This window comes from Apium graveolens, chromosome 10 (genome assembly GCF_009905375.1).
Source record: "Apium graveolens cultivar Ventura chromosome 10, ASM990537v1, whole genome shotgun sequence".
In the NCBI taxonomy this organism is placed as follows: Eukaryota; Viridiplantae; Streptophyta; class Magnoliopsida; order Apiales; family Apiaceae; genus Apium; species Apium graveolens.
Window position 1 is genome coordinate 77,336,622 of NC_133656.1, and position 72,089 is coordinate 77,408,710.

The 72,089-nt window shown below is 35.0% G+C and overlaps 3 protein-coding genes across 3 annotated transcripts; all 3 read right to left on the reverse strand.

The window, feature by feature from the left end:
• Nucleotides 1-24,091: 24,091 nt before the first annotated feature.
• Nucleotides 24,092-24,937, reverse strand: LOC141690681 (uncharacterized). The gene has a single exon (XM_074495457.1). It carries the CDS (start codon nt 24,935-24,937, stop codon nt 24,092-24,094), a length of 846 nt encoding a protein of 281 aa, XP_074351558.1.
• A 15-nt stretch (nt 24,938-24,952) lies between these two features.
• On the reverse strand, nt 24,953-26,919 carry LOC141690682 (uncharacterized). The gene is made up of 3 exons (XM_074495458.1): nt 26,714-26,919; nt 25,611-26,629; nt 24,953-25,485 (listed from the first exon to the last, which is right to left on the reverse strand). The coding sequence occupies exons 1-3, from the start codon at nt 26,917-26,919 to the stop codon at nt 24,953-24,955; spliced, it is 1,758 nt and encodes a 585-aa protein (XP_074351559.1).
• A 7,294-nt stretch (nt 26,920-34,213) lies between these two features.
• Nucleotides 34,214-38,507, reverse strand: LOC141689315 (transcription factor UNE10-like). The gene is made up of 6 exons (XM_074493573.1): nt 38,114-38,507; nt 37,322-37,769; nt 36,302-36,403; nt 36,137-36,202; nt 34,727-35,047; nt 34,214-34,624 (listed from the first exon to the last, which is right to left on the reverse strand). Exons 1-6 carry the CDS (start codon nt 38,203-38,205, stop codon nt 34,541-34,543), a joined length of 1,113 nt encoding a protein of 370 aa, XP_074349674.1. The 5' UTR covers nt 38,206-38,507; the 3' UTR covers nt 34,214-34,540.
• Between the last annotated feature and the right edge of the window lie 33,582 nt (nt 38,508-72,089).

Sequence of the window (72,089 nt, forward strand, 5' to 3'; positions counted from 1 at the left end):
GAAAGTGGTGGCATCCATTAACTATTTTTTGTAAGTTCTGAAATGTAAAATTGAATGAGACATCTTAAAAAAGAAAGTGTAAAGAAATGGTTACAAGATATTGGGGTAGGGATGCACCACCTATTTTTCTTAATTTAATTAGTTAGATCAATTGATATACCTGTATGTCCTACCATATTAGGACTATCCCCTCATGAACTCAAATTGAAATTTCAATTGTCATCAGAGATAATTACCTTCAAAATACATTGTTAAAATCGATCAAAATAAACTTGGAATCAGAACAAATAATTAAACTAGCATGGATGCCCGCTTCGCCGGACGTTTGGTTTTTAATACATTAAGAGGAGAATCAACTGATTACATAGATCGTTTGTCCGAAGTAAGAAGAAATGCAAAAAGGAGCATAATAGACTGAGTTACATAATGGCGATAGAGACTAAACAAAAATGACGCCGGGTAACATATTTATCTGTCTTCGTTTCATTGCCTGATTACATCTTCTTCTTTGTCGTTGTTGGTGGTGATTGGAAGTTGAGTTGTGAAATCATTTCCAGATGATAACTTGAACTTGAAGCCTAATTTGATATTAAAAATATTTGTAATTAGTCACAGATTTAAATGTGTCATAATAGACTTGTACGTTTGAAATATGTGTAACGTTATGACAGACCTGATTTGTGTTTTCCTGCATAGAGTAGTTGTCAACAATTTTTGGTTCGTTTGGGTCTACGAAACTGCTGCAAATATTAGTTGCGAAGTATATAGTTGCATTATGTACTACGTTGACCTCTTTGATGATTAGTTTGATTGTGTACTTTTTGTTGGCCAGGTTCTTCAACTCTGCAGAGAAACTTTTCTGTCCTTCCACCTGTTGTTTACAGAGAAGTTAAATCGGATGAAATCAGTTAACCCATAATTTCTGTGAAAGGGATGTAATGACACCTCTTTCAGTAGCCTCACAACCGTTTTTCCCACGAGGGCTCGAACTTGCGGGTCACGTAGAATGATTTATATTCCAACAGTCTCATCTGAAGCAATTGCAGTAATCTTGAATCTGAAGTAATTTCCATAAAAAGCATTTCAGATTTACTGTTCTATTAGCAAGATGGATAAAGCTGGTTGCTGAAAATACCTTTTATCTGGATAGGGTAGTAGTCGTTTACAATTTAAGCAGAACCACTTTCCGTCATCCATTTCAATGTCTTGTTCACAATCCGTACAGATGGTACTGTACCAATTTTCTGTTTCTTCGATATACCTTATGCTTAAATGTGCACACACTTGTCTCTGCAATTACATGAAATATGAACGTAGAACTATATGATGTTTGGGATAGTTAAGTAACCAATATTACCATAATATATTCTTTTCCTAAACTTCTGATTTGTGCAACATTTAGCAATTGAACTTTGGCATGTTTGTCGAGGGCAAACAGTTGTTCCTGGAATGCTGGCTGGTTTAACCTACAACAATAGAAGTTGGGCGTAAGAAAATAATTCGTGGATGTTAGTGTTTAAAAAAAGATATAGAGTACTTCTGTCTGTGTTCGAAAATGCTGTAGTGATTGTAGTTTAGATAACATTGAGTGCCTCCGACGCTTGAAAGATCGACCTCATCTAAGAATAGAATTTTCATTAGTAAAGGAATCAAAACATTCAAATAAAAAGTTGGGTTTTAAGAAAGAAAGATTATACCATTCCACAGACCAACCCGGCTACTTGCTATAATGAGTATGATTGGTTTTTCGTTTATTTGTTTCATTTGTTCATCAAACATTTCTGCAAAAACGTCCCAAAAAGTGACATTAACAGAAGACCTAGAGGAAGTTTTGTATGTTAATACTGAAAATATTGGTAAATGGTATTACTGAACGCATATAAAAGTATTGTCTAACCTCCCATCCGTTATTATTATTTTAACTTGTTTCTGAGGATCACCAAATCGGTTAACAATATTTGTGAGTGGCTGATAATGCTTTACAATGCCAATGACATCTGTAACAAACAAATTTTATACTCAGTGTTTGATTTAGTTCAACATTACTTCTAAAGTATATACTTATTTGGACTGAAAGTTACCTTCCAAGTGAGTACTTTATTTTGTCCGTTCAATTAGTTCACTGTGGTCATAGAAATCGAAAGTGTTTGCCTCTATACCACTTCCTTCTTCATCAATCTCTTTTATATGAGTCTCGTTCGAAAAGACCAACCGCACATCGTTGATGAGGCATCTGAACTTTTCATCAACTTTATATTGTTGAACTTTAAACTTCCTGATGATATAACACTTTCCTACAACCAATTTCTCTTTGAGCAAGTCATCAGAACTTTCGGGTACAAAGGCGTGCATCCGGTTGTTCTGTATTATTTGCATTACAACGATTAATTTATAAGATGGAAGAAGGAATTTCTTTTTGGAAAAGGGTGTCATAGAAAAAATTACCATGTTATCTTGGAGGATGATGTTGAAGCTTTTGAAAACCTCCCCAGTTCGGGTGGCTCCTCTCCAAAATCTAACTATCCTGACTTTGATCTTCCACTCGAATTTCCCTACCTTCAGATTGCATAACTCATCAAACTTTGTTCTTGACATTTTCCTGTATACAGTTTATTAGGAGATAGTTCTTACTTAGTTTATGTATTCTTAGATGTAGTTCAGTTAATGTAAACTCTCAACAATTGATTGTTCATATCACCTACCATAAAATGCATTTACTTATGATTTGATAGGATGAGTTGTGGTTTGGAAATTTAATAATTTAAACGTAGCTTCAGCCAAGAAGTGATGTGCATGTTTCATGTTAATTATTTTTCAATCTGTTATGAATTTAGTTTTTATTATATGGTTGTGTAACGAAATAAGTTTTGAAGTGTGCATTTGTTGGTTAATATTTGTTTGTTGTATTTGAAATTAAACAAGCCTTTGTACTTTTATGCAAAACATTACTTAGCAATCTTACTAAAACAGAATCAATTGACAGAAATTCAAACATTAATTATAAACATAAATTCAGAGGAATTCAGATTCGTAGAATTCAGTTCCCTACTTAATATAAGAAAAAGTGTTTTGTCTTCGTCATCACTTGATTGTTGTTACTTGGCTTTCTTCTTCTATGTAAACCATGAGGATTGTTGTTAGTCAATTGCTTAATATTATATACTGACGCCGAAAAAGGAAATGGTTGTAACTTGCCTTGTCTGATTTTGACTGCTCCCCGGTTTCACCTTCCTCATCAAATGGTACTACTGCATGATTTTTTCTTTCCCTAGTTTTTCTGCTGGTAGATTTGGCAGTTCGAGGAGTTTCGTCCATGGTATGTGCTGTCTCCGTATCCTTCAACAGAAAAAGACAGTTATGACTCTACCTATGGTAATATAAAAGCAAATTTTTTATGCATATTCTCTTACATTCATTGTTAGAATGTCATTCATTTCGAGAGATTGGTTTCCAGAGGGGGTGAAAGTACCACTTGATTCATTCAAATTACCAAAAGATGTAGCTTTGAACACGTGGCACTTATTGAACACATTATCTTCTGTTCTGAGTAGAGTGGGACAGTACTTTTGGTTCTCAAACATAAGCAAATATGGGAGGAACACTTGTTCTCCTAGTTCCCTAACAACAAAGAAAATATATTAAAGGAATATGTAAGTTATTAATTTGTAGTGAGAATTTATTCTTTCGCAGGAAAGTACCTCTCTTTCAGGACACTATACGTCTTCCACAGTTTTATGAGCAAGTTGACTTGCATATGAATGTGGTAGATTAACTGTAACTGTACAAGTTCCATCCGAGCACAGAGCTTGCAAGCAGAAGCTACGTAAAAGGTTAAAAAATAGATGTTATTAGCAGTTAATATTACATTATTTCTGTGCTCCAAATTTGTAATACCCATTCACCTTCTTTTCGGGTGAGGTATAATCCTTTTACAATGGTTACATTTGAACTTCTTTCCTTCATACTCAACGTCATTAAGGCATTTAGTGCATTTAGTTAGGTACCACTTCTTTAAGTCAATCACTTTGTTCATTATAACTTTACAACAAACTTCTCGCTACCACAAATTGTACATGAAGAAGCATTTTATTAAGATAGTTTATTTGCATAATAACGTGGTTTGAAGAGAATAAGATAACCTCAATGTGTGCCTCAGTTAACATGGAAATATCTTTCAAAGTTAAGGTCAGTCTTGTTGCTTCAACATCAGAGTCTGAATAGTCACTCATTTCTTCCTCTCTACCAAAACAAAATCTAATTACAACAGTATTCTTTGTTATTGATATAGCTTTAGTAAGAACGAATACCTGTTCATTAGCATATCCACACTATAGTGGTCGGGGTTTATAAAAAATCTTGTTGCTGGATAGTTGGTTAGATGTGGTTTTCCTAAGTACAGAGTGAAGAATGTGAAATCAGTAGTACCTTTTAGCATTAACATCGAAAATAACGGACGTAAAGAAAATTCAAAATTTAACTAACCTTCGTAACGGCTAACTTTAGCACAAGACAGGTATTATTATGACATTTTCATCTTCATATCCTTCCAAAGCCTTGTCCATCAAAATGCCAAACTCATCAAATAAAGTAATGGGCACTGAATTCCTGCTTTCAAAAACGAATATGATGAACCGATTAAATACATAAATATTGTAAGATCAGGCTTGTTGAAAGGTACACACCTGCCATCCACCAAATCAAATTTGAGCCTTTGTTTGTCTTCATTTTTTATTGGTCATAATCAGTCGTCTGCGGTTCCTCAAGTAACCAACCATGTCTACATGGTCATAAAGTTTAGTTGTAATACAACTAAAAATTAAAAAAATTAAATTAAACTGGTCTTACCAACTAAGAATCGGTTATCAGATGCCAATTTTTTGATTTCGGTCATATGGAACAGATCAAAAGCATATTTCTCAATAACCAAGCCTGGATCATTTTCTTTCACCACTTTCATTTCTTTTGTGAAGAATATGTGTTTCTTATTTCTGACTGGTCGATAGGTCTCGTCTCCTAGGAAATCTTTCACTTTAAAGTTCCATATTCTGTAAATTCGACCTTCTACTAACTCACAGTTTAAATCAGTGCACAAATTTGCATTTGCATAAGCATGCATGTGATGGTTCTACATATGTTATAAATTAAAATCTGTCAGAACGAAAAATAAAAGTTAAAGTTTTCATAATTTATTGTTGCTACTAACCGTATCATCAATCAGAAGCATATTTAAACCCCAAAATTTCTGGGTTGTTCGGTTCATCCCTTTCCACACGGACTGGGCTCTAACTCTACATTTCCAGTCGTAGGAGGAGCTGTTGACATCGATTAAATTATCGTACTTGTGCAGTTCCATTTTAATATTAACTTCTACAGATTTCGTGATTGTGCAGGTATCAGTAAATGTTAGCCATTAATGAAGCGAAGTCATAGTAAAATAAAGGAAACAGTAGTTAGGAACCTTTTCCTGAACTAAGTGCTTTCTTCTTCAATTGTGTCTCACCTAACTTTGGTATTTGGATCTTATCTTAAAATTATGTACAGAGATTGTGTTGGCTGTTATTCACTAAAGTAGGATCTACTTTGTATACCATGTAACCGCTTAAATTGTAATATTTATACATGAAACATGACCTCTATGGTTTACTTCAAAAAAGCAATAAAACTAAGCAAAAAGCAATAATTTTTAACTTTTTTTGGTTTCCAATTTATTAATTTTTTTTGAAATTTATAAGAAGTACAACAAATACATACACTGACTATTTCTCAGCTTGAAATTTATATACCTTCATTGTGTAAATGTAACATAGTTTTTTATAAAAGCTTTTTCAAGGATAGTGAGCTATTTTTTTCAAATAATTTATGTCTGTCCTTAAAAAAAGAGAATGTTAGTCGTATCTTACTCGTATCATTACACGATAACTAAGTGTATTTATTAAGGTTTTTTATAAATAAAATTTTCAGGCCAATAAACTAGTTTTCCGAAATAATTATGTAGGTCCCTAAAAAAAGAAGGTTAGTTGGATTTTAGTCGTATCATTACATAACAAATAAGTTTACTTATTTAGGTGTTTTTTCCTAATATGGTGGATTCATTTGTCAAATAAAAGAAGTAGGTAAATTTAATATATTTCATTTTTTCACTAGCAAAATTAAAGTCACATAAATCTTCAAATTCAAGTTACTATATTCTTAAAGTCACATAAATATATTTAAGATAGTAACTTACAGTTTCGAAATTATTTACGTACGTACTTCCGAAAATAGATTGATGGTTATATTTCCATAAAATATCGACTATATATATTTGATTTTAGGAAAATGTTGATAAGATTTTATTACTTATTTACTTCAAAAGTATTTCGGTTAACAATATCGTATTTTTAATATTTATTAATATAGGGTGACGGAAAATAAAATATAATATTCAAATCATACATGTTAATAGCATCATATTCCCACTTTATAAACATTATTTTGGGAAACCGTTCTGAGTTTATCTTTTTTACTTTTTCTGTTCCCAAATAATTGATTTGTTTGTAAATTATTAAAAGTACGAAAAATACATACATTTACTATTTCTCCAATTGAAAATTATGTAGCTTAATTCATGAAATGTAACAAAATTTTTTATAAATAAATTTTTCAGGCCAGTAAACTACTTTTTTGAAATGATTTATGTGGGTCCTTAAAAAAAGGTAGGTTGGATCTTAGTTGTATCATTACGCAACAAATAATTTTATTTATTTAGGTGTTTTTTCCCAACATGGTGGATTCATTTGTCAAATAAAAAAAGACGATAAATTGAATATATTTCATTTTTTCACCAGCAAAATTAAAGTCACATAACTCTTGAAATTAAAGTCACTAAATTCTTGAAATGGACGATTTCCTTTTACACATAAATATATTTAAGATACTAACTTACAGTTTTGAAATTATTTACGTACGTACTTCCAAAAATAGATTGTTAGTCATATTTTCATACAATATCGATTATATATATTTGATTTTAGGAAAATGCTGATAAGTTTATATTACTTATTTACTTCGAAACTATTTCGGTAAACAATATCATATTTTAATATTTATTAACATAGGGTGACCGAAAATTAAATATAATTTTCATACTATAAAGGTTAAGAGCATCATATTTCCACGTTACAAATATTTTTTGTGGTATCCGTTATGGGTATATTTTGTTAGTAGATCTGTTCCCAAATTATTGATTTGTGTGTCAATTAAAATAAGTACGACTAATACATAATTTTACTGTTTCTCCAATTGAAAATTATGGTGCTTAAATCTTTAAATTGATAGTAAACTAATTTTTTAAAATTATTTATGTAGGTATTCAAAAAAATAAAATATTATTCGTATATTGTACAATATAAATTATAGACATTAGTTTTTATAGTGGTCCATTAACTTGTTAATAACCTCTCAAATTTTAAGATAAAATTATATTCTTTAATTACTTCAACCACTTCTTTTATTAGCCTATGACAGTTACATTTGAAGTCTTTATCAATTGATTCTTCCAAGTTCAATTTGAAGTCTTCATTTGCATCTCACCGAGCCGCTGATGTGTACTCTATAAAAGGTACTTTTCCTTACTGTACACCTTCAATTCAGATTATATACCATGTACATCATATAGTACGGTAGACATTGTTGTTGTTTTCTTGCCCTCTTTTGGTGAATACTAATTCATAGGTTTCTTCATTTGGGAATATTAATTCATAGGTTTCTTTATTGACGTAAAACATGAAAGGATTCAAATATGTTTCCCCTTTTTTTGTTGAATCATTTAACAAAGGAGAGTTGGTAAGATGTTGGTTTTCTTTGGTACTAAAATTCCCCTTTTATAAATTTACATTACCTAATTTTATTTTTTTCCATAATCAGCCATTGCCAGATGAATTTGTGGGTGAATTTGGAAAAGGACTACCCCAGACTTTGTATCTTCGAGTTAAAAATTGTGATACTTGGTGTTGCTATTATGATGCGGATAATGCATGCATAACAAATGGGTTTTTCAATGTACAGATATTTGATGAAAACACTCTGGAAATTGGTTACCCACCGAGACCTGTTAACTATCATAGAAATGTTATTGACCAACAAAACATAGTTATTTTCAGTCCTATGGATTTAGAGAAAATGGCGGCCAAGTTCTTGTACAATGCAATGGGTATCTCTCAACACAGTCACACTCTTCATATAAATAAGCAGTTACTTGAGGAAGCTACTAAAACACTGGTAATCTATCTTCTTATCTAAAATTTATGTTAGCCTATGTTGTTAAAGAAAATGTTAGATATATTTGATAATGTCATGGCTAATATGTTTTATGTTTAGATTTCAGATCTTATTTGAACAGGACAAATCAGTACTTAACTGATCAGTACTTATACTGGACGTCAGGACTTAAGGGATATCAGTACTTATGTTATCAGGAGATAAGCATCAGGAGATAGATATCAGAACTTAAGTGCTGAAGGACGATCAGATAAGGACAACAGCTGATTAAAGTTAAGAAGATCAAGATAAACATAAGAAGAGATATGCATGAAGAAGGAATTCCATAAAGAATGGAATACTTGGAATAAAATATATCTGATTGATATATATTAGGAAGCAGAATTATATTCCATATCAATTAGCGATTATCTTGTAACTGTGTAATATATAAACACAGACATAGGGTTTACACTATAAGTGTTATCATTATCGAGAATATTATTTACTGTAACCCTAGCAGCTCTCGTGATATTTTGTTCATCACTGAGAGATAACGGTTCTAGATTGTAACAGAGTTTATTGTTTTAATAAAGTTTGTTTTCTGTTACATAAGTTCTTGAAGTTTGATTTGATTGTAATAAACACTGTATTCACCCCCTCTACAGTGAAAGTGTGACCTAACAAGTGATATCAGAGCCTGTTGTTAACACACATACAGTTAAAGATCCAAACACAATCATGTCTGACACAGAAACTCCAACTAAGCCTGCCAAAACTGAGGAATCATCAAAGACATTAATTCAGAGTCGATATGAGACCATCAGAGTTCCCATACTGAGACCATCTGAATATCCCATATGGAAGGTAAGGATGACCATGTTTCTGGAAGCAACAGATCCAGAATACCTTGATAGAATCAAGGAAGGGCCTCACAAACCTACCAAGCTCGCTATTGTAGTTGCAGGTGAAGCAGCAAAGACTGTACCAAAGGAAAAGAGTGATTACACTGCTGAAGATATAGCATCTATTGCTAAGGATGCCAAGGTACGACACTTACTGCATAGTGCCGTTGATAATGTAATGTCAAACAGGGTAATCAACTGCAAGACTGCCAAGGAGATATGGGATGCACTGGAGACAAGGTGTCAAGGAACTGAAACAGTTAAGAAGAACAGGAAGACAATACTCACTCAAGAGTATGAACATTTTGACTCAAAATCTAATGAGTCATTGAATGATTTATATGATAGATTTGTCAAACTTTTGAATGATTTGTCATTGGTTGATAAAGAATATGATCTTGAAGATACCAACCTAAAATTCCTGTTAGCTCTTCCTGAATGCTGGGATTTGAAGGCAACAACAATAAGAGACAACTACAATCTTGATGAAACAACTCTTGATGAAATCTATGGAATGCTCAAGACTCATGAACTTGAGATGGAACAAAGAAGCAAGAGGAAAGGAGGAAAGTCAAGGACAGTTGCTCTCAAAGCTGAAGAGGAATCCCCCAAAGCACCTTCCTCAAAGAAAGACAAGGGTAAAGCTCTTTTCATAAAGTCTGATACTGAGTCATCAAGTTCTGAGAGTGATGATGACTCAGATTCTGAAAGCTTGCCTGAAACTGATGCTGATGAGGAGATGATGAAGCTGTGTGCTCTTATGGTGAAAGGAATCACAAAGATTGCATACAGGAAGTTCAGGAAGGGAAAGAAGTTTTCCAGGAAAGGCATAAGTTCTGATAAGAAGAATTTCAGAAGATCTGAAGGAAGAGGAGGAAAGTCTGACAGAGGAGATTACACCAATGTTAAATGTTATAATTGTGGTGAGAAAGGCCACATATCTCCTGATTGCAAGAAGACCAAGAGTGACAAAGGCAAAGCTCTTGTCACAAAGCAGAAAAGCTGGACAGACACCTCAGACTCTGAAAGTGAGGAGAACTATGCATTGATGGCAAATGCTGATAAATCAAGTTCTGAGAGCAGTTCTGAAGCTGCTGAAACAAAGGTACCTCAGACTACTTATGCTTTTCATACTGATGATATTAATGAGTTGAGAAGATATCTTAAAACCATGTTTGTTAGTTATAGAGATCAAACTTTAACATGTAAAAGATTAACTTCTGAAAATCTTGCTTTTAGGAAAAGAAATGATTTCTTAGAAAAAGAGTTAGTCATGTTCCATCAAACTCAGAAGGATAGAGATGATGCTTTTTATGTTAGGGATGAAGTGCTAAAAATGAATGAATCTCTAAAAACTGAGTTAGAAAAGGAGAGAGAGATTATTAGGACTTGGACTAACTCTGGAAAAACAACTCAAAATTTGCTAAGCAGTGGAAACTGGAAAGAGGGCTTAGGTTATGGAGAAAATAAAAATGAAAAAGGAACTGTAGAAATTAAGCCTGTTGATAAGCAAAAGCCGAAGTTAAAACCTGTTAAGTTTGTAACTGAAAAATCTGAAAATGAGAAATCAGAAGTTAAAAAGGAATTAGCTTCTGACAAACTAAAACAGGAAAAGACAGCTGAAGTTAACATAGGCTTAATGACAAAGAAGCAGCTTAAGCATAAGCTGAAAGATGTTAAGAATGCAAACAAGGTAAAATCACCTAGGAAAAACAGGAATGGAAAGGAAGGTGTGAATAAAAGCAATAACTATAAATCTGTTCCTGATGCTCCTAGGAAAGCATGTCATAACTGTGGAAGTTCTAACCATCTGGCTTCTTTTTGCAGGAAGAATAAGAATATTAACTCCTTATCTTCAAAATCAGGAGTTAAGAGTCAGTCTGTTAGATACAAACCACAAAATCCTTGTTTTCATTGTGGTAGTTTATGGCATTCCATTTATACTTGTAAGGAATATCATAGTTTGTACTATGATTATTATCAAATAAAACCTTCTTTAAAGAAAGTTTCTGTTGTTCCTTCTAGTGTAAGTTCTGATTCAAAGTCTAGTAGTATAAGTTCTGATAAGAAAACTGTTAACATAAAATCTGATGCTAAATCCGCTGCAAATGTTAACAAACCTAAAAAGGCCAAAGGATCCAAGCAAGTCTGGGTCCTTAAAACTAATAATTAGTGGTCTTTTTGATTGCAGGGCAACAGGAAAAATATTTTAGTTCTGGACAGTGGATGTTCAGGACATATGACTGGAAATAAGGCCCTGCTATCAGACTTTGTGGAGAAAGCTGGCCCAAGTGTTTCTTATGGAGATGGCAACATTGGAAAAACTTTGGGATATGGCAATATCAATCTTGGGAATGTCATCATTAAAGATGTAGCTCTGGTCTCAGGACTTAAACACAACTTACTGAGTATAAGTCAAATCTGTGACAGAGGTTATCATGTTGATTTCTTTGCAGAACATTGTGAAATAGTTAGTAAATCTAAAGGAAAAGTTGTTCTAAAGGGATTCAGGCGTGGTAACATTTATGAAGCTAAGCTTTCAACAAGTTCTGATGGTTCTGCAATCTGTTTAGTGAGTAGAGCCTCAATTGAAGAAAGCTGAAATTGGCACAAGAAACTCTCTCATTTAAACTTCAACAAGATAAATGAACTGATCAAGAAAGATCTTGTGAGAGGACTGCCAAAATCAGTGTTTGCTCCTGATGGTCTTTGTGACTCATGTCAGAAGGCCAAACAAAGAAAATCTTCATTCAAGAGCAAGACTGAATCATCAATTCTTGAGCCTTATTATCTACTTCATGTTGATCTATTTGGTCCAGTGAATGTCATGTCTATTGCAAAGAAGAAATATGCGTTGGTCATAGTAGATGAGTTCACCAGATACACATGGGTGTATTTCTTGCACACAAAAAATGAAACTGCATCTATCCTGATTGATCATGTCAAACATCTGGATAAATTGATCAAAGATTCTGTGAAAATTTTGAGGAGTGATAATGGCACTGAATTCAAGAATCTGATAATGGAAGAGTTCTGCAAAAATCATGGAATAAAGCAGGAATTTTCTGCTCCTGGAACTCCACAGCAAAATGGAGTTGTTGAAAGGAAGAATAGAACTCTCATTGAAGCTGCACGACAATGCTTGAAGAAGCAAAGCTTCCAACCTATTTCTGGGCCGAAGTTGTGCAGACTGCTTGTTTTACTCAAAATGCAACACTCATTAACAAGCATGGAAAAACACCATATGAGATGGTGAAGAACAAGAAGCCAAATCTGAAATACTTTCATGTATTTGGATGTAAGTGTTTTGTTCTCAAGACTCATCCTGAACAGCTATCCAAGTTTGATCTAAAAGCTGATGAGGGAATCTTTGTTGGATATCCACTTTCCACAAAAGCCTTCAGAGTCTATAATTTGAGAACAAAAGTGGTCATGGAATCTATCAATGTCTCTTTTGATGACAAGAAGATCACTGGACTTGAAGATTGCATTGATCATGATCAGCTGAGATTTGAAAATGAAGATTCATATTCTGATACCTTAAGTCCTGACAGTCTAAGTCCTGATACTGTAAACTCTGATGGATTAAACTCTGATGTTATTGAAACTGTGGTGACTACGTTAAAGGAAGATGCACCAATGCAGGGGGAGCATACTCAAGATATTATCACATCTCAAGAAGCATCAGAACATACATCTGGCTCTTCAAGTTCTGATTCGTCAAGTTCTGATAAGCCAAGTACTGACAGTGCTGAAAATCTAAATGCTGAAGGATCCAACTCAGAGAGCATAGTTTCAGGGGGAGCATCAGAAAATGAAAACGAAGACAGCATGAATCATGGGGGAGCATCCAGTTCTAGAGAAAACCTTCCATCTTCAAGGAAGTGGACAAAATCACATACACCTGATTTGATAATTGGAAATCCTGATGCAGGTGTCAGAACTAGAACAGGTACTTCGAATGAATGTCTTTACAATTCTTTTCTCTCTCAGTCTGAGCCAAAGAAAGTGGAAGAAGCTCTTCAAGATGCTGATTGGGTACAAGCAATGCAGGAAGAGTTGAATGAATTTGAAAGAAACAAAGTCTGGACCTTAGTGCCAAGACCTAAGAATAGATCTGTTGTTGGTACAAAATGGGTATTCAGAAACAAAACTGACAGTGATGGCATAATTGTAAGGAACAAGGCAAGGCTGGTTGCAAAAGGATATTCTCAACAGGAGGGAATTGACTATGATGAAACATTTGCGCCAGTTGCTAGGTTAGAAGCCATAAGGATATTCATGGCTTATGCTGCTCACAAAAAGTTTACTGTCTTTCAAATGGATGTGAAAAGTGCTTTTCTCAATGGAGAATTGGAGGAGGAAGTATATGTTGAACAACCTCCAGGCTTTGTAGATTCCAAACATCCAGATTATGTCTACAGGCTTGATAAAGCACTTTATGGACTTAAGCAAGCTCCTAGAGCATGGTATGAGACTTTAGCTCAGTTTCTTCTGGAAAGTGGATTCAACAGAGGAACTATTGACAAAACACTATTCTATCTCAACCATGGCAAGGACTTACTTTTGGTCCAGATTTATGTTGATGATATCATCTTTGGGTCTCCAAATGACAAACTTTGCAAAAAGTTTGCCAAACTAATGCAGTCAAGATATCAGATGAGTATGATGGGAGAACTTAGTTATTTTCTGGGCCTTCAAGTCAAGCAGAGTGAAGAAGGCACTTTTATTTGTCAATCTAAGTACACCAGAAACTTGCTGAAGAAATTTGGAATGCAAGACTGTTCAAGTGCATCCACTCCCATGGCCACTGCAACAAAACTGGATAAGGATACTGGTAATTCAGTAGATATTACTGATTACAGAGGTATGATTGGCTCACTTCTCTATCTAACTGCTAGTAGACCAGATATCATGTTTGCTACCTTTCTTTGTGCAAGATTTCAAGCAGATCCAAGAGAACCTCACTTAACAGCTGTAAAAAGAATCTTTAAGTATCTTAAAGGAACAGCTGATCTAGGATTATGGTATCCTAGAGAATCAGATTTTAAATTAATAGGTTACTCAGATGCAGATTTTGCAGGTTGCAAAATTGACAGGAAAAGCACAAGTGGAAGCTGCCAATTTCTTGGAGGCAGATTGGTTTCTTGGTATAGCAAGAAACAAAAGTCAATTTCCACATCAACTGCAGAAGCAGAGTATATTGCTGCAGGAAGCTGCCGTGCACAGATTCTTTGGATGAAGAATCAGTTACTGGATTATGGGTTAACATATTTCAAAATCCCTATTTACTGTGATAATCAAAGTGCTATTGCTATGACAGGTAATCCAGTTCAACACTCTATGACAAAGCACATCAGCATCAGGTACCATTTCATCAGGGAACATGTGGATGAAGGTACAGTGGAATTGCATTTTGTTCCCACAGATCAACAAGTAGCAGATATCTTCACAAAACCACTGTGTGAAGCTACCTATACAAGATTGGTAAATGAACTTGGAATGATTTCAGGTTCTTTCTCTAAATCTGCTTAAACTTGTTCTATGTTATCAGACTTTATGATCAGTATTTACAGAATTAATCTCTTTGTGTATTCTGTGCTTAATTGATAAATGTTTTTAAGTACTGACTGTTGTCTGATATATATCTCTTAACTCTAATAAGTGATATATCTGTTTAAGTAATCATTCAATCCTATGAGGATAATTGTGCTAGATACTGACCTACTAGTCTTCAATAAACAAATGATCCCATGAAAGAAGTAATTATTTTTGTGGAAATCTTATGACACAAGCAAATTCTGATACTTGAGCTTAGTTTAGTTTACTTTATTCATCTTATTACTAAGTCCCAAATTAGAATAATGCTACTCATCTGTTTAAGTTCTGATTTTAGTAAAACTACTGAATGTACTAAGTGCTGATAAACCTCACTTATCAAAAGAAGAAGAAAAAGAATCAAAGAATAATATCAGGTACTCCTTTGAGATCTAGAGTAAAAATGTGAATGGGACGACCCAAGTGCATAGCTGGTATTAAGTAAATATGCATTAGAAAAGCAAAATATTTTCTTGGTGACTTTTCACACTCTATGATTACTGGAGAAATACTCTGAAAATAGCATAAATTCTGATAAGCAGTCGTAACTCACTTACACTGAGAAGCCACTGTAAAATAGAATTTAAAAAGATGCATAAAATTAGCACAAAAACAGTTGAGGTGGACTCATGCATGAACTCATTTATCAGTAGGTTTCAGGATAATGACAGCTCTTTAGCAAAATTTTAATTATGACTTATTTCTAAGATGTACTGAAGTAAATCAGACTTTACTCTTTATTAGTTATTTAGCTTAATGCACACACAAATCACTCCATATGAATGATGAAATTTTTGTGGTGGTCTATGTTCTTTTAGATAAACAGTCACTGTGTTACCTTGCACAAATTCTGAGGACACGTTCTAGTTATATGTTCTGATGATTAAGTTCTGAAGACTATAACTCAGAACTTGTATGAAAACTTACTAAGATAGATATTCCTTGTTCGAGTTAAGACATTATGTTCTGATGACTGTTAAGTTCTGGTATAGGTCTAAGTTCTGATTTTTCAGTCTAACCCTTTACTTGACTTATCTGTGAGTAAAATTTGGTAACAGTCTCAGATTAATTTAGAATATGTTGAAGTGGAAGATTAATAGTCTATGGTTAGGACTAATGGCACTCGTCCTTGAACAGTTCACTCTTGTTACATGTGCACATTCCTTTTCAAATGACTGTTTTTCTTTTTCAAGTCTAGGGAGACGAGGTAGACTTAACTCTATCTGTCAGCATTAAATATCTTCGCGTCTCCTGGCATTCTCTTGCCTATATAAACAGCCACTTCACATTACCCTTTCCATCCATTTTTCTCACAATCTTAACTTCATATTCTTTTTCAAAAACATCATGGTCCGATTCAACATGTTTTTGAATTACCAAAATTTTCATATGGAGCTAAGCTGCGCCGACTGGCAGCAGGAGTGGCATGTAACTGCCATTCCTAAAGAAATATGGGGCTCTGTCCCACAGGCGGTGCTGAACCGACTTCTGTTCTTCGAGATGGACTACCAGCTTCATCTTGATCGATTGGAGGAGGAAAGGCGGGAAGCTATCCGTCAGCAAGAGCGAATCATTCGACTCGCTATCTTGTTTGTCGAAGATAGGAAGAGGAAGATGACTTAATCTCGTCTTCTTCCTGTTCTTCTTCATCCTCAGCTTTGTCAGGCTTCTTAGCTAGGACTAAGGCTGTTGATATTAGATTTAGAAGCTTAGGACAAGATTGTAAAAGTTCTGATGTAATTTCAATTTCATCAATGTATTATTTTGATATATTAATGGAATTTGTTTTTGTCTTATGATCTTGTCTCTGAGAAATTTTGATACGCATTGATACATCCTGATAAATATTCTGATGATCGTATAAATTGTGTCTGACTTTAAGTTCTGATAATGTTTTATCAGTACTTACTTAACTGATTGATTTTACTCATTCTCACACACAGTTTTTTTTTCAGAATATTGATATTGTAGAGTAAAATATTTGAATTAGTGGGAACAGTTTCAATTTTAAATTAAAACTGATTCACCTTGATTAATGGAATCTAGGTAAGTGGAACGGTTTTTCCTTGAAAAACTGCAAGTGGGTGGTAATTATTCCTTATTTACCGTGCCCATTACTTTTTGCCTTCTCTATGTATAACAGGTGTCAAGGTATTTACCACTACTTTTAAATGCATGTCTGCCATGTGTCCTCAACGGTTACTTTTTGTGTATAAGTAAAAGAGAGCAAAGATTGTCAAATCTTTTATTTAACTTTATATTTTATCTCTCTCTTTACTTTTTAACTCTCTCATCTACTGACGATTTTCTTTTAAGAGGCATTTTCTCAAACACATTACAGGTTACCGATTTCTTTCCAAACATAATGGCACCCAAGGGCATTCTCTTTAATGGAGCAAAGTTTGTTCCTAATAACTTCTCTGTGATACTAAACACTACAGAGGCACCCTCTGAACTTCATTTCATTCAGGACTTTCTCACTAGTTCTGATATTGGGTTTGCTCTAACTGAGCCTACATCCATTTCTGGAGTTCAAGTACTGGAGTTTTGGAGGAGTGGAGTATATGACAATGGTGGTGCTCAAGGGTCCCCAAGTATAATATTTTCATCAGGGGAAGATGAGTATGTTGTGACTTTGTCTACAGTTAGACAGGCATTACAGCTACCTGAGGACTGTGTTTATTCTACTGTTGATGACTCAGTTCTTCAAAACATGATGGTTAGTCTGGGATATGAAGGAACATTGACCAAGCTTGGACAGTTGAAGAGATCTTTCATAAGGAGGGAATGGAGTTTCTTCTTTGATTGCATTACCAAAGCTTTCGCCAACAAATGTTCAAATTTTGATGCAATTCCCATATTCAGCCAACAAATCGGGTATGCACTTCTAAATCACACTGATTTTGATAATGCACGAGCAGTCTTAGGTTTTATTGGGGATAGGATGACAGAAGATCGCAATACTGTATATTTTGCAAGATTTTGTCAGCTTATTTATAGTTTTTGTTGTACTCAGCCCCAAAATTTTGGTGATCTAATTCCATCTTTCAGAATAGCTAAGAGAGCTTTTACTGATTTATTATCTTCTGATACTAAAAAGGCTGTGTTAAGACCCCTCTTAATACCTTTATCTGTCAAACAAGCCTTAATCACATATGATCCTGTTAAGTACACTGCACTTTATCCTGATGTTCAAACATCAGAACCTGGTTCATCAGCATCTACCACCTCTACTCAGCCACCTCAAACCTCTCAACCATCTCTCAGAACATATCTCAAGTCCTATGTGAAGCCTACATCTTCTAAGTCAAAGAGAACAAAGACTGTTTCTCAAACACCTCAGAAGAAGAGGAGGATTACTTTGAGAGATGAATCAGATTCTGAGGAACAGATTCTTTCTTCAGAACCTGTGGTAACTGCAGCTGAGAAAAAGATTTCTCAGAAGGATTCTGAACTTGGAGGATCTAAGCTTCTCAAGAGGCTTAGAAAAATGACAATTCCTGAAACTTCCAAGGACTCTAAATTACCAAGGAAATACAAGAAACAGAGGGCACAAAGGCCAGTTTCAGATGATGAGGAGGAAGCAGCTAAGGAAGGGGATCAGGAATCTCTGATCTCATAAGAAAAAGAATGTGCTCCAGTTACTTCTTCTCCATCCACTCCATCTCAGGAAACAGTATCTGACAAGGCTAATTCCCCTTCTGTGTCTCTTGGTAATCAAGGCACAAGTGCTGATAATGCTGATCAACACTTAGTTGTGCCTGGAGTAATTTTCTTAGAAGCTCCAACAACAACAAATCTTTTGCCAACACCTGTTACTGATGCTATTCAAACTCCGGAATTATCTAAGTCACCTTCTCTGCATCTAGACACTGATGATCAGAATTTAGGTGAGCATCAGGATATGGCTGTTGATCAGAACTTAGCATCAGATCAGCAATTAGAGGATGCTGAAGTCTCCATTGCTACTCACACTGCTATTATATCAGATGATACTGATTCTATAAGTTCTGATGCTGCACATGCTGGAGATACTGGTGATGCTGCTCCAACTGCAGATACTGATGCAGCAGGTCCTTCAGGACATATTCCTCTTTCTAAGTCTGAACAAGTAAAGAAGTTTGTTACAGAGGAACCACCAGTGCCTTGGAGTGAAACTCCTGCAGGTCAGGAGTGGACTAAGGAATGGAACTCAGTTTCATGTATTCCATCTGCGTTACATCTTACTGAGCACTTGACTAAAGCTGATGAAATGTTAAATTCTGATGATTTCAAAACCCAGCTTCGTGTCACTGCATTGAGTACTAAACATCTACAAGGTCTTCATTCAACCACTCATGCAGAAATACACCAGATTCAGGAGAACTTAATCAAGCAGGAACAAGTTTGGAAACTTGATAAGAAAAAGTTCTTTCAACCTTCTATTGGCAGGATTGCTTATATTGAGAAGACTCAAGATCGTCAACAAGCACAGATTGATCAAATTCTGCAAAATCAAGCTTCTCAGCAATCACAATTGACTGAAATCCAATCTTCAGTGGAATTGCTTATCTCTCTTCTACTTCCTGCTGATGCCAAAAAGGGGGAGAAAGTAATTAAGTCCAAATGCAAGGATGACAAGACACTGCAAGGAAAGGATGATGAAAAAGATGACCAAGGAAACTCTGGAATGGGTGGAGGTCATAGTCAAGGTAAAAGATTCTCATCAAGAAATGCTGAAATTGCAAGTCACAGGATAAGTTCTGATACTGGGAAGAGATTAAGTTCTGATACTGGTAAAAGAATAAATTCTGATGAACTTCTAGATCTTGATGAAGAAATGTCAAGACAGTTATTTCTTCAAGAAAATCCAGGAATGGACTTGGAAAGTTTAAAGGAAGAAGAAGCTAGACTTAAATCAAAGAAAGCCACATCTAAATCTGAAGCTTCTGGTAAAAAGTCACTTCCAAAACTGAAAGGTATTGTGATTAAAGAAAAGGCACAAACTGAAGCAACATTTGCTAAATCACAACCAAAGATAGATCCAAGATCCAAGGGTAAAGAAAAGGTTGGTGAACCTGTTAAAGTTTATGTACCTCCTGAAGATGAAGAAATTACTGATGACAAAGATAATCTTGCTCTGACTTCAAGAAAAGTTCTTAAAACAACCTCTGACATGGCTCAAGTTGTTGAGAGTCAAGAAATTAAAAGTTCTGATATTCAAAAGAAGCAAGTAACCTCTGACACAGCTCAAGTTAACTTGATATCAGAAGGAAGATAAAAAACACTCCTACCAGGATTCACTAAAGCAAAACAAACTCAACCTTTAAAGACTACTGCAAGTCGTTTTGAAGCTAGAGTAGTTACTGGAAAGGAAGCAAGAGATAAAACTGGATTGGGAAGTGCTGATGAAAGAAGAGTATACAACACTACCAATGATCCAACTTCCTTGAGTGAACCAGGTATTGGAGCAACTCCTGAAAGATTGAATCAACTGGAATCTGTACAAATGGTTTACCATACCTACTTGAAGGAACACATCTTGTTGTATTTCATGATATAAGACAAAATGCCATTCCATTGAAGTATTTTGAAGAATTGGAGCATGTATTATTCTTACTTCAAGTGGATGACAGATTGACAGGGACTGCTGCAAACTATTTGAAAGAACAGATTCAGAGACAGAAAAAACTTTATTCTGTTAAGTCTGACAGCATATATGTTCCAAAGTACAGAAATCACAATGGTGATATTGTTGATATGAAGCCTAATACTGCACAGATCAGAACATATCTTGGTATTAAGGGGCTTGAGTTTAATCTAGAGTCTGACAAAGCTTATGTCATAAGACTAGATCAGGAGTTGAGAAAAGCAAAGATTAATGATCTCAGAGCCGCAATATTTCAAACTGGTGAAGATACTGCAGAGCTTAAAGATGTCAAACGGAGAATGATTGATGAACTCAGATATGCTGAGAAATGTTTGTTGAAGGATTATCTCAGAACAACTCCTGACATCAGAGAGATCAGAAAATGATGAAGCCAAGTCGAAGATCTACAACTGCTTAAATTCTGATGTGTATACAGACTAAAGTTGTTATCAGAAGTTGAATTGGTAAAAGCTTTAAGGACTGTAAGTTGTAGTTATCTTGTCTAATTCTCATGCATTTGTACTTAATGTTTTTGATATCATCAAATATCTGTTAAACTTGTATATTTTGCTAATTTACAAGTTGGGGGAGATTGTTAGATATATTTGATAATGTCATGGCTAATATGTTTTATGTTTAGATTTCAGATCTTATTTGAACAGGATAAATCAGTACTTAACTGATCAGTACTTATACTGGACGTCAGGACTTAAGGGATATCAGTACTTATGTTATCAGGAGATAAGCATCAGGAGATAGATATCAGAACTTAAGTGCTGAAGGACGATCAGATAAGGACAGCAGCTGATTAAAGTTAAGAAGATCAAGATAAACATAAGAAGAGATATGCATGAAGAAGGAATTCCATAAAGAATGGAATACTTGGAATAAAAGATATCTGATTGATATATATTAGGAAGCAGAATTATATTCCATATCAATTAGCGATTATCTTGTAACTGTGTAATATATAAACACAGACATAGGGTTTACACTATAAGTGTTATCATTATCGAGAATATTATTTACTGTAACCCTAGCAGCTCTCGTGATATTTTGTTCATCACTGAGAGATAACGGTTCTAGATTGTAACAGAGTTTATTGTTTCAATAAAGTTTGTTTTCTGTTACATAAGTTCTTGAAGTTTGATTTGATTGTAATAAACACTGTATTCACCCCCTCTACAGTGAAAGTGTGACCTAACAGAAAATTACTAACAGTAGAAGCCTACATTTCTTTATACCATTATGTCACCTCTGTACTTTAGGCGTTCTCGGAAGACAGTATTCGACAGTTAGGCTTACATGAAGAAATGACATGGATTCAATTTTCCATGAACAAATGTAAGTGGGTTCTAAACTTGAAGTGGGAAGATGGATTTCTGTTCTTTAACAGGGAATGGAACAAATTCTGTGTTGACGTAAACTTAAGAGAGACGATGTATGTGTAATTTCACTTACATCTGAAACACAGAGGTTCACCAATTGTATCATCCTAAAGGAGGATAGAATTGAAACTCAGAAAGAATGTAAATTCCCTAATTGATTATACTTGTTCGGTGCTCTACATTAGTATTATGTCTTCATACGATCCCACATATTGGTGCAATACATGAAAGTGGAAAGTCATAGAAAAAATGCTTCAAAATGCTTAGCCATGACACGTTGGAAACTGGAATTGTGGTCATTTACATGTCTCACAAATAATTGAATGTAATACACAAAATGTTCAAGATTTGTTTTAATATACAAAATTCTTTTGTGTAGAACCTACTAACCAAATTCGTACAATATTATGGTTCATCGCTACGTCCAAAAGTAAACTTATTCACGGAAGACGGTACCAATTACCAAGCTCAATTCTCTAGCCTAAATAACTGTTTATTTGGTTTGGAGGATCTCTTCAATAAGTATTCTATGAGGGAGAGTTTCTGGGTTTTCTTTAACTACGTTGGTCCTTCAACTTTGTACTTAACTGTTTTTGGCACAAACAACTTGGACATCTTCAATTCACTACCTAAGAAGCTGGGACTGAAAGACCTTAGCAAGGCTATATATTTCTATGAATCAGACAGTTCAAGTACCACTGCATATTCGTCAGGTATAATTACTTAAGACAACATTTTTACTTCTCTTCTACAACTGTTTTCATAAGGCACTTATTATGACCTCTATAAGTCCTATTTATTTGCAAATGTTCAATATACCTAACTACTTCATTATTTATTCCGTAGATGAGGAGTCAAACAAAATACAAAAATACATGACGAGTGCTCTTTCAATTCTTTGGATTCAATTTTAGTAGTTTCAATTCACTACTTAAAAACAACCATATTAGAATATCTACATTATATTTGGGTTTTTTTTTAATTCTGCATAATGTCATTTTGTCAGAGGACTCTACTTTAGCTCCAGATGTTCCTGAAAATAGCGTTCCAAATATAGTGGAAGGTACAATAAAATTAATGTTTATTTCGTTTAACAACTTCATACATTTGGTTTCTTAAATTACAAAACATATGTAGATGACATCCAACTAAATGTTCATGTGGCTCAAATTCCAGTGCAAGGTAAATAAATTTTTCAATGTTTCATTTGTTTAATTCTTCAAGGTACGACTGAGTTACTTACTTTTTATTCGTTCTGTAGCTAACACAGACCAAAATGTGGAAATAGACCTCATGGAAGAGGGAAATGTCAATTCTTTTACAGTCACTCTGCTGCCTTCACATGTCGATCAAAGAGGACATGGCGTGGTATTAACAACTATACACTACGTTGTAAACAGTTTATTACTTTTTTTAATATGTACTAATTACTTTTTCTCTACAATGGACAGTACTTTCCAAGACACATGCTGAATATATATCGACTATGGAAAAATGGTACTCTTATGAAGTTCCTATATGAAAATAGGACGTGGTACGTTGCTCTGCTCCGCAAGAAAAAAACATATCACTTTGGATTGTGCTGGAATGATTTCACCTATGACAACAATTTCGTAGAAGGCCAAACACTGTGCTTCATCTACCAAAACAACTTAACTTTCAAAGTTGTTTCTCTAAATTAGATAATTTACCTCTGCCTGCTTTGTTTTGTGAAATATCTCAATCTGCACTTTCAGTTGTAATGGTTCTTCAAGATTATGTACTTTTCAATATTTATAACTATGAACAGCCTATTAGTTTTTCACATTTCTTTAATTTCAGCATTTTAGTAAATACATAAGTTGTTCAACATGCCTGAACCTATATTTCTTTTAAGGTCAATGTACCAAACTAATAGAAAGGGAAAGTAACATAAAAACATAAATACAATAACACTGATGAAAAACATATATATAAGACTGTATGTTATTGGACATATTTGATCATCCCCAATAGCTTGAAAATTTTATACAACTACAGTCGAACTTAGACTTTCCATTACTATACCATACAATAAAAGGCTAATACAACAAAATTTCCAAACCATTACACAACTAACTGTATGGTAAAGAATAAAACACCTCTTTGTACACCACATTATGCATAACATTTGTAGCTACGCCAGATTCATCATCCACAAAAATAGTCAGCCCGCTCGGGGATGTAACCCAACTAACAGCTACATAGTATTAGCCATGAGTGAAAACTGACTTAGGCAGGTACAATCCAACTTTTTTAAGGGATTGACCTTGGGATTTGTTAATTGTCATTGCGTAGCATAATTGTAAAGGCATCTACTTCCATACCAGTTTGAACGACATCTTCGTATCTGTTGGAGACAACTCCATCCGTGGAATGAAATGCTTGATGCCTGCAAATGTCCCATATATCACCTCACACTCTACACAAAATTTCAAACACTTGGTAATTATCATCCTGGTTCCATTACATAAACCTAATATTTGGTTCAAATTTCGCATAAGCATAACAACAACACCAACTTTCAACTTTAAATCATGATATGGCAATCCTGCAATATTTAAAGAGTTCAAATACTCCACTGGGAATGCTTGATTCAGGTCTTCATCCGTCCCACCAAATTCCTCAGCCGAATCTACACTGAGGTAACACACAGATTCACCTAGAAGCATGTCCACAATAACTGAATTTACTTGGCCAACAGTTTGGTTGGTTGGAGTCAGAATATCTCTCTCACTTAAATATTGTGAACTGGTGCCATTATGAGAGAAATCAGGAAACGTGCTTGATATCATATTCTCAATAGTATTTTCAGTCGCCAAATCACAGAATCTTGAAGGAATTAAAATTTGATTCTCAATCAGAGGATTCGAATTAGGAGGTGGAGGTACTTGACCATTACCAATGTCAAGTAACCATTGAGCAAACAGTTTCAAATCCTCACTGTCAGGATTAGATTGACCTTGTCTTACACGCATATTCTGTGTCAACAGGAAAATATGACATATTAACCAAAGCTTGGACCTAGTGATGCATGCTGCTACTATGTCTGCACGATCACCATATGTTATCACAGGTAGAATTTGGCAAAAATCACCATCGAGTACAACAGTTATGCCTCCAAAGGGCATTTCATAGCGTGCTGGATCAATAGCTTTCATAATATCCTTTAATGATCAGTCTAAACACTCAAAAGTGTATCTATGTTGCATAGGCGCCTCTTCCCAGATAATAAGGTTTGTTTGTTTGATAAGTTGAGCAATGTCTGAATCATGAGAAATATTACAGGTTGAAAATTCATCCAGAACTATTGGAATTTTGAAACGTGAGTGCGCGGTCCGACCACTGGACATCAGGGTAGCAGCTATGCCAGAGGAAGCAACAGGGAGAACAATTTTACCTTGGAAACGTAACTTACATATAAGAGTTCGCCACAAAAAAGTCTTCCCACAGCCTCCGCTCCCATAAACAAAAAATAAACCACCGACACCACTTTCAACAGATTCCAAGACTGCATCATACACTTTCCTCTGCTCTGTACAATCACGCAGTAATTTGTGATGTTCAGAGTCCATCTCGCTAATGTCATAACTTGTTTCTTCCACAATCAAGTTATTGGCTCCATTGTTCAAATAGCTGCTGGGAGGTTGCAGTAACTGGTCATATTTCTTCAAAGACTTCCCAATTGACCTAAGTAAGTCATATATTTCTGTAATAAAGCATACATTAAATTTTTTCAGGAACTTATATGCCTACTTGATCTGAACAGGATTTCATAAAAATTAGTAGACCTTCTGAAAACCCTAAAATATAATTCTCATTATTTTATCCTACCTGCCAGAGCATAGAATTGCAATTGCGTGTCATTAAGGGTTAATTTGCTATTCCCAGACACATGGCGTTGCTTCAATAAAATGTCTTCAACCATGCTTCTCCAGTGGGACAACCACAAACTCTTCAAATCAGTTACTTTGCAATTAACAATGACATGGACAAAGAGTTGACGAATTTGGGGAGGTAAGCCACTGGTACATGCTTGAGACAATACTTCATGCCATTCTTTATCATCATCCAACAAACCATACTCTTTACAGGCTTCATGAAAAGAACTGTGTATTACACCATTAACAGTCCTTAAAGACTGAAAGGAGGTGGCACCACGTACCTTGGTCAGCAACAACCGAAGAAACCAAAGTTCCCCACTATTATGATGTGCGTAACACAGCCTCCCAATTTGCAAACCACGTTTCCTAGGAGTCCATCTCCTCAGACCATCATTCCACACATAAAATCTTGGGATTTCATCATATATGTACTTGTGTGCATTGATATCAATGGAGTTCAGGAAAAAATAAGCTTCAAGTTTGCTTAGCTTATACTTCACTCGGGCAACAACCTTTCCCAAAACCTCAGTAGAACGGAAAGTGAAATTCTTAGCACCTGGTAAGTGAAATGGAAGCCTTTCAACTGACAGACTTCTAAGATGGATAGGAAATCCAAAAATCTCATACGTTGCTTCAGCACCACATAAGTATCTTCCATCAAAATATGCATTTATCTCATCAATGCCTTGATCATCATTGTCATTTTTGCTTTGTTTTTTTTTCTTATTGATATATACGGTGGCACGGTCATGGCCTTTGAGACAATATTTGAATAAATATTTGACAATCCGCGCATGACAACATATCTCCATATTTATATGGCATTGATACTTAACCAATAAATCACGGTTGTATGACACAACCCATTGGTTGTCCAAGTCAGTCTTCCGCACCTCAACTGTAATGTCTTGCCTGCGTCGCATGTAAATCGGGAATCCACTATCATCAAAAGTAGTTCGTGCACAGTGCCTAAATCATTTCACTGTAATTAGGTAATTACATTAATTATGTATACATAGGTATATTGAACATATAGAAAAAAATTAGGCTCACTTCTTTGGGAAATGACGTATACAATTAAAACCTTTCATGCATGGAGATTTCAGGTTTGGCAAACCACATGGACCGTGGATCATAAATTCCTTCACTGCTGCATAACCAACCGGATCTAATAACGGGTCTTGTATTTCCGCTGAGACATATTTATCCACATTCTTTTTTAGATTTTTCTTTGAATCTGCGTCAAGCCATATTAACATGTGGACATGGGGGAGTCCTCATTTTTGAAACTCAACTACATACATCACTGCATATCCAAATTAGTTTAGTTGATAATAGTGTTGAACATCAATTGACATTGGTTAGTAGATAATTTAAGTAGACACAGTTATGAATGTAGTATCGTTACCTCCATTACAAACACCAAAATATTTTTTGGTCTTAATATCTGCCAACAGTTGATCAAGCTTCAATCTAAAAACACGGGAAATTATGTCAGGACAATTAGGAGCAATACAACCTGGAAGATACTCCATCATCTTTTGTATCTCATCCCATAATAGATTACACGTCATTGTCAGAAATATGTCTGGGTGGCCAATGAAATGACATACAGCTAAGGCGTCTTGAAAATTTTGTTGCATGTACCGTTTTGAACCAACAAACCCAGCAGGCAATATGATACCTTTACCAGTATTGAAGGTATCAACATCACCTCTACTTAATGAATCACATATGTTGCTGTATAATTCATTCCGTAAGGTAGTTTGATGAGTACGGAACCACCATAGTCGTGTCTGCTCAATAGAAGAAAATGCATCTACCAAGTACTGTTGGAACAGTCTTCCACCAAGCCTCGGAGTCAAACCTATGGGGAGGGGGGAATTTAAATAAATATACAAAAGATTAAATGTTAAGGAACTTTTAATAAGATATGCAATTTTAATACAACGTGATATGCTGGTAATATTAAAAATGGTTTACCATCAGTATCTCTGACTTGGAAAGAATACGTGTAGTAGTCCTTCATTGACAAAAATCCACGAGCTTTACCTTTACTTTCTTCATTCTTTTGGAATTTGATTTTAGGGTGAAATCCATCTTCTCCTCGAGGTAAAAGTAAAGGATACTGTAAAGCCATCAGCTTTGGATGCACATAAGAGACACGGACCAAACCTTTGATTTTATCTTGAACAATAATGTCACGTTCCCCGTACGTATTTTCGGTGTCGCCAACCATAATCCCAACAACTTCATCGGTGCTGGATACGTGACAATCTCTACCGCTTTCAGATCTAATTACTTTCAATTTAATCTCAAGATCAATAACTTCTTCGCTTTCATACAGATCACGCTGCTGCCTTAATTCATCCACCAACTGATTTATTTAATCCAGCATGGTTATAAGACCCTGCACAACCTCTCTGTCAATAATCTGCCTATCTTGTACATTCACCCAACGAAGACGGTTATCAACCTCATTAATAGTGTCATATATATAAAGCTGGCAAAATTTCGGGGTTTCCCTGTCATTCGGTATTAAAGATCCAAAAACATGATGATTTTGACCGTTTAATCTGTACACATAAGGTGCTCTGCCATTGTTTATGGAGTGATCTATGTTACCACCGGTAGACGTGAAGGCAAACATGGCATTGTATAGACGACTCAATCTATGAAAATTTGGACCTTTTATAGGATCATTATACAAACCTAGCAAGTAAGGAGGAGTAGGAGGGATTAGAGGCAACTTCACTGCACCTTTGAGACAACAAATAGAAAATATTGGCGTGCCTTTCGTGATATTTTTATTAACCCTTTCCTCTTTCCACATCCGAGCATTGCATTTTGAACATGTGGGTTTGTTCGCTGAAGAGGAAACAGAGGGTCGTCAATATCATGGTCTTCATCAACAACATGACCATACATACTCCCACTGTCACTTTCATCTGCAACATAAAAATATGACATTTCAGAAAATTGATTTTCACAAACTATGTTCCCTCCAAGTTCACATTACTACTTATATTAGTAAAACTAACCACTGCATCCAGAACCGTTATTTTCATAATCAGAACCATCGGAATCATCAGACCACAAAGGTTGAGAAACAACATTAGGACATTCGTTGAAATCATTACTTAGTTCTTCATCATCGCTAACAATCTCTTCTTCAAATAATTTTCGACCAAACACAGGATTCACCTCCTTGGATTTTCTTGGCAGAGGTTTGTGTCGGTTTAATGACACAACTTTCTTCTTTGCAGTCATATTTTCTCATCCAGTTATGTCAATAAACTGAGTACTACAACCTGATTCATTCATACAGTCACATAGAAAGTAACAAAAGAAAATTCATAACATAAAACGAATCATGAGCACTATGATCACCTCCCTCTTCCCTCTGATTTACGGCAAAATGTGAAGAGCTATCAAAATGTGCAACATTAGATAAACACAGGACTACCAAAGGTGCTCCTGGTATCGAATCCAGGCCTAAACACAGGAATAGTATTTCCTGTCAATATATATTACACTTTCAAAACTCAGTACGTAACACTTGAAATTTTTTAAATAAAATGACAAATATTACAGATAAGAACATCACCTTTAGGTGTTTTTCTAATGTTCATCACACTGGTTGGGGTACATATATTCGTTATCGTTGAGAGGGGTGATCGGTACTTATTCTGGGAAGAATGAACAGAATTTGGCCTAGAGTCAGACAAACCACCTGCTATAGAAAAACACACATACAAAACAATATAAGTACGAAATTAAGCTGTTAGTTATGTATAAAAATGATATACAATAAGTAATAAGAATATTACCATAACTCGTATTAATCGCAGACAGAGAAGACAATCTATGAAAATCAACAACATTCCTATTAACATTAACATTCTCTTGATTTTTTGGGCAGATTTTCTTTCTCTTATACTTCCTGCCATAATCTGCCATGAGATCTTCATTAGAAAAAGGATGGTCAGGCCTTTCATCAGCCATTACCTTCTTCTTCTTTAATTAGTAAAAAATCCACAATTAAACAACCTGTAATGAACCACTAATACTTTCAAAGCCTAATCAGAAAAATGTTGTATTGGGATTTGGGATTACTTTGTATGCAATTTGAATGTACATTTTAAAATTAATTCATTTAACTTCTCTTAGAAGCTTCAACTCAATTACAGCTTCTACCACACATGTCACAACACTCGCACGGAAACCCAAAACCACGTAAACACCCTGTAATAAGCTGCTGTAAATAGATTATTAGTGGCAGTGGCATTCTTGTAATATTAGACAACTTAGAGGTTTATTTCTTTTTCTTAGCCAAAGTCACTGTGCAATTTAGGCAGTAGGAACTATACTTTAATAGATGTGCGCAAGTGATTAGCAACCGATCCAATGTTAACACATCAATCAGACATTCAAGGACGATAAATATATTTCAAAAAAATTAATACACTCATTTTTCAAAATACTAAAATTTAAAGTTCTCAAATTCGACATTGTTAAACTCGACCAAATAATTTGGGAGTGGAACAAATAATCAATTTAATATGTACACGTGAGCACTACTCAAATTCGAATTTCAAATGATACACTCATTTTTCAAAATTTTCGAATACACTAAACATCAACACTAATTTGTTAGCTTATAGAATTGAAGGACCACTTTTTAAAGAATTTCTGAAATAATAGCAAGGTGCATAGAATGAGTTATTGTACATAATATGTAAAAGTATAATAAATGGCCGAAAGTATGAAAGTGTGAGTGTATCACCATGTGTATAAATAAAAGCGTAATGCCTGGCATGCATGACCTATTTATACTATATTATAATAATCGGAATGGTGTATAATTTGGTTCAACGGTTATTTCCTAATTTTAGTTATTAAAAAAATAGTGTTCTATATCCACTAAACTACTAAATTATTAAAGTACTACTCATATAGTCTACTGATCCTACTAAACTACAGTGACAGTTTATCCTATTATTAAAAAAATAATAAAAAAGGGAATTATATATCCGTTAAACTATTGAATCCTTAAACTACTAGATTTAGTATAGTTATCCTACTAAATGACCACATGTTATCCTACTATTTTTTTATAAATTTATTATTATTATATATTTAAATAAATAATTTTAAAATTATAATATGACAAGATAAATAAAAAATTTAAATATTAACGAAAACCCGTGCATCACACGGGATTCAAGCTAGTATATGTAATATCCCCTTTAGGTTGATATATATACTTGGCCTACCGCTATTATCGAACATGAGTGTAGATATTTGTACTTGATATTTATGTCAGATATAATATATTATCTTATAATTTTTAGAATATAAATAATAATAGGATATTAGAAAAAAGGATTAAAATTTGATAATTATTAGGATTTAAAATCTATTTAAACTAATGAGTCTAAAATTTGGATCAGAGATTATAATATGGATAACTTGTAGGCTAAAATATAGAGTTTTGTATCGTTATAAATACATCATATTCATATTTCTCATTTTTAATATGAAAAATCGTATGGCTCTTTTACACATAAATCAGCAATTTTGTATAATTCGTAGATAATTTATCGTAAGTCGGAATTCATTGATTCTGGACTTTTCAAAATGATCTTTCATTCTCTACAACTTTCATGTTTTGTGTTTTTCAAGAAAACATCTTTTAGATAGTCAAAAGGAGTAAATTCAGATCTGGTCAGGTTTTGATGTAAATTTTCGATCAATCTTTCTAGTGTTTTCAAAATTGTGTATTACATGTTTATATTTGAATATCAAAAATTGGGAAAATTGATGATATATTAATAGTGTTATGTAATATAGAAAATTTATCGATGTATATATGTGATGTCTAGACGATAATTTGAGATGTCTGATTTATGTCATGGTTTGTGAAAAATATCGAATAAGAGCTTAGGATCGTAGTCATCGGATTGTAGTGACGGTTTTATAAAAATTTAGGATTGTTATCACCGAGTTGTTGTGGTCGTGGCATGAATTATAAATTTTAAATTATTGTTGTTTATATGCTATGTGTATCGTATGTATTGAATAAGAATAAAAAATGTGGATCGAAAGTATTTCATTCGTATACCATATCGTATAGATCATCGTATTTTGTTATATGTGTATATGTTGTTTGGCATACTAGTTGGATCGATTATTTTTCTTGCTGTGCTTCGCAACTCAACATTTTAATATTTTAGGTTCTGTCTAATAGAATTTTGGATCATTAATTGTATTTGTATAAGTTTTGATTTGAAATAATAGTCCGGAAGTGCGGGCTGTTACAGTTGGTATCAAGAGCAGGCTGTCTTTTAGAGTGTATTAGGTATGGGACTAGTACATTCCCTAAGAATCGATCTTGACCATAGTTTAAGTTTGATCTGTAGGAGATTAGAGGGAGTAGATGTATATGATTGTTATGAATTTGGCGATCAAATTCTTTTTAAGGAGGGTAGTATGTAATATCTCGTAATTTTTAGAATAAGAATAATAATAGGATATTAGAAAAATGGGATTAAAATTTGATAAAGATTAGGATTTAAAACTGAATTATATTAATGAGTCTAAAATTTGGATCAGAGATTTTAATATGGATAATTTGTAGGTTAAGACATAGGGTTTTTTTATCTTTATAAATACATCATATTCGTATTACTCGTTTTTAATATTAAAATTCGTATGACTCTTTTACACATAAATCAGCAATCTTGTAAAATTCGTAGATAATTCATAATAAGTTGGAATTTATTGATTCTGGACTTTTCGGAAAGATCTTTTCGTTCAATATAACTTTCATGTATCGTGTTTTCCAAGAAAACATTGATTAGAGGGTCAAAAAGAGTAAATTTGGATCTGGTCAGGTTTTGAGGTAAGTTTTCGATCGATCTTTCCAGCCTTTTCAAAATTGTGTGGTACGTGTTTATATTTGATTATCAAAAAATGATATAAGTAATGATATATTTGATAGTATTATGTTATATAGAATATGTATCGATGTATATATGTGATGTCTAGACGATAATTTGAGATCTCTAATTCATGCCATGGTTTGTAAAAAATATCGAATAAGAACTTAGGATCGTAGTCACCGGATTGTAGTGTCAGTTTTCTAAAAATTTAGGACCGTTATCACTGGGTTGTTGTGGTCGTGGCATGGATTATGGATTTTGAATCCTTGTTGTTTATCTGCTATGTGTATCGTATGTATCGAATAAGAATAAAAATGTGTACCGAAAGTGTTTGTTTCGTATATCATATAGTATAGATCATCGTATTTGGTTATATGTGTTTATGTTGTTTGACATACTAGTTGAATCAATTGTTTTTTTATTAGGTTTCACAGCTCATCCTTTTAATATTTTAGGTTTTGTCTAAGAGTTTGAGTTGGATAGTATTCAAATTCGAGAACTTAGAATTGGAGTAGATTTACTTTTGGACTTCAGCTTTTTGTTGCGTTTTTGAAATAGTGAATTTTGTAATTAAATTTTGGACGACTAATTATAATTTGTATTAGTTTTGATATAAAGTAATAGTCCGGAAGTGCGTGCTATTACATATAATTCTTTGTTGATTTGAACTCGTAACTTGATTAAAAATTTGCCATATTTTTATGAAAATTATCGACCTCGGCCTAGTCAAATAGTTTACCGAGATTGAGTTTCAAATAACTTGGTTCGTGAGTTAATCAAACTTGTGTTTTTTATTATTTATATAAATATTTAATATTTATATTACTTCGAATCAAACTCGAGCATAACTTCCAAATTCAAGTTTTTCTATTAATTAAGTAAATTATATTCGAGTTTCGAACTGAGTTCAAGCATATGAAATATTTGCAAGTCAAGCACGAACTTGAAATTTAGCAGACTCAAATCTGAATTATTTTGTTGAGATGGAACTCACGTCTGACAGTGTTCAAATCAAATATGCTTATTTACCGCTTTAGAAACGATTCATTGTTTGTTTATGTTGCACTTGCCTTTGCATATTTTTCATTTAACGAGTCTTAGATTAGACAAAAATCCTCACTCAAACCCTTTCTATTGACGATTATGACCTATCTTCTTTCAATCCTTGTTTCATTTGTGAGAATGCGATATCTCCAACTGTGGATCAAATATTAGAGTTGTCCATGCTATTGATAATAATAATGGAATGAACCGTCACTCTTTGCAACTTGGGATAGTAAGTCCTAAGTGTAGTAACGTTGTTACCTCTTATTCCACACTTTCGCATGCATGAACCAATGATATTTGACCTGAGATTTGAGAACAATACCAACTATTTAAATGGTACAATTCTTGTTCAATCCCTCTTGAATTTGTCCAAAAAAAAAAAACCAGTCTCAAGAAAAATATATTGTATTAGTTCTTTACTAGCTAGAGGAAGAATCAATTTTAATATTTTAAACGCAGCGTAGTTGACGGTTATCAGAGAAACTACTGGTCATGGTAGCAGCTAATCAACCCCTACTGAAAGGGTCATCCAACCTTCTGCTGAAGGAGTTACTGCAAACACAGAGGATGCTGTTGGTGGCTACTAAGTCCAGAATATAATTTCTGGTACATCCCAAGGGTCGCAGCATGCTAGCACTGCTGATTTGCTGGTTCTACTAATTTGTTGGTTAGGTCTTTTTGCATCTATAAATCAAGTCATCATATTTTACATATCTTCTGACATTGTTGAAATAATATACACCAATTTAATTACTTTGCACAAACTTAAATTCCTGAATCAATTCTTAATTACTCCCAATTAGTGATTTGATCACATTGTCTATTGCTTTGCTTTCAACAGAATTGAGCAGGGAATGAAGTTGTGAACTATATAACTGTATATGCACGCTTACTTCATGATTCCAGGACCAGGATTTTGGTTCATATGCTGATATATTGTTGCCATCCGACTATATGCATCCATTGTCATCGGCTGCAAAATATTTTGAAGTATAAACAAATACATCAGTATTCAGTAACATTCTCACGAAACGTATAAGTTCTGATAGGTCAAATATCTGAACTATGCATTTACCTGAGATTGACCTGCAGCAAGAAAGGTATACATAGAATCAAGCATAGCTGGTGCAGGTGTGTGCAGCCGATGAGCTATTGGATGAAGAACGGACGGGGAAGCTGCCACCATGTTAGGGTGGAGAGCCATGGCAGTATTCATATCTATGACATGCCCCATCCCCATGCCCATCATAGGCGCCATCACTGACATTTGGAGCTGTTGTTGCATGGCTTGTTGCAATGCCATTGGAGACATGTTCATTTTACTCATCATATTTACTTGTGCTTGAAGTTGCTTCATGTAGTCAATCACTTCATCAAGCATAGAAGCTTTATCAATCTAGAAAATTGTGAACAATAATAACCATCACTGAAAACTCAGAGACATAACTAAAGATAAATAACTAATCGTACCCAATATATCATCATCCTCATAAAACAGGAACATATAATGTATATGATATAATCTTAAACATATATCTAGAAATAAAAAAATGTAAAACAACTAAGAGCAAGTCTAATGCTAAATAAAACAGCTACTACCATATATATAATATGACATCAAAAAATGATTATTGGTACTAATTAAAATAAAATTTGCACTTAAATGTTATTTATATTTGAGGATCAATAAATTCCAAATTTAACTTAAATTTTATTTAACTTTTCATCGAAAATGGTACACCTTACACTCCTTACACTCTATTTCTAATTAATTATTGATGTGGAGAAAATGATAATAGACATCTTTGTTCTAAATATTGTACCAAGTATCTGATTATGCCCTTATCTATTTAAGAATTGATATGTATAGAAGTTGAATTTTTCGATTTTTGATTATATATTATAGTTATAGGACAAATTTTGTAGCTATGGATTGAAGTTATTAGACAGTGGGAAAAGATTTATTAGGTAACGGCTAAGAACAACTACAGCTTGTTGTTTGTTTGTTTCTTGTAGCATTAATAATGTGGCCAAGTAGGAACAGTGTTACTGGTCTAAATGTCAGGTTTGTGGACTAGCTTCGTCGTATATATTCCGTAAAGAAAAAGATAATAATTATTATTGGACCACCCTTTAAATTCTAAGTTCAGTCTAAAGAACGCTCCAAAAAATTTAAAGAACTAGAAAACATAGAAAAAATGATGGGAAGTAAATTAATTATAGAAAAACAAAGCTACAAGGAGCTAAACTACAGAATCGAACTACAGAAAAACTTGTACCTTATTACAACCCAAAGAAAAAAAAGGAGAGAATATATTAGGGAAATCAAATGATGATTGGTGAAATAATGTGGGGAACCAAACTAAATTATTTTATATATTTTTCTTTAAAAATTTTATCCTAAATTTTTGTGAACTTTGACGGTTGGCTGGGATGAGCCCATTCCAGACCCCCGAGTTCCTTCCATAGGTAAAATGCGGCATACCTTACTAGAACGGGGAACCATCTTCTGCAGTGTTTGCATCCGTTGGTTAATCTTATCTCTTCGTTTCTATTGGGAAAATGAAATCAAAACAATATCTGTATAAGAAACTGAACGTACAAAATGTAAGATTGTGCCCGTAAATCAGAAAAGAATCATAACAAGTACCCGTTCAGATTGATTGTGGACGGCAGCTGCTCTTCTTCTCTTAGTCGAAATTGATGACTTATCGCTTGTTTTTTTCTTTCTTTCCGCATCACCCGTCTCCCCCTGTTAAACAAAAACATATAATTACATTAAGTAAAAATGCATTTATAAAATCAAAATTTGTAATAATTATCATACTTGAGAATATAGGATAATCAAACTAGTTTTATTTCAAAGTTGAGCTAAAATTTACTGAACGAGTTAAAGAAGAACATACGCAGGAGGATAATAGTCTTAACATAGTCTTAACAGTGACAACCCTTGTTGTTCTAAACTGCTAGCTAGACTGCCGACATATCCCAAACACAATCTACCTTTACCAGAACGTTTTCTTACTAAAAGTTAACTATACTCAGACTCCGTATCTTTAATAGAACTTTTAAACTTACCAAAAACAATTCCTTTATATGGAACTGATAAGTTAACTATACTCAGATTCCGTATCTTTAATAGAACTTTTAAACATACCAAAAACAACTCATTTATATGGAACTGATTAAGTATAACTTTTTATGCAATAAGGTAGACTTTACTATCTTGAATAACATGTAAATTGCGGCTTATGTGTTAGCCATCTACACTCATTTCCAATTGCGCAATATGTGCACAGGGTACAGATTTATTGAAGGTTTGCTACTCTTATAAGTTTTGTTAAATATATGATTCTATTCGGGCCTTCCTTTAACACCTTATTTTGTTAAATATATGATGCTATTGAGCTCTTTCTTTAACACCTTAAGCATCTTTGGAGCATTAATTATCTTTAGTGTCCACAATAAATTGTGAAAATGTTGGGGATGGCTGGGAATCGAACCTTAATTCTCCCGCCAGCCTAAGCTCCGATACCATGTTGAGTAACCAGCTCATCTAAAATTTTAAAGTGTTAAAGGAAGACCCTAATAGGATCATATACAGAGGAAGGCCACGATAGGATCATATATTTAACAAGTTTAATAAATATGTGTTAATAATTATAATAACCTGAGGATTGCTTTGACAAACAGAATCATGATCGTTGGCTGGGAAATGCTTAGCGGAGTTTGCATTTCCTTGAGTTGAGGGTGGAGGATGGTCCACCCTCACCTTTTGCCCTGTCACATCCCTGCACGACTCGACCTGCTTGCCCAAGCCTGAGTTCATCACTCGCGTTGAAGATCCCTCCACCATGTTATTATTATCATTGCAGGGAACTTGTGCATCCAATACCCCCGTAGCTGTACCAACCGCGGTGGTCAATGGCAAAAGCTCATTAGTGGCATCTCCGACGGATATGGGGTCAGGAAAGAAGGTTGCTTGGTCAACTACGGACTCTAAAGTGCCGCCTAGGCATGGCTTGTCCCAAATGTTATAAGGCACTTTTGGTTGGCCTAAACCATGCAAAGACAGGTGCCCATTTTCCCAAGTTAACTCGGCTACTTCATAATCTAACCTGTAAAATTACTTAAAAAAATTTAGAACCATATATCATCTAGAAAAAGAAACAATACGACATAAGGGCCACAAACAATAAATAAATTATGCAAAAGATAAAAATATGCACTACACTTGTGGAACCAATGAGGGGCTAATCAAAATTTAAAATCTGAAAAATCAACAAACAAATAAGTTGTAACAGGTCTTTTCAAATCCTTCTTCTACCAAAGTTGCACAGCATCATTGCTAATGATAACAGACATGTAGTGATTCACAATATGAGTTTACATTGCTAACGATAACAGACATGTAGTGATGCACAATGTGCTTTAAAAGAGGAGAAAGGGAGAGATAAGGTACGTGGGAACATCGGAAGTTAGATAGAGAGACTCAGATTGAGAAGTGAGCTTCATATTATCATCAAGATCCCAGCTAGGTACACACTGACTCATCTTTTTGATGCAAAGTTGAAAACTTGTACTAGATGTCTCCCTTATTTGCTTCTTGAAATAACTAGTTTGGAAAAGCTACACACCGAAAAAAGTAATCTTTGGAGCTAAATTGTAATTTAGATTTCTTTCCACATTTGTGGCTATGGAGAAAGGTAGAGTCTAGTTGTGGTAGAAAGTAGCTTTAATTTGGCTTTAATTATAAAGAGAGAGAAGAACATTTTAGAAGAGAAATGGTCCATATAATTAGTGAGGATAGAAAGAGAAAGAGCAAATGGGGGTTGTAGCTGGGGATATCTATGTATCTTTCTCAAGTGATTGTTGGAAGCAACTGGATGTGGATGTGAATTTTTTCTCTTGCCAACAAAGAACATCTTTCCAAAATTAGCAACAACCAAAAAATCGTATTTGCTACCAATCATTAGATACCTACTACATGTATTACTACACATCCTTGTCCCCCTCCAAGTCTACGTACTTAGCCTGACAATTTCTTCGTATCTTTTACCCAAGTATAAATTCAAAATCCATATTAAATTAATATGTGTGTGTTCGTTTTTTTTTTTGTGTGCATATACTAAAGAGTTAAACACCAACACAAAATTATGGTGTCAGTTTTGTTTTGTGTACAAAATTACCGGTGTTCATATACCAAAGAGTTAAACACAAACACAAAATTATTGTATCAGTTTTATGTTGCGTATGATATTACGGGCTATGACCGTTTGTTCTTCCGTAAAATACAATAACTTTTTTTGACATAATAACATAATATATATTCATATCTATCTTAACATCTATTAATTCTTGATCCTTTAATAAACGTTGTATATTTATACCGAATAAAAGCTTCCATATGTGGTGCATCTACTATTATGTGATCAAAAGCTAGCTAGTTCTGGAGCTCATAGAACTCAGCTTAAAAACGACGCCAGGAATAGCCTTGATTACGTCTATTTAGGTTCTGGTAAGCGATCATTTTCATGGTAGTTATTTAGGGCCTGTTTGGCGGCAGTGACTTATAAGCCTATAAATACTTATCGAGTAGTGTTTGTGTACCTAATTTATAACTCGACTTACTTTTTCTCAACTTATTTTAATTTTTTGTGTTTTTATTAACTTTAAATTTAAAAAATATATTTTTAAAGGTTAATCTCATCTAAAATTCATGAAATAATATGATTATATAAATTATTTATTTTGATTTATTTAAATAATTTTTTTTTGACTTATAAATAAAATTATCCAAACACTTATATAACTTATAAGTATTGATTTACTTTTACTTATTCATTTTAAATTATAAATTACTTTTTTTAAGATTTCTCAAACTGACACTTAGTCTCTTAATGATTATACATAATCTCGATACAAATTGAATCATTTTCTAATATCAACTCAACTAGGAAAATAACCGCGCGAAAGCGCGGTTTGGGATTACGGATTTGATAAATTACTCAAAAATATAAAAAAATAAAACATATAATTTTATACAATCTATACTGTTATATTAAGATAAAATCGTTGAATTCTTTTAAATCAAATTAATGATAATTATTAGATATAAAACTAAAAATAATATACAAATCTTCTCAGGTTCAATTTTCGACCACATGGACCATGTTTGGTGGAGCCTTGCGGTGGCAAGTAAGCAATTTTTTAGTAAAAAATATCTTCAATTTCAAAATATTCTTATTTTTTTTTAATTTCTAAATTTCCCACAGTACATTTTCAACACATGACACTACATTGCTTCAAACATAGAAATTATATTAATTTTTCACATAAAACATGAATCTTACTTACTCCTCTATATTACCTGATTAAGTCAGCCAAAAAAAAGTTCATACAGCATCTCTAATATTACAAATGCGGGCTAATATTTGACCTTTGAAATATGAGGAGGTTATCCACTAAATATGATAATCTTATGACGAATAGTAGCACAAAAATATTAAACTGATAATCTCGGATTTCTAGTTGTCAAAAGTAGGATGATTTATTAGAAATTTAGATAGCATGGTAATTCAAATGACTCGAAAAAAAGAAAAAAGAATTCATAAGATTAAACATGAAAGAGTGCTGTGAAGATCAGAAGCTCTAGATGTCTTGTAGTTCTAGACTGCATAGACTATAATTAGCAAAATAAAATAAAGTAGTATAAAATTATAATTAATTAATTACATTTTTGCCGTAAATACACTCTGAAAGTATCAAAACTATAACGACTCGTGTATTTCTCTTTTCATTTAAACGTGTAATAAAGATTTGAATAATTAAATAAAGTTGAATACTGGTTTTGGCAGCAGTTACTAATTGTTATTTAATTATGTATGATCCGTGGATATGTGGGATTGAATTGTGTGACTTATTAGTAAGTGGTATGATTTTATCTCGTTTGTAAAAGTGATTTTATTATAGTTTTAATTCCATAAATACTTGGATTATTTATAAAGTTGGTTTTATAATTTTATTATTTTAATAATTATTTTTAGGACTTTATAAAATTGAGAAATCAATATTCTATTAATTATTTATTTATAAATGATTTTCTGAATATGTTTGGTTGTAAAATCCATACTTAATTATGGGAATCTTCAAAAATTACGAAACTCATATTTTATGAAGTTTATAATATTCTGAGAATTTTAAAATTATTCTGGAAATTTTCGGGAATCGTTTCACCTGCGCGTCGTTTCGTTATTTGTTAAAAGCGGGTACAAAGTGCACCTTAAATAATGTTTTAAAAATTACGAAACTTATGTTGTATAACCTTCGGGATATTTATGACATTTTAAGATTATTTTCATAATTTTCTGGGATTATTTTTCGTGCACCTTTGTCCGTTAAATTTGAGTTTCAGGACAAAATCGAGCTTCAGAGTCTCCGTATCTATCTTAAGTATTACGTGTCAGTTTCTTATTAACCGGGGACACGTGTTATGCCTCATGTTGCAACATTTGTTAACAAATAAAAAAAAAGAAAGAAACAACCCCCCGGTTGTTCACTGTCTTCTTCGAGTCTCTCTACTTTCTATTCTCTCATTCTCTCTCTAATCTCATTATTCTCTCTCTCTCGTAATCTCTCTCTCTCTGTTCCTCGTACTCTTCCTCCCCCACTTGCTACCTCCTCTCGGTAATTCCTATGCCGCCTGTTTCTTTTATTTCCTCGCCGGTTCTTCTCTTTTTCTGGCCGCTGTCGCCGCCGGTTCTCCGGTTTGGTGGCGGCGGTAGGTGATTATGTGTGTGTATTGTGTGATTCTGTGTGTGCTTCTGTGTTTGTGATGTGTGTGTGTGTTTGTAATGTGTGTGTGTGTGTTTGTGACGTGCGCGTGTGTCTGTGATGTGCGTGTGTGCGATGGGAAGTGTTGGCTGTGCAGTGGTGGTGCGGCTGTGTTCATGGTGTTGGACTTTCTGTTTTGTTGGGCTTGAAGTTCGGGCTTGACTATTTGGGCCTTCTGTTGGGCCTATTATTGGGCCTGGCAGTTGGTGTAATAACCCCAATTTTTGGAATTTTTGAAACCCTTATGAACATTATTTTGCTGATTATGCTGAATAAGAAAACTTTTCATGCCACACTATGTAAGGGTTCTTTTATTGATCTTCTGGGATATTATTAGTACTCTATGTGGTATATAAGTGTATGTAAAGATCGTCAGAATCCAAATCTGAACACTTTGATTTTTCCCGAAAATCCACCAGATACAGAAAGAATTGAGTATAAGGTAACATGATAAAAAGGATTTAAATTCAAGGATTATAAGAGAGGATCATAAAAAGGAATTTAATGTATTGAGAAAGGTTAAGGGAACCCAAGTAATAAGATCCCGGGTATGATCCCTTAAACAATAAACGAGAACGAAGATTAAGCGAACCGTATAACAGATCAGCGGTCATTATCCAAGTGATTAGGAGTTAATCAAAGAGTTAGTGGAGGGTGATGTCATCTCACCAACAAGAAGAGGACAAGTGCGGGATGATGACATAAGGGGATGACTTAAGCATGACAAAAAAGGAGGAATTAGTTGGTTGATTGTGAACCATTCATTCTTTACCATGGTAAAAAGTTAATTAAACAAACAAAAGGATGTCAACCAAGCAAAACAAATCAAAAACACAAAACACAAAGTTGACCTTCATTATCCAACAAGAAGCTCTCGGCCTTTTGTCCATTTCAAAGAAAGAAAAATTCAAATTCAAGTTCCAAGCTTTGTGAATTGGTGAGGTAATTATCCAAGGTTCCTTATGTATAGATATAGCTATTCTATGAATCTAAGCTTCCATTTTCTTCACAATCTCTTCCAATAATTCAAGGAAGAAGATGGTGAATAGTAACTTTCAAAAAATAACTTTAGTTTTCTTGAATTTTTATGAAAGTTTAAGGTTATACAAGCAAGGATCAAGGTTCTTTTAGGCATTCAAAGCTCTTGTGTTGTGTTAAGAAGCTTCAAGAAGGTATAAACTCCAAACCCTAGCTTTAGTTTTGAGTATTTAGGAATGGTTATGATTGATATAGTATATGTGAAGCATGATGCTTGTTTGTTTAAAGTTTGGTTGAGTTTGTAGAGATTTTGATGGTTGAATCTTGGTTATTAGTTAATGAACCTTAGTATGGTTAGTAGCTTTTGTTGTGATTGAATGAGTTGGTTAAAACATGAAGTAATGGACTGATGTGGTGAGGTTTGGAGGGATTTTTGGTTGTAATGTTGATTGTGGGTTGATTGTGGATTGATTTGGAGTTGTACAAATTTCGTAATCGCGTAAACATAGCCGTCGTAATGTCCGATTATCCTAGACTGTTTTTGTTCATAACATCAGGACCCGAGAACTCACTGTTAGGTTTTGACCATTGCCATGATTAGATAGTTCATGTTACGAGCTTCGTTTTGATATGTGGTACGCTTGAATCCGATGTACGGTTTAGGAGAAACGACCGTTTTAAGTAACGACGTTTCGCGAACGAACCATTACCCTTCGCCTTACTTTGAAACATTGGTTAAGGACCTTAAATGACTAATTGGGATATGAAACAATTATGTTAAGTGGATTAGGCAGTTGTTACGGTACTCGCAAAAGAATCGCCTTAAAACCCTTAATGGTTAATTTATTAAAAATGGTGGAGCCGAGGGTACTCGAACGACTTATGTGATTTCTTAAGCGTAAAAATGACCATAAACAAACGTTAGGGTTCAATTGGTTAAAGTCTAGTTTCTTAAGCGACCGTGGTTTAATTCCGGCTTATGTTGTTGTTCATAGGTTACCGGACCCACTCTAAGCTTAAGTCTACCCCGGAGCACTCAGGCAAGTTTTCTACCCGTTATACTGTTGTTGTGATGTATACATATGTATATGCATTATCTTGTGATAGATGCATGACGGTTAATTAGCAAATCTTGCGATATATTGGAGCATGTGATATGGTATATATGCATGCCTGTTTCGTAATCTTGATATATATATGTTGATTCAAATGCTTATTAGTTGCATAATACCTATGCTAGAGATAAGCAGTTAATTGCGTATACCCTTAGTATATGGGACCCAAAGGTGAACATTATCTAAAACCGGGAGTCGATGTTCCCGGGTATACTATATATATTTATGTATATATATATATAGATATAGTTTTCAAAACTATGAATCAAATAAGGTTTATTCGATAACTTTATTTTTATTAATGAATATTATTTTGAATATTCATTCAAGGGCTTATGACTCCGTTTATTCATATTAATGAATATTATTTTGAATATTCATTCGAGGACATATGACTCCGTTTATTTTATTTAACGAATATTATTTTTGAATATTCATTCGAGGACTTATGACTCCCCTTATTTACTAAATAATATTCTTTATTTTATTAAAGAATAATGTTTCGATAATCAAACTTATTTTCGATTATTCAAATAAAGATCATACTTTCGTATAAGTATATCTTTGGTTATTTATTATTCATTTCAAGTATAAGTTTTAAAACTTCTACTTCAATTATTTTTATAAAGATTATTCTTTATGGGAATATTATTTAAATAATAATATTCAGATATTTTCTAATATATTGGGACTGATTTATTTTATTAAATCAGCATTACTCCAAACATTCTTAAATATGTTTTCGAGTCTTCAAAATGATTTTAAAAGTTAGAGCGGATCCCAAAACTCATTTTCTTATTTAAGATCCTCCTTTCGAAGGGGATTTAAATACTCGCTCAAAACCTGAGGGATCCGGCTCTGTGGTGTGATTTATATTCGCAACAATGTTGCTATTTTGATAAAAGAGTTTTTGATTACTTACCCAACACTCGGGAAATAAATTCTTGGAACAAGTTAATCCATTAACAGGCATCGCCTGGGAAATATCAGTGAGTTTTACTTTCCATCTAGATACGACTTCTTGGTGGAGCCATATCAACAAGTTTCTACTTGAGGAAAGGGGGGACGAGCTTTACGTTTCAGAGTCATGGATTTCATCTGAACTAGGAGTGGCGTAAGTGGTCGAGTGGCGCCGGCCCAGCCTAATTATATTGGCCCAAATGGCCTGGAAGTTCCGCTAAGACGGTCCATTCCTTAGGAGTCCAGTGTTCGGTTGACAAGTAAATCCGACAGGTTCTCCTCTACATGTAGAAAATGGTGGGGTTGCACTACTATGACTGATCATCGTAAGTGGTCTTCCTGGCGCGGCAAACTCCCGTAATGAGTTCATCATCCAATTGGATATTTCTGCAACACTACCCAAAGCACTTCGATAGAAAGGCTACGGTTGGGCGATTGTTGAGTGTTGGAAGGGTCAAGCTTTCAAAATGATGTTTGCATCAAATGAAGTATGTAGTAACCCCAATTTTTGGAATTTTTGAAACCCTTATGAATAGTATTTTGCTGATTATGCTGATTAAGAAAACTTTTCATGCCACACTATGAAGGGGTTCTTTTATTGATCTTCTGGGATATTATTAGTACTCTATGTGGTATATAAGTGTATGTAAAGATCGTTAGAATCCAAATCCGAACACTTTGATTTTTCCCGAAAATCTACCAGATATCGAAAGAATTGAGTATAAGGTAACAGGATAAAAAGGATTTAAATTCAAGGATTGTAAGAGAGGATCATAAAAGGAATATAATGTATTGAGAAAGGTTAAGGAAACCCAAGTAATAAGATCCCGGGTATGATCCCTCAAACGATAAACGAAAACGAAAGTTAAGCGAACCGTATAACAGATCAACGGTCATTAGCCAAGTAATTAGAAGCTAATCAAAGAGATTAGTGGGGATGATGTCATCAAACCAATGAGAAGAGGACAAAGGAGGGAGGGTGACATCACATGTTGACATAAGCATGACCAAGCAAAGTGTGTTGTTGGTTGTATTAGAACCACACAAAAGAATTACCATGGTAAAAAGGTAACAAAACAAATCAAAAGCAATCAACCAAGCCAAAAAAATTCATTTCATCAAAATTAGAAGTTGACTTCTCTTCTTCAAGAACAAAAGCTCTCGACTTTTTCTTCTTAAACCAAGGAAGAAATTTCAAAACCCTAGCTACACACCTTCAAAAATCAAGAGGTTTGTTTCTTTAGCTTCCATAATTCATAACTTAAATGAGCCATAAGTTAAAGCTCAAGATTCCATGATTTACATAGCTAATCAATTCATCAAAGTTCTTGGTGAATAGTGTTTTCAAGAACTAACTTTGTGTTTTCTTATGTTTTCTTCAAGATTCAAGCTTAGTAAAGATAACTAGTGGTTAATTAAAGCTTCCTTATTGATTTTCCACTCTCCAAGGAAGGTATAACCCCTCCAAACTCTAACTTTATTTGAGTAATTAGGTTTAGTTTTGTTGTTATAATTCATGAGAGGCTTGCTTGTTGTGAATGTAGAGATTAGTTGGTTTTGTAAAGTTTTTGGAGTGGTAGTTCTTGGATTGTTGATTAATGAACTTAAGTGTAGTTTAAATTCATGTTTAAGAATAGTATAAATTGATAATGTGAAGTTGTTGGGGCTGTTATGATGTAGTATGAATGGAGTTTTGGTTGGGATGTTGATTGTGAGATGATTGTCAGATGATTTGGAGTGGTTTAAATTTGGGTAATCGCGTAAACATAGCCGTCGTAATGTCCGATTTACTTTAGGCTGTTTTTGTTCTTAACATTAGGACCCGTGAATTAGCTTCTAGGTTTTGACCATTGCCATGATTAGATAGTTCATGTTACGAGCTTCGTTTTGATATGTAGTTCGTTTGAATCCGATGAACGGTTTAGGAGAAACGGTCGTTTTAAGTAACGACGTTTCGCGAACGAATCATTACCCCTCGCCTTACTTTGAAACATAGGTTAAAGACATAAAAGACTAATTGGAGTATGAAAAATTTATGTAAAGTGTGTTAGGAAGTTGGTAAGGCACTCGCGAAAAAATCGCCTTAAAACTCGTAATGGTTAATTTATTAAAAATGGTGGAGCCGAGGATACTCGAGCGACTTAAGAGAATCAGTAAGCGCAAAGCGAGCGTTAGAGTCTAAATTGGTTAAAGTATAGGTTTATAAGTGACTTTGGTTTAATTCCAACTTATATGTTGTTTATAGGTTACCAGACTCGTCCCAAGCCATTTGTAACCCCCAGTTGCTCAGGCAAGTTTTCTACCCGTTATACTGTTGTGGTGATGTATACTTTTGTATATGCATTATCTTGTGATAGATGCAAGATTGTTATTAGCAAATTCTTGCGATATATTGTAGCATGTGATATGGTATATATGCATGCCTGTTTCGTATTCTTGATACATATATATGTTAATTCAGTTGATAATACATATGCTAGAGATAAGCGGCAATTTGCATATACCCTTAGTATAGGGGACCCAAAGGTAAACATTTTTGTAAAACCGGGAGTCGATGCTCCCGAGTATAATATATATATTTATATATATATATGAATAATTTTTAAAACTATTATTCGAATAAGGTTTATTCGATAACTTTATTATATTAATGAATATTATTTGAATATTCATTCGAGGGCTTATGACCCCGTTTATTTTATTATTGAATATTATTTTGAATATTCCTTCGAGGACTTATGACTCCGATTATTTACTAAATAATACTCTTTATTTTATTAAAGAATAATGTGTCGATAATCAAACTTACTTTTGATTATCCAAATAAAGATATTACTTTCGTATAAGTACATCTTTGGTTATTTAAGATTCATTTCAAGTATAAGTTTTACAACTTCTACTTCAATTATTTTTATAAAGATTATTCTTTATGGGAATATTATTTAAATAATAATATTCAGATATTTTCTAATATATTGGGACTGATTTATTTTATTAAATCAGCATTACTCCAAACATCCTTAAAAATGTTTGCGAGTCTTCAAAATGATTTTAAAAGTTAGAGCGGATCCCAAAACTCATTTTTTTTTTATATTTAAGATCCTCCTTTCGAAGGGGATTTAAATACTCACTCAAAACCTGAGGGATCCGGCTCTGTGGCATGTTTTATATTCGCAATAAGGTTGCTGTCTTGATAAAAGAGTTTTTGCTTACTTACCCAATACTCGGGAAGTAAAATTCTTGGAACAAGTTAATCCATTAACAGGCATCGCCTGGGAAATATCGGTGAGTTTTCCTTTCCAACTAGATACGACTTCTTGGTGGAGTCGTATCAACAAGTTTCTACTTGGGGAAAGTGGGGACGAGCTTTACGTTTCAGAGTCATGGATTTCATCTGAACTAGGAGTGGCATTAGTGGTCGAGTGGCGCCGGCCCAGCCTAATTATATTGGCCCAAATGGCCTGGAAGTTCCGCTAAGACGGTCCATTCCTTAGGAGTCCAGTGTTCGGTTGACAAGTAAATCCGACAGGTTCTCCTCTACATGTAGAAAATGGTGGGGTTGTACTACTGCGACTGATCATCGTAAGTGGTCTTCCTGGCGCGACAAACTCCCGTAATGAGTTCATCATCCAGTTGGATATTTCTGCAACACTACCCAGAGCACCTCGATAGAAAGGCTACGGTTGGGCGATTGTTGAGTGTTGGCAGGGTCAAGCTTTCAAAATGATGTTTGCATCAAATGATATTTTAAAGATTGATTCTATACAAGTTTTGTCTTGTAGCTTAATCTATGGGATGAACTAATTATAACTTGAACGGTGGTAGTTCAAGTAGTATTCGGAAAAGATATAAGTATATTGGAGTATCTTGTAACTTCATCTTTTAAACTTATATCTAGTAAATGATTATCTTATGCATGACAAAGATTTTCAGAAAAAAGTTGAGACAAGGTAAGATATATGAGATCACCTTGCAACGATATTTTTATACAGTTATAAACTGGAACTCTGTGTATATTATGCATGGAAGAGGACTTCCAAGATTTTGAAAAGTATATATACATATATACTGAATATTTTACGACTTGGTCGCGGTAAGATATCAAACTTGGTTCATTTCTTCTTGACCAAGACTTTCATGAGTACTATGAGAATGCTCATATATTGTAAATCATTATACATATTATTTTGGTGGGCTTGTTGCTCACCCTTGCTTTCTTCTTTCATCACACAACATCAGATAGACCAGATGAACAGGACCAAGCTTCCAATTCGCAAGCGGTTAGAAAATGTTCCGCAGTTTTCTGGAAGCGTTGATGCCGCTGTAGCTGAGGTAGGAACTACCAATAGGCTAGGCTTTCAACTTTTGATGTACCAGACTTATATATCTTTATCAATTGTAATAATGGCAAAGAAATGTAAATTTATTCAGAAACCCTTTTAAGGTGTATTGGATTATAATTTTGGAATAAAATGACTCGTGTTATTTTTTTGGATATTCATCTCTGAGACTATAACTTGTGGTGTGTGTGTTTATTGTGGGGTCACAGTACAGAGTAGTTGATTGTTTATTAAGATTGGGTGTTATTAAGGGAAATGGAACTCGTGACAACCCGAATCCCCGACCCCGGATTTGGGGGTGTTACAAAGTATCTCGTAACTTCATTTTATTTTGATGATAATTTAAAGATTGATTCTATACAAGTTTTGTCTTGTAGCTTAATCTATGGGATGAACTAATTATAACTTGAACGGTGGTAGTTCAAGTAGTATTCAGAAAAGATATAAGTATATTGGAGTATCTTGTAACTTCATCTTTTAAACTTATATCTAGTAAATGATTATCTTGTGCATGTCAAAGATTTTCAGAAAAATGTTGAGACAAGGTTAGATATATGAGATCACCTTGCAACGATATTTTTATACAGTTATAAACTGGAACTCTATGTATATTATACATGTCAGAGGATTTCCAAGATTTTGAAAAGTATATATACATATATACTGATTATTGTGCGACTTCGTCGCGTTAAGATATCAAACTTGGTTCATTTCTTCTTGACCAAGACTTTCATGAGTACTGTGAGAATGCTCATATATTGTAAATTATTATACATATTATTTTGGTGGGCTTGTTGCTCACCCTTGCTTTCTTCTTTCATCACACAACAACAGATGGACAAGATGAACAGGACCAAGCTCCCAATTTGCGAGTGGATAGGAAACGTTCCGCAGTTTCCTGTAGGCGTTGATGCCGCTGTAGCTGAGGTAGGAATTACCAATAGGCTAGGCTTTCAACTTCTGATGTACCAGACTTATGTATATTTATGAATTGTAATAATGGAAAAGAATATGTAAAATTTATTCAGAAATCCTTTTTAGGTGTAATGGCTTATAATTGTGGAATAAAATGACTTGTGTTATTTTTGGATATTCATCTCTGAGACTATAACTTATGGTGTGTGTGTATATTGTGGGGTCACAGTACGCAGTAGTTGGTTGACCGTTAAGATTAAGTATTGATAAGGGAAATAGAACTCGTGACAACCCGAGTCCCCGACCCCGGATTTGGGGGTGTTACAGAAATGGTATCAGAGCCAAGCGTTTTAAACCTCAGAGATGATGTGGCGTTAAGATAATAAGTTCACTAAGATAATAAGAACTCTTGCCAAGTTCATAGTCGGGCTACATAACGTAGTACTGACAGTTAAAACCCTTATGGGAACCCTCATAAATATCGTGATAAAAGCGTAGTTCGTTATCGTATATGGTAGTGGGACTCCGAACCCTAAGGTTGAGGAGCAACAATGCGATGATGTTTTATTACTTATTGGAGATCAGATTGTGGATCCGATAGAGCGTCCTAACGCGGGACCGGAAGATGTTCATATTGAGGATGTAGCGGTTGAGGATGTTGTCCTAGAAGGGATTGTTTCTTAAGAGAATCCCGTGGAGGATTCTGACAAGAATAAATAAAGGACCACTGAGGAATTGATGACCATGGTTAGGGCGACTACCAGAGGTAGGATTGGCCGGTCACTACCGGAGGTTCGTTCAAGTTTGTAAAGATAGTAGCCCCTTTAACGCGGCTTACTCGTAAGACTGAGAAGTTTGAATGGACAGAGAAATGCCAGAAAAGATTTTAAGAACTGAAGCAAAGGTTGGTGACGACCCCTATGTTGGCATTGCCAGATGGAAAAGGAGATTTTGTGAATTATAGTAATGCTTCGCATAAGGAATTAGGGTGCTTCTTATACAGCACAACAAGGTAATCGCGTACGCGCCAAGACAATTAAGGGAATATAAAATTCGATATCCCCACCCATGAGCTTGGGCTCATGGCAATAGTTTTGCCCTAAAGATTTGAGGCACTACTTGTATGGAGAGAAGTGCCAGATGTACATAAGCCATAAGTGCTCTAGTACATTTTCACGCAGGAAGAGCTCCACATGCGCTAGAGGAGGTGGTTAGAGCTAATCAAGGATTACGATTATGAGATTCTTTATCATCCATGGAAAGCCAAATGGTGGCTAATGCCCTTAGTATAAAAGAGAGACTCAAGACGAAAATGTCTTTGGGAGAGTTGATAAGAGATTTTGAGAAAATGGAGATAAAAGTGAAGGTAACCGGAGCCGTAACTGAAAAGTTGTTTGAGATTGCAATACAGCCCGAATTATTGGAAAAGATCATATTGTGCCAAGAAAAAGTGATGAATAGAGGCAGAGAACCAATGACCAGAGAAGAGATTAATACCTAGAAAGATGATGAGGGAATAATGAGGTATCCCTACAGAATTTGGGTTCCAAATGTTCAAGAGCTTAAGGACCGGATCTTAGATGAAAGTCATAGTTCGAGGAATAAGATTTAGGGCAAACCCTGAATGTGATAGTCAGGGAGGACGCCATCAAGATAAAAGGAACCCATAACTTAATGAAGTGGAAAATGAGGATTTAAAACATGTAGGATGACCCCGATTATGGGGAGGATGAGAAAACATTTCATACGGAGAAAACAGAAGTCGAGCAAGATAGGGAGAACCAGGACGGTACTCCTATGGGGTAATTCATGGACCTGCCTAAACAAAACTTATACTTTTATCCCTAACCACTACCCTGAGGAAACAATGCGGTGAGAAATTCTTTCATGACCTTTAAGTCGCTAAGCTCTCAGAGTTCCAAGGAACAGGTTGACCCAGTCGAGGCAAGAGCCTGGCTAAAGGAAATCTAGGAATCATTTGAGATTCTAAATGATTGACGAAGCACAAAAGACTGTTTTATCACTTACCTTCCTAAGAGAGAGGCCACCCGCTGGTAAAAGGCCAAGGAAGGCACGAAGCCAGAGGTTATGATAAACTGATTAAAGTTCAGTCAGTTATTTTCGGGAAAGTACTTCCCAAGGTTATGGAGGTAGTGTAAAAGCTTTAGAGCCAGAACAAAAGCGGACGAGTATGATGAATTATGAATCTAAGTTGTAAAAGTTGTCAAGATTCGTTCTGGGGACACGAATCCAGAATGACGAGATGTTTGAAATCAATGCTTATGTTGTGTTGGTTCATGTAATGGTTGTAATGGAAACGAAAATAAAAGACTGAAAAGGGAAGGAGTATGAAGGGATATAAAGGAAATAGAGTTGAGAAATGATGAGGGAGTTAGGTATGGGAAACCCTAAGAAACCTTTGCAAAAAATATAGAGAAGTGTGTCATCATCAGCGCGATGGTGACTGATCATGAGATAAATTCAAGGTTTGAAGGCGTAAGCGATACATAAAGTTAATTTCTATAAAGTTGACAGTATTCGATGAAAATTTGAGATAGATCGGTTGATTAATAAGGAAGTACGGATGGACTGAGGAGACAAGAAAGTTAGAAATTAGGAAAATTGGATGAAGGAAGTGACCTTCAAGAATGTGAAGTGTAAGACCGGGGGCATGATACCCAGAAAGGGAGACGCCAGGTACGAAAGATATCCCAACATTGAGATGACCGTTGAGATAAATAAAAGAGGTAAACGAGTAGTTAGAACTAAAAGGTTCACGTTGAACACGACCAACATCTTCTAGAACATCCCTGTTATCATTACAGAATCAGGCAAGAAAAGCGGATAACCGTTCTTATCTTTTGGAGGCCATATTGATTGACCTCATTTTGAGTACATATGTTATTGTAAAATTAGGCATATACTATCGAGGTGGGAATGATTGAATAAGATACCCTTATCAGGGATATATGACTTGATTTATCCATGGAAGGATGCATGTACCTTGTGAAAGGTAGAATTAAGGATAGAACATCGGTAACTTAAAATGAATCCTAGGGGAATGCATAAAGGTTGGCATTCCCCCTTAATAGGGATAGTATGAGTTTTGACATTATGAATTGGAAAGGATTAAGGTAACAACAACCTTTAAGGATTAGTGGAGGAATTTTTCAGAAGTATATAGACAATGATTCTGGTATTAGTAAATGGTATATTGATATGCCCTGTGCCTAAGGTGTACCTGATGAAGGATTTAAGGATAACCTTAGAGGTTTTAAAAGGAGAAAGGTAATATTCAAAGTTCTCAAGAATAGAAATTTTGATGAAGGAAATATGACGTAATTATAATAATGCCAGGTGGGGCACATGTTGAACCATAAGAAAGTATAGATTGCCCCAATAAGGGTCGAGATTGGTGAAATCAAGAAGGACCCAAAATAAGAGACGTCCTAAGTATGATCAAGAGTCAATCGTGACAATGTGAACCTCTAAAAGACCGAGGCAATAACTTATGGAAAAGTGATGATATATTTTTTTACCAAGGCGTAATGAAGAGCATTTTCACACAAGCAGTGATTGGAAATGAGGTAGAGAATTTAGTTGAAGGTCATTTAAAATACATTGATTGTAAGGAAACTTTACTATCAGGAAAGGCCAAAGAGGTGGCCGACACTTTAAATGTAAGAGGATAATTACAGGCGCTCATGCCAGAGGAATACAGTGATGATGGTTGAAGCCGTGAAGGTTGTATTATGGTTTGAAAGATTGACATTCCTTCTGATGATTGTGCGATACTCAACCGTGATAGTATTTTGGTAAAGATTTAATTTATGAAATCGCTGTGAGCGGGCTATCTATCTTATAAGGTTATATCTTGAGATAAGCCAGGACCATGTTACGAAAGGACTAAATGAACCTTGAGCTTCATGTCTCCTAACAAAGACATATGGTTAATAATGGTGTTAACCTGCTATCGTTGCTTTTATTGAAACTCTTCTGCAATTTATCTGCTTCATGTCATATGTACGCCAAGTTCAGGAGTGTTCTTCATGAATCATGGAATGGTGATTATGTTGCCTCCTTAGAAAAATCCGATACGACATGTATGGACTTCGTATGGTTAGCTATTAAGATTCCATAGAAAATGAATGACTACAGTAGGTCAGTGGTGGACCATAGTAATGCAACAATGATTCTGCGAGTAATGAGCTGATTACAACCGTGAGAGTTGTATTGGAATGGATGTTGAGATTGAGTACCCCTAATGGGGTCGTGTTGATATATAAGTTATCATTGATAGACTACCTAGTGGAGTATTTACATATTATATATTGTAAATTATTATACATATTATTTCGGTGGGCTTGTTGCTCACCCTTGCTTTCTTCTTTCATCACACAACAACAGATAGACATGATGAACAGGAGCAAGCTCCCAATTTGCGAGCAGATAGGAAACGTTCCGCAGTTTTCTGTAGGCGTTGATGCCGCTGTAGCTGAGGTAGGAATTACCGATAGGCTAGGCTTTCAACTTCTGATATACCAGACTTATGTATATTTATGAATTGTAATAATGACAAAGAATATATAAAATTTATTCAGAAATCCTTTTTAGGTGTAATGTCTTATAATTGTGGAATAAAATGACTTGTGTTATTTTTGGATATTCATCTCTGAGACTATAACTTGTGGTGTGTGTGTGTATATTGTGGGGTCACAGTACGCAGTAGTTGGTTGACCGTTAAGATTAAGTATTGATAAGGGAAATGGAACTCGTGACAACCCGAGTCCCCGACCCCGGATTTGGGGGTGTTACAGTTGGGTTTAATAGTGGGCTCTAATTATGGGCTTAAGTATTGTGCAGTTGGTTTTAATATGAATTAATTGTGTTCTTGCAGGAATTTTGTTGACTGATTTTGTGAAATAAAATATCCGTGCGGTAAAAACAATTTAAAAAAAAAATCGGTGAAATTTTTGGTTGGAATCCGAATTATCGGGTACCCCGGAAATTTTGCCGCCGTACCGCGATGACTCGTTACGAGCGGACAGTGGACGGTGATGACGATGTTCTGAGTCCTAAATTTTATAAATAAATAAAATAATTACATAAAATATTTTCAGACTTAAATAATTAATTGTGAATGGTGAGATGCATGTTGTATAAAATAATGGAGCAATATTTTGGATTGTTGTGATTGTTGACGTCGATTGTAATCGACGGGTAGTCTTATTAACAAAGAAGTTGCTGCCAAAATTTTCAAAAAAAAAAAAAAAAAATATATATATATATATGTAAACGTACGTATTTATATTATACGTGTTACCCCTAATAGTGTTCTGACTACGTGATTACGTGATTATGTGTATAATGATTATAAGAGTCAAGTTATCGGATTGGATAATTAGGATTTGAGGATATCAAGCATGTCGGTATAACTAATTAGGGTACTCTGTATTTGTAGATCCCAGTCGAGTTTTCCCAGGTTCAAAGTCAGCGTGAAAGCTACTTAGGGTTTTGTAAAGCGTTGCAAGGCAAGTACCCCTGACCATTCTTTTATGGTTCAGTGCATATGAATAGCTAAATATTTTATTCTCATAATGGAATATAAACGTTTTAAGTTACGTATCCCCTGTAGTTATAAATCACTGTTTTCAAATTGTTTTGGGGAAAAGTAACTTCAAAAGGTACCTATCTCGAATGGAATGATTTGCGGAATGGATTTTATATGTGTGCTGGTTAAATAAATGATTTTGGAAATGAGATAGGTACAAGTGTTTTGAAAACTGGATAAAACGGTCAGATATGGGATACATTGAGGCCAGAGTAGGCCTATTGAGGTGGCGTAAGAGGCTAATTCGGCTGCGCGCACTATAAAACCGATTAGTCCAGCAGGTCAGAGACCTAGCTAGTCTCTGAGTTCCGGAACAGGTAAATGGGATGGCAGTTAGAGCCGTCTGGTGTTGATAGCCTGATCAGTTGTCTTCTCATATCCGCTATGTATCTGATTGGGATTTGTGATTTATATAAGAGCATAAATAGTTGATACAACGGTTTTATAAAAATGATTAGCATGCTAAAATTGGACTCTGGTATTTACACAACACACTACTATGTTGTTTTAATAAAGCATGCTAGTTAGTGATATCCAGTTATCTCTGATTTTTATTATGAAATGTTGATACCATGATTATAACTCTGTTCCCATTATTGTTACATTACTGTTTTACTCTGTTATTCATATCTTGGTACTGCTGAGCGATTATGCTCACCCTTGCAAACTGTTATGTATATTTCGCATATGCCTAGAAGATCAGTTAGACCGACCCATGTTCCCGCCCCTACTGGACCCGGCTCCTCTGAGGTAGTTTGTATCAGGCCGTGAGGTCTGAAGAGTTGCGGAATAAAGTTAGTGTGTGTTAGATGTTGAATAAAGAGTTTGTAATAGTGAGAACCTGAATTATACTTGAACCTGGATCGGATCTTGGTTTGGAGTCAAGTTAGTATATTTTAATAATAATTCTATTCTTTATATTTTTGGTAATTGTGTTTAGTGACGTCAACTCCTGACCCCGGGGTTGAGGCCGTCACAGTTGGTATCAGAGCTACAAGTTCAAGTCCCTGATTCAGGTTAGGGAGTGTGTTGAGTAGGTGATAGTGTAAGTCTGTAGGTGTGAGTCAGCGACTCATTTAGAGGAGCAAACCATTAGAGTCAGTCGAGGGTTCCGACGGCGTTACCCTGGCATCTATTCAATGTTTTGATAGAATTGCCTTGACCTGGTTGTGTCTTGCCTGTATATTTATTATGTTGGCAGTGGCCTATTGCGATTTCGAGTTCTCCATCTCGGGAGAATCCCTATGATTCGGATAGCTCAGATTCTGAGAGAACCCCTGATGCTGTTAGTGAGGAGACCCCTATACCTCATCCACCGGTCCCTTCATTTGTGCCTCGAGACATCCCTGGATCTGGTCCTCGTCCCCGTTGGGTACGTAGGTCTGTGTCTGCTGTCAGGGATTTCCCTCCCGGCTGCGGTCCCAGTTCTTCCATGATGAGACCTCCAGTACCTCCTGTGGCCCCTAGTGGTACTTCTTCACCGATCCCTTACCATGTCCATAGGGCGGTGAATACTTCCTTTATTAGAGATCAGAGTCCGGAGTTTGCTGATCAGTTGGACCAGGTACCTATTGCACCATTTCAGGGTATTTCTACCCCTTTCCCTGAGGTGCGAGCCCGTGTGTGAGCATTGACCCAGATGGCTGTAGAGAGGGCTAGATCTGTTGACCGTTTCATTAGTTCAGAGTTCAGAGCTGTGCAGTATCAGGACCTAGTGAACTGGCTAGTGTTTGAGCTAGGTTCCATTGGTGGCAGTGGTAGTGGCTAGACAGAGTTGCAGCAGAGGGATGCAGAGCTCAGAGTTGACCTCTAGGAGTTCTGTAGTTGTTTACTTTGTATATGTACATTATATTGTGATAGTTTGTAGTAGGCGAGGCTGCTATGACAGCCAATTTTGGTGTGTATTCGGATGGTTCTTTTCAGTCGGATTTTCAGTTGTACTAGTTGGATTTTGTTGGTTACTGTATTTCAGCTGCTTTATCTTATTATTATTGTTTAGTTTTTATATATTATGCATTGCTATTATTGTTGTTATTATTATTGCTGTTTCTGTTGCTGGCATTTTTAGACTATAATCATTCACTCAGGACGGATCCAATTAAAATGGGGATGAGAATATTGTCTTTGTGACAACGCTCTCCTGATGCATAAATATAAACTGCTGGAGCAATTTTTTTTTTTATATATGACTGTTATATTTCAGGAGATGCCACTAAAGAGAAATTCTCAGCCCAATAACGGATCTGCTGGGGATCCTTCCATGAGTGACTTGATGAACTTGTTGCATCAGCAGACTGTACAGCTGGCCCAACAGCAACAACAATTCCAGCAGCAACAGCAACAATTGCAACAACAACAACAGGAACAACAGCTCATACAGCAACAACAACGGCAAATCCAACAGCAGCAACTACAAATCCAACAGCAGCATGAGATGAGAGGGGCAAATCAGGGTGTTAGTTTTACGTCTTTTCAAGCAGTGAAGCCCCCAAAGTTTAAAGGAGAAATAGATCCTGTTGCTGCCAGGATATGGTTAAAGGAAATGTAAAAGGCGTTTGCACTCACCAAGGTGAGTGAGGATTTAAAAACTAATTATGCTACTTATTTTTTGAGGAATGATTCGAATTATTGGTGAGAATCTACGCGAGCCCTAGAAGGTGAATGTCCAGTTCCCTGGGTCAGATTTACAGAATTGTTTTTGGAAAAATACTTTCCGGACTGTCTCCAGAATCAAATGGAGATGGAATTTTTGGAATTGAAATAAGGAGATATGAGTGTCACGGAATATGAAGCGATGTTTACGGAGTTGGCCCGTATAACACCGGAATATGTGAGTTCAGAAGCTCAACGAGCGAAGCAGTTTCAGCAAGGGTTGAAGCCAGAAATAAGGAGTGGAGTTGTAGCCTTACAGCTTAAGACTTATACTTCGGTAGTCCAGGCTGCCCTAGTGATAGAGAGTGATCAGAAGTTAGCTGCAAAAGAACAGGGTGAGAAGAAGAGGAAATTTGAAAGTGGACCCGCTAAGTCATAATCAGGAATAGCAAGTCGGAAGTTCCAGCGTTGGTTTGGCAAGAATAAGAATAAGAAGTTTAAAAGGCATAATTTTCCCTAAGCTAAACCCGGTACAACTTCAATTAACTCTGCCCCGACGAGGATGAGTAAGCCAGTGGCTGATTGTAAGACATGTGGGAAAAAAGCACAGTGGACAGTGCCGAGAGAATGTTAATTATTTTAAGTGTGGACAGAAAGGTCACTATTCCACAGAGTGTAAGTCTGAGATTCAAGGAGTTACTTGTTTTAGTTGCAGCAAAGTAGGACACATAGCTAGGAATTGCAAGTTAGTGACTCAAGGTAATGTCGAAAGGAGTGTGTCCCAAGGACCAGCAACCAGTACTGCTAGAGCTAGGACTTTTAAGATGACCCAGAAGTCTCCAGTTCATGATTCCGATGTGGTTGCAGGTACATTTACTCTTAATTCCATACCTGTTAACGTTTTGTTTGATTCGGGAGCGTCCAAATCTTTTATATCTGTGAATTGTGTGAATTAAATACAATTGATGTTAGAAGACCTAGACGAACCCCTAACCATAGAAGTGGCTAATAAAGATAAAGTACCTGTAAAACAATTTTGTCCTAGTTGTTCCCTAGAGATTTTAGGGTATATGTTCCCTGTTTACTTAATACCCTTCGAGTTGGGAGACTTCAATGTTATTTTAGGCATGGATTGGTTATCTTTACATAAGGCGAATATAGATTGTAAGAAAAAGAGAGTTGCTATATACACCCCAGATAATAAAAGGATCAGTTACCAAGGACATAGACAAGATAGGAAGTTCCTTTCAGTGATGCAAGCAAAAAGATTGACGCGGCAAGGATGTGAGGCGTACTTGGCTCATGTGGTGGATACGAAGAAAGAGACCCCTATCTTGGATGAGATCCCTATAGTAAGAGAATTCCCTAACGTTTTCCCAGAAGAGTTACCAGGATTGCCACCTGATCGAGAGATAGAGTTTTCCATTGATTTGATACCTGAAGCTGAACCAGTTTTTAAGGCTCCATACAGGATGGCCCCGATGGAAATGAAAGAATTGGCTAAGCAACTTCAGAAATTATTGGACAAGGGAGTTATTCGACCTAGTGTTTCCCCGTGGGGTGCTCCAGTGCTATTTGTGAAGAAAAAGGATGGAAGCATGAGATTGTGCATTGATTATAGAGAGCTGAACAAGTTGACAATAAATAATAAGTATCCTTTGCCACGAATTGATGATTTGTTTGATCAGCTTAAGGGAGCATGTTACTTCTCAAAGATTGACTTAAGATCTGGCTACCACCAACTGAAAATAAAGCCTAAAGATATCCCCAAGACTGCATTTAGAACAAGGTATGGCCATTACAAGTTTCTAGTGATGTCGTTTGGATTGACGAATGCGCCAGCGGCTTTCACGGATCTGATGAATAGGGTATACAAGGAGTATTTGGATAAGTTTGTTATTGTATTTATTGACGATATCCTTATATATTCGAAGAATCCAGAAGATCACACAGTGCATCTGCAGATTGCCCTTCAGAAATTAAGAGAAAAGCAATTGTATGCTAAGTTTTCTAAGTATGAGTTTCGGCTGACAGAAGTACAGTTTCTTGGACATGTAGTGAGTAAGGAAGGTATCAAAGTAGATCCGGTAAAGATCGAAGCTGTATCAAAGTGGGAGCAACCGAAGACACCAACGGAAATAAGGAGTTTTCTTGGATTAGCAGGATATTATCGAAGGTTTGTAAAAGATTTCTCGAAGATTGCATCCCCACTAACTAAGTTGACCAGGAAGAATGAGAAGTTCGTTTGGACAGAAAAGTGTGAAGAGAGTTTCCAGGAGTTAAAACGAAGACTAGTGACGGCTCCAGTGTTAGCATTGTCAGATGAGACGTAAAACTTTGTAATCTATAGTGATGCTTCTTTGAAAGGATTGGGATGTGTGTTAATGCAGCATGACAAAGTGATTGCTTATGCCTCTAGACAGTTAAAGCCCCACGAGCAGAAATATCCAGTTCATGACCTTGAATTGGCGGCTATAGTATTTGCTTTAAAATTATGGCGTCACTACTTGTGTGGCGAGAAATGTGATATTTACACAGATCATAAGAGCCTGAAGTACATATTCACGCAGAAAGATCTGAACATGAGACAGAGAAGGTGGTTGGAGTTGATTAAGGATTATGATTGTTCGATTAATTATTACCCAGGTAAAACCAATGTAGTGGCTGATGCCTTGAGTAGGAAGGAAAGGCTGAATATGGCTAAGATTGCGGAGGAATTGGCAGGAGACTTGGAAAGAATGGAAATTGAATTTCGAGTACTTAACGAAAGTCAGGAGCAACTATATGAAGTTACTTTCCAGCCAGCATTGATGGAAAAGATCAAAAGATGTCAGGAAGGAGTTATGGAACAAGAGTTGGATACTTTGACAGGAGAAGAGTTGTGTACTCAAAAAGATAGTCAAGGTTTATATAGATTTTCGTCCAGAGTTTGGATTCCTAATGTAACGGAGTTGAAGAACGAAGTATTGCAGGAAGCACATAACTCTAGGTTTTCTATCCACCCTGGTAGTACCAAGATGTACCAGGATCTGAAGAAAATTTTTTGGTGGCCAGGAATGAAGAAGGATATTGCCAATTGGGTAAGTAGATGTCATGTGTGTCAAACGGTGAAAGCAGAGCATCAACGACCGAGTGGATTGTTACAACCCTTGGAGATTCCCCAGTGGAAATGGGAGGAGATTATTATGGATTTTGTAGTAGGATTGCCAAGGACGAGAGCGAATCATGATGCTATTTGGGTAATCATTGATAGGTTGACTAAGTCAGCGCATTTCCTTCCGATCAATGAAAGATATTCGTTGGAAAGGTTAGTTAAGTTATACTTGGATGAGATAGTTACCAAACATGGAGTGCCTGTTTCTATAGTGTCAGATCGAGATCCGAGATTTAATTCCAGGTTCTGGACTAAATTCCAAGAATGCCTAGGAACGAAGTTGAATATGAGCATCGCTTATCATCCCCAGATGGATGGCCAGAGTGAAAGAATGATTCAGACCATAGAGGATATGTTGAGAGTCTATGTTCTGGATTTTAAAGGTAATTGGGATGAGCACCTACCTTTGATTGAGTTCTCGTATAATAACAGTTATCATGCTAGTATTGGGATGCCGCCTTATGAAGCCTTGTATGGACGTAAGTGTAGATCACCGTTGTATTGGGATAAGGTTGGAGAAAAGAAAGTGTTAGGTCCTGAGTTGGTTCAGCAAACCAGAGATGTCATAGTGTTGATCCGGAAAAGGTTGGAAGCAGCCCAAGTTAGACAAAGAAAGTATGCAGATTTACATAGGAAAGATATGGACTTCGAGATAGGAGCTCTAGTGTTACTAAAGGTATCACCTTGGAAAGGGTTAGTACGATTTGGTCAGAAAGGTAAACTTAGCCCTAGATTTATAGGACCCTTTGAGGTTCTGAAGAAAATAGGAAAGGTTGCTTATGAGATAGCATTACCACCGCAATGGCAGCACATTCATAATGTATTCCACGTGTCTATGTTAAAACCCTATGTCCCTAATTCGAATCAAGTCATAGAATATGAACCGATTGAACTTCAACCAGATTTGTCCTATGTGGAGCAACCGGTCCAAATCCTAGACCGTAAGGAACGAGTCCTTAGGAATAATCGATTCCTATAGTAAAAGTTTTGTGGAGAAATCCTCGAGTAGAAGAGTCTACTTGGGAATTAGAGTCAGACATGCTTGATAAATATCCTCATTTGTTTAGCTAAGTCAGATTCTGGGGACAGAATCTTTTTAAGGGGGAAATGATATAACGACTCGTGTATTTCTCTTTTCATTTAAACGTGTATTAAAGATTTGAATAATTAAATAAAGTTGGGTACTAGTTTTGGTAGCAGTTACTGATTGGTATTTAATAATGTATGACCTGTGGATATGTGGGATTGAATTGTGTGAATTATTAGTAAGTGGTATGATTTTATCTCGTTTGTAAAAGTGATTTTATTATAGTTTTAATTCCATAAATACTTGGAATATTTATAAAGTTGGTTTTATAATTTTATAATTTTAATAATTATTTTTAGGACTTTATAAAATTGAAAAATCAATATTCTATTAATTATTTATTTTTAAATGATTTTCTGAGTATGTTTGGTTATAAAATCATACTTAAATATGGAAATCTTCAAAAATTACGAAACTCATATTTTATGAAGTTTATAATATTCTGAGAATTTTAAAATTATTCTGGAAATTTTCGGGAATCGTTTCACCCGCGCATCGTTTCGTTATTTGTTAAAAGCGGGTACAAAGTGCACCTTAAATAGTGTTTTAAAAATTACGAAACTTATATTGTATAAACTTTGGGATATTTATGACATTTTAAAATTATTTTCATAATTTTCAGGGATTATTTTTGGTTCACCTTTGTCCGTTAAATTTGAGTTTCAGGACAAAATCGAGCTTCAGAGTCTACGTATCTATCTTAAGTATTACGTGTCAGCTTCTTATTAGTCGGCGACACGTGTTATGCCTCATGTTTCAATATCTGTTAACAAATAAAAAAAAGAAAAAGAAACAACCCCCCCGGTTGTTCACTGTCTTCTTCGAGTCTCTATACTCTATATTCTCTCATTCTCTCTCTAATCTCATTATTCTCTCTCTCGTAATCTCTATCTCTCTGTTCCTCGTACTCTTCCTCCCCCGCTTGCTACCTCCTCTCGGTAATTCCTATGCCGCCTGTTTCTTTTATTTCCTCGCCGGTTCTTCTCTTTTTCTGGCCGCTGTCGCCGCCGATTCTCCGGTTTGGTGGCGGCGGTAGATGATTATGTGTGTGTATTGTGTGATTCTGTGTGTACTTCTGTGTTTGTGATGTGTGTGCTTGTTTGTAATGTGTGTGTGTGTGTGTTTGTGACGTGCGCGTGTGTCTGTGATGTGCGTGTATGCGATGGGAAGTGTTGGCTGTGCAGTGGTGGTGCGGCTGTGTTCATGGTGTTGGACTTTCTGTGTTGTTGGGCTTGAAGTTCGGGCTTGACTATTTGGGCCTTCTGTTGGGCCTATTATTGGGCCTGGCAGTTGGGTTTAATAGTGGGCTCTAATTATGGGCTTAAGTATTGTGCAGTTGGTTTTAATATGAATTATTTGTGTTCTTGCAGGGATTTTGTTGACTGATTTTGTGAAATAAAATATCCGTGCGGTAAAAACAATTTAAAAAAAAATCAGTGAAATTTTTGGTTGGAATCCGAATTATCGGGTACCCCGGAAATTTTGCCGCCGTACCGCGATGACTCTTTACGAGCGGACGGTGGACGGTGATGACGATGTTCTGAATCCTAAATTTTATAAATAAATAAAAGAATTACATAAAATATTTTCAGACTTAAATAATTAATTGTGAATGGTGAGATGTATGTTGTATAAAATAATGGAGCAATATTTCGGATTGTTGTGATTGTTGACGGCGATTATAATCGACGGGTAGTCTTATTAAAAAAGAAGTTGCTGCCAAAATTTTCAAAAAAAAATATATGTGTAAACGTACGTATTTATATTATACGTGTTACCCCTAATAGTGTTCCGACTACGTGATTACGTGATTATGTGTATAATGATTATACGAGTCGGGTTATCGGATTGGATAATTAGGATTTGAGGATATCAAGCATGTCAGTATAACTAATTAGGGTACTCTGTATTTGTAGATCCCAGTCGAGTTTTCCCAGGATCAAAGTCAGCGTGAAAGCTACTTAGGATTTTGTAAAGCGTTGCAAGGCAAGTACCCCTGACCATTCTTTTATGATTCAGTGCATATGAATAGCTAAATGTTTTATTCTCGTAATGGAACATAAACGTTTTAAGTTACGTATCCCCCGTAGTTATAAATCACTGTTTTCAAATTGTTTTGAGGAAAAGTAACTTCGAAAGGTACCTATCTCAAATGGAATGATTTGCGGAATGGATTTTATATGTGTGCTGGTTAAATAAATGATTTTGGAAATGAGATAGGTACAAGTGTTTTGAAAACTGGATAAAACGGTCAGATATGGGATACATTGAGGCCATAGTAGGCCTATTGAGGTGGCGTAAGAGGCTAATTCGGTTGCGCACACTATAAAACTGATTAGTCCAGCGGGTCAGAGACCTAGCTAGTCTCTGAGTTCTGGAACAGGTAAATGGGATGGCAGTTAGAGCCGTCTGGTGTTGATAGCCTGATCAGCTGTCTTCACATATCCGCTATGTATCTGATTGGGATTTGTGATTTATATAAGAGCATAAATAGTTGATACAGCGGTTTTATAAAAATGATTAGCATGCTAAAATTGGACTCTGGTATTTACACAGCACACTACTATGTTGTTTTAATAAAGCATGCTAGTTAGTGATATCCAGTTATCTCTGATTTTCATTATGAAATGATGATACCATGATTATAACTCTGTTCCCATTATTGTTACATTACTGTTTTACTCTGTTGTTCATATCTTGGTACTGCTGAGCGATTATGCTCACCCTTGCAAACTGTAATGTATATTTCGTAGATGCCTAGAAGATCAGTCAGACCGACCCATGTTCCCACCCCTACTGGACCCGGCTCCTCTGAGGTCGTTTATATCAGGCCGTGAGGTCTGAAGAGTTGCTGAATAAAGTTAGTGTGTGTTAGATGTTGAATAAAGAGTTTGTAATAGTGAGAACCTGAATTATACTTGAACCTGGATCGGATCTTGGTTTGGGGTCAAGTTAGTATATTTTAATAATAATTCTGTTGTTTATATTTTTGGTAATTATGTTTAGTGACGTCAACTCCTGACCCCGGGGTTGAGGCCGTCATGAAAACTACTTTAGTACTACCAATGCCTTGAAGTTGTTGGGGGAATTTCACTATAAACATATTCCTCATCTCCATATTTGTGTAGCTGATCTTCCAAATCCATGATCAGCTTTTAAGTCAGATGGTTTTTAGCTCTTTAAAGGATAGTAATAGTAGTTATTATTTCTTTAATACTCTTATTAAAGTTATATTTTATTTATTACCTTTTTTTGAATGAATCTTTATATTTTATTACAGTCTTTAAATTATTTCAATTTTGACTTGAATGGAGCTAATTCTGTAGTAACAGTTATTTTAATGATACTTTTTAAGAAACGTTTTTGAAATTGTGCTTTTATTATACTTTTATGGTGTTAAGGGCCATTTAGTTTTAAAATAAATGAACTTCAAACCTTTATTTATAAAATGATGTGTCATGTGAGATGACTATTTTGTTCCAATACGGGAGTGCCATATTTGATGGCTTTTGACCATTTTTTGGTTTTATAAGTCTTTAATGACTGATTGTGTCATTTTATGGGAATTTTGTGTCTAACCAATTTCGTTTGGTTAGATTTTATTTTATTCTAATGTCGTATTATATGTACATTTATTTTTATATTTAATATATTTTCCTTGTTTTTTGTTCTTATTTTCAGGATAATTGGAAGAGGTTCTACTTTGTTCTTTCTACAGACTTTATATCACAATAATCTAACGACAGGCCTTGAAGCACAAAATAGTCTAGTTTCAGATTGATGATACGAGAGATTTTTATAATTATTGGAAGACATTAGTTATTATTATTTTTGTCTATAATGGAGGGCACTCTTTTTCCTCCCTGAGTTTATTCCCATACGGTTTTACTCTTGCGAGGTTTTAACGAGGCCTTTTTTGTGGGTTATCTATTTCATACATTAAGGTTTTATTGTCTAAACGTCCGGAGGCAACTTGCGTGTCTTTCAGTTAGATGATGAACTTTGTGATTGGAAGATATACTCTTTTGTTTTCCGAAATCTTATCAATGAAATTTTTCATTCTTGACAAAAAAAATATACACAGCAGCTGAAAAATAAATCAGTAAAAGCAAATTATATAGTGTACCTTATTATTTCTCAGTGCTTCTTCAAATAGAGGAGCACTTTCATTTGTGTCGTATAACTCCAATTTGGCAGTTTTACCATCAATGGACTGTCCCCTCCATAATTATATTCTAGTACCCAAAATAAACAACTTTTTTTTTACAAGAGTAAATGAAAATGAAATTTCTCATGGCGGGCAATGTGATTTTGATACCACTTTGCACAAAAGACATACTCCCTTTTTGGGACTACAATGACAACATTCATGCTCCATGTTTTATCCAATTTTGCTCATACAAAAAAAATTTTGCTCACTTAATCTGACATTTACTCTCTAATGCGAAGCATTCCACTCTCTAAAACTTATTTAATTTAAAATAGATATTAAAACTAACATATAATCCATTTTTCATAGTTTAGATCCCACTTTAAACCTAGGAACAGTGAAATAAAATAAAATAGCGGTACCTTCACATCCTGGTGCTGTATGCATGATTAGTTCATGAAAACAGTAAAAGACTGTAAATCGTGTTCTTACCACACAATTATGAGAACATAAGAAGTAAATACCCAATTATTGCAGGTGCTATAATTACCAAAGAATTACAAGATGTCAAGTGATCCAATAGTTGTAATACTATAATAAGAGCAATTAAAAGAGTGTGAATTCACATAGTTCACTCTTAAGTTTCAAATCTCTTATAGTAATATTATTTGGAATAAGCTTATGAGATTAATTAACTACCACCATTATCATCTAAGATTAATAACTACCAACCTGTTTCATTTAAAAGATGCATTTTCTTGAGATTTTTTCAAATTTCTGCCCAGACCTAAGCCTATGCAGAGTAAGTTTCACAATCAGAACAAAAAGAAATTAGCAAATTGTGATTTCCGAGACATCACAGAAGACAGATGAATTTGGAAAACATCATAGCGCTAATTTTTTTATACAAACATGACAATATATTTAATTATAGGTCAAACACACTTTGTTATGGAACCAAAGAATATCATAAATATTATGCATTTAAAAACTAAGAAAAATATCATAAGGGATAAATAATAAAATTGGTTGGGCAACAATTTATCAGTAGAATTATTCAAATTTCATTTTATACATAAGTAAACATGTGAAGTTATATTAAACCTAACATTCTAAGACCACAATAATAGAATATTGCATATAAAAGAGATGCAAAACAGGAAGATATACATTGTTCTTCTGTTAATAGGTTAACCACTTTCTTTGCTAATTTATTACCCTTAGACTTGAGACATGGCAGGCCCTTTCGCTGGAGCTGCGGCCTTCTTAATTTTCTCTCTAATGAATCACACACAAGTTAAACAATAAAAATATTCAATATTTATATAATTTGAAATCGATAACTTTAATGAACGAAAAATTTGGCAGTCATCTATGTTATTTAAAAGAAAAACCAAACTTCAGCACATATAGATATAGATGTATGGATATGATATCAGAGATGTTCAAATCAAGAACCAGTGTTAAACAGCCTAGAGGAAATCTGAAAAGTAATAGAGGTGGTATGCACTCCACGACCATTTGATTGGAATCTGTGAAGAAGACACAAAATAAAAATAATTTAATTTAATTAAGTTTACCATTCTTATTCATTTTCGTGTTCGAGGAAAAGGGCAATGTCAGTGTCCCATGACAGAAAGATCCAACTTAACTCTTGTTTGGTATATAAAATTCCAGCTTAGGCAGAAAGTCGGCTATTGAGTAGAAGCAAAGCATGAATTATAAATCATGAGTTTTTTCTCCTCTTAGCAATATAAACAAATAGGTTATTCAAGTAAAAACTCCTCACAAACAAAAGATGCAATATTATAGGTTCCAGCCTAGATACATACATTTTAACTCCACTAATGCTGCATTATATCAAAAGGAACTCCTTTTTTCTATTTTATTTACACCGGAACAGAATGATGAAACAATAATTTAAGATAGAAACATGCTCAAGAGGCAAACATTTACCATTCTTATTCATTTTCGTGTTCGAGGAAGAGGGCAATGTCAGTGTTTCATGACAGAAAGATCCAACCTAACTCTTGTTTGGTATATAAGATTCCAGCTTAGGCAGAAAGTCGGCTCTAAGTAACAATCATCACAAACCTTCAAAATAAAAAGTAAAAGCAACAAACAATGCCAACAATCAAATACAGGATAAAATCGAAATAACGTTGAAATAAATTTTCTCTTACAAAAATACATGTACTAACTATTGTAAATGTTAGGAATATATGTGTATTAGTTTGATGATAAGTTAAACAAAACACTTAAGTAGAAAACTAGTGTTTGTAGCCTCAACGGATAAGACCACTTTGGCTATCCGTTGATGGAGTAGCTTTACTTAGAAAAAAGTTTAGTATTGTAGTACATTTCAGTCTTTGTAATTGAGTTATAATTCTTAGAAGTTGTAGGAAATTATAAGTCATGTTGACTACTAGTGGATATGAAAATAGGAGGGCTAATTGTAATTATTTTATGCCTTGTAATTTTGTATAAATGAAGTAGTATCAACTGGTAAATTAAAGGCCTTCAGCGGATGAGAAACAAAGCCTTAACGGATGTCTCTAAAGCTTCAACGAATAACATCCATCAACGGATGAGTGCATCAACGGATAAAGCTTCAACTACTAAAACATCAACATATAAGAGCATCAATGGATAAAGCCACCAACGTATGAAAGCTTCAATGGATGCTTAGTTCCATAGCAGTTGATAGTGACAATTCATAAGCTGACAGAGGCATATGGGTTGACAGAGACAATTGGAATGTGGTAGCCTCTTCGAGGAATCAAGAAAAAGCAGCATTTTCATTCTGGTGCAAACAAGGAAGTATTCAAAGATTCACAGATTATCTTAGATTGCATTGGATAGAGAAATGGAGAAGAAACATGTGAAGGACCATTTTATAATTGTATTTTATCTTTTCCTTCACTTGTAAAACTTGGTGGTATATAAACCAAGTTGCAGCTAGTAATTAGGTGTGAATTTTCAAGAGCTGTTTAGAAAAATTCATAGAGAAAATCATCTAGTTTGTACTAGGAAGCAGCTGTGAACAATTTTTTGTATCACAGATTTTCTGAAATACATATCTGTAGTGGAACAACAAATCCACCAGAAAAGTTTTAAAAGCTTCTGTGTTCTTTACATTTGTGTTTTGAATATACATCTGTCTGCACTTGCTTAAAGCAATTCACACACATCTGTTCAGTATACACCTAGCCTTTGAAACTGCTCAAAACTTTAAAAAGTTTTGAGATTTACATTCAACCCCCCTTCTGTAAATCTCATTGTTAGTTCCTTGGGAATAAAAATTGGTATCAGAGAAAGCTCTTGATATACAAAGAGTTTAAAGATCTATTCTACTAACATCATGAGTAAGAAGGATATTGGAGTGAAGATTCCAATCCTAGAAAGGGATAATTATCATCACTGGAAAGTGAAGATGCATCTACATCTTCTCTCTCAAGATGAAAGCTACATAAACTGCATTGAGAATGGTCCTCACATCCCTCATAAAGTGGCCACAGTTGCTACTGCCACAGTTGCTGTTGGACAGTCTATTCCCAAGCCAAAAGCAGAATGGACTGTTGAAGATATTGAAGAGGTTCACAAGTACAAGAAGGCCATGAACATTCTGTTTAATGGCCTAGACAAAGATATGTTTGATAATGTCATTAACAGCCTCTCTGCTAAGGAAATTTGGGATACTGTACAAGTTATCTGTGAAGGTACTGAGCAAGTTAGAGAAAACAAAATGCAGCTTCTCATTCAACAATATGAATATTTTCATTCTGAAGAAGGAGAATCATTGAATGATACTTTCAATAGATTTCAGAAACTGTTGAATGGATTGAAGCTGTATGGCAGAGTGTACCAAGTCAAGGATTCCAACTTAAAATTTCTAAGGTCTCTACCAAAGGAATGGAAGCCTATGACTGTTTCACTAAGGAATTCTCAAGATTATAAGGACTTCACACTTGAAAGATTATATGGAATTTTGAAGACCTATGAACTTGAGATGGAGCAAGATGAGCTGTTGGAGAAGGGAAAGAGAAAAGGTGGATCAGTTGCACTTGTAGCTGAAAATGAGAGAATTGAATCCAGGAATGAAGAAAAGACAATGCCAAGTATCAGAATTGGCACAAGCAAATCAGAATCAAGCAAGGGAAAGGAGCAAGCAGCTGAGGTTGAAGACAATTCCAGTCAAGATAACTCTGATGATATTGATGAACATCTGGCCTTTTTGTCCAGAAGATTTGCAAAGATGAAATTCAAGAAAAACACTAGAGCCACTAAGCCAAACAAGAACATGGTGGACAAGTGTAAGTTCAAGTGTTATAACTGTGGCACAAGTGGACACTTTGCAAGTGAGTGCAGAAAGCCAACTTCTGAAAAGAAGAAATTTGAGCAAGTGGATTACAAGAAGAAATATTTCGAATTTCTCAAACAAAAGGAAAGGACTTTTCTGACTCAGGAAAATGACTAGGCAGCTGATGGAGCCAATGAAGATGATGATATGGAGTATGTCAACTTAGACTTGATGGCTAATTCTGATGAGAATGAAACTAGTTCATCAAGCAACCAGGTAATCACTACTGACCTCTCTCAGCTTTCTAAAGATGAATTCAATGAAGCTATAAATGATATATCTACTGAATTGTATCATTTATGTGTTTCCCGTAAATCACTGACTAAAGAGAACATAAGAATTAAAGAGAATAATCTGTTCTTAAGTGATAGGAATGCTATGTTAGAGGGTAAGGTAATTGAGCTTGAAAGATTAAAATCAAATGCTTATCTGTTGAGAGTGAACTAGAAGAGTTTGTTAAGAAAGTAGAAATTCTTTCTAAACAACTAGAACGTGAGCAAGAGATAATCAAGACCTGAAAAACATCTAGGGATGTTAGTGCTCAAATTGTCAAGGTTCAAGGAATTGAATCATTCTGTGAGAATGCCTGGAAGAAAAACAAAAAGGAAATGGAATTGGTTGATGGACTATCAATGGATGTGGAATCAACGGATGATGAAAGTCATCCATTGAAGGAAGAAAAGGAGTATCCGTTGAAGGCTCATCAGTTGAAACAGGCAATTGATTCTAAAAAGGATAATTTGAAAAATCTCAGTAAGAAGTTTGGTTCAACTTCCAAGAACTTTGTCAAAGAAGAAGCTAGCACATCCAAAGATGCTAGTAAGGTGAATATAGGACACACGACTTTAGATCAGTTGAAGAATAGGCTTAAGTTGGTTGAGGATAAAAAGGAAACCAAAAGAAAATCTAATAGAAAGGGGAAGGTAGGGACTAACAAACATAACAATTACGCACCTGATAAGTATGCCCCTAGGAAAAGTTGTGTGCATTGTAGTAGTGTTAATCATCTATCTGCTAACTGCAAATCTGTTAAGAATGCTCCCATGCCTTTAACTTCTTCCATGCCTAACATGTCTATGTCACCATTGCATGTCATGCATGTTCTGTCTCAACAGAATCCTCATGCACATTTTACAAACATGCCATATGTTAATAATCCTTATTTTGCTGCATTTAGTATGCCTCAAATGCCATACAACATGCCTATGTGAAATAACATGTTTGCACAATCCATGCCTTATCAAATTCAACCAAATGTGCTAAATGATTCTGTGACTAACCCTACACTTCAACCATCTACATCTGAGACCAAGGTTGACTCAAAGTTACTTAAGTCAAAAGGT

Excerpts from the sequence above, each read along its gene's own strand:
- LOC141690681 (XM_074495457.1), bottom strand. The coding sequence starts at position 24,937 with ATGAAAGCTATTGATCCAGCACGCTATGAAATGCCCTTTGGAGGCATA.
- LOC141690682 (XM_074495458.1), bottom strand. The coding sequence starts at position 26,919 with ATGTTAATATGGCTTGACGCAGATTCAAAGAAAAATCTAAAAAAGAAT. Across the intron at positions 26,630-26,713 it reads ATACGTCATTTCCCAAAGAA|GCACTGTGCACGAACTACTT; the intron begins GTGAGCCTAATT and ends GAAATGATTTAG. Across the intron at positions 25,486-25,610 it reads GCAATTCTATGCTCTGGCAG|AAATATATGACTTACTTAGG; the intron begins GTAGGATAAAAT and ends GCTTTATTACAG.
- LOC141689315 (XM_074493573.1), bottom strand. The coding sequence starts at position 38,205 with ATGAGTCAGTGTGTACCTAGCTGGGATCTTGATGATAATATGAAGCTC. Across the intron at positions 36,203-36,301 it reads TCCACAATCAATCTGAACGG|AAACGAAGAGATAAGATTAA; the intron begins GTACTTGTTATG and ends TTTTCCCAATAG. Across the intron at positions 35,048-36,136 it reads TGGTTCCCCGTTCTAGTAAG|ATTGATAAAGCTTCTATGCT; the intron begins GTATGCCGCATT and ends ACAATTTTCTAG.